At 30.3% G+C, this 72,089-nt stretch overlaps 2 protein-coding genes across 7 annotated transcripts; both read right to left on the bottom strand.

Annotated features, from left to right (window-relative positions):
- Positions 1-27,718: 27,718 nt before the first annotated feature.
- LOC145332725 (uncharacterized) lies at positions 27,719-44,488 on the bottom strand. Of its 4 annotated transcripts, none has more exons than XM_080177768.1 (16): positions 44,420-44,488; positions 39,754-39,821; positions 38,498-38,534; positions 36,539-36,588; positions 36,024-36,117; positions 35,402-35,544; positions 34,815-34,862; positions 34,300-34,389; positions 33,916-33,982; positions 32,986-33,054; positions 32,168-32,182; positions 31,553-31,632; positions 30,640-30,698; positions 30,085-30,174; positions 29,499-29,560; positions 27,719-28,479 (listed from the first exon to the last, which is right to left on the bottom strand). In XM_080177768.1, the coding sequence occupies exons 1-16, from the start codon at positions 44,478-44,480 to the stop codon at positions 28,412-28,414; spliced, it is 1,101 nt and encodes a 366-aa protein (XP_080033894.1). In that variant the 5' UTR covers positions 44,481-44,488; the 3' UTR covers positions 27,719-28,411. The 4 variants fall into 4 exon arrangements, with proteins under 4 accessions (XP_080033894.1, XP_080033895.1, XP_080033896.1 ...); XM_080177769.1 differs by lacking the exon at positions 44,420-44,488 and adding an exon at positions 43,361-43,545; XM_080177770.1 differs by lacking the exon at positions 32,168-32,182.
- A 4,428-nt stretch (positions 44,489-48,916) lies between these two features.
- Positions 48,917-71,222, bottom strand: LOC145331920 (uncharacterized). 3 transcript variants are annotated; one of them, XM_080176793.1, is made up of 13 exons: positions 71,152-71,222; positions 68,142-68,194; positions 67,781-67,843; positions 66,106-66,171; positions 58,939-58,980; positions 58,513-58,602; positions 56,541-56,607; positions 56,150-56,218; positions 52,940-53,019; positions 52,273-52,331; positions 51,432-51,518; positions 50,613-50,674; positions 48,917-50,132 (listed from the first exon to the last, which is right to left on the bottom strand). In XM_080176793.1, exons 2-13 carry the CDS (start codon positions 68,178-68,180, stop codon positions 49,918-49,920), a joined length of 939 nt encoding a protein of 312 aa, XP_080032919.1. In that variant the 5' UTR covers positions 68,181-68,194; positions 71,152-71,222; the 3' UTR covers positions 48,917-49,917. The 3 variants fall into 3 exon arrangements, with proteins under 3 accessions (XP_080032919.1, XP_080032921.1, XP_080032922.1); XM_080176795.1 differs by lacking the exon at positions 66,106-66,171; XM_080176796.1 differs by lacking the exons at positions 68,142-68,194; positions 71,152-71,222 and adding an exon at positions 64,456-64,565 and having other exon boundaries at positions 67,781-67,847.
- Between the last annotated feature and the right edge of the window lie 867 nt (positions 71,223-72,089).

Here is a 72,089-nt window from a genome sequence, read left to right as displayed (position 1 = left end):
TCAGGTTAAGTTAGGTTATATTATGTACTGGAAAGTATCCCACTTGTCGAAAATGTGATGATTTTTATTTTAATTGCGTGCTTATGTTTTATGCAGAAGAATGGATTACCAAACTAGACATCCAGATGCAATTTTAAAGTTATAGAACGTAAACTTTCCTGTGGCTCACAGGTGACTGACGCGCGGCTGGTCAGCTCTGTTTCTCGCCTGTTTACGCAATCTATCCAACAAGTAAGACTGCTTCAAAACAAAACAAATTACCGTTTTATAGAAACACCAAGCAATACAAAAAGAGAGTTGTAACTCTTTTCCTTCTATCTTTTTTTGGCATACTCAAATAATGCTAATTTTTACACCATTAGAATAAATTGTATAATCAGAATTCATCATAAATTTTAAAAGTATGCATACGTAAAAGCTCCAAAATTCAAATATCAATGTAAATCGAGTAGGTCATCCTATTATATAAAATAGTAAGGTTTTTCAGTCTGCATCTTAAGAACTCAATAGCCAATAAACTTATTGGGTTCTAATTTAGGTAAACCTCACATAGGTCCCGTGATGGTTTTAGGTTATTTCTCGTATTCATTCGAATCCAGTGGATAGAAACCGGTTCTCATCCATACGAAAAAAACATGTCTAGCATTGTATTATATCCAGCTTTCTACGAATATAAAAATGTACAATCATAAGATTAAAACTAGTTTTTTTAGCCGGTGCCTTCGGCACCACAGGGCTAAAAAAACTAGTTTTAATCTTATAATTGTACATTCTATTTCCGCGGAAAGCCGTTTATAATACGATGCGAGAAATGACTATTATCTATCCCTTTTTAATACAGAGCCTCTAGATGCTAGAGCACTGCTGCCAGTATGTATGTAATTAGCTATATTATATGTGAGTCATTTTTGAGTAATGCAAATCTATAATATTTTTCCACGATATCCAAAAAAGCTTCATAATATTTGTTGTACAGTGATAGATTCGGTTTCTTTTTAAAAGCAAAGTTTTTCTATAATTAGGATCTGTATGGCCGTTTGCCGCCTGTTCGTAACAGTTGGTTTTTTCGTTATATTAAGCATGTTTGAATTGTCCTCTTGATTTTAAACTTTAGATGATGATTAGATGATGATGAAACAATTAGGTACGATTTAGAAAGAGAAGCAACTCTATAATCATATAATTATCCTTTATCTAATTTTGAACTTTGTAAAATATTTTAAGCGAATCATCTCTATATTTAAGTTCTAAAAATGTAACCATGTACTGTAGTTGTACAATTTGCAACAAGTTTACATAAACTTTTGAGTATACTTTAAAATTAATATACTGCATCCTTAGTTTGACATTTCACAAGTGTTCATTTTCGTTTGTTCTAACGTTTGATTTCAGAGCTTCGGTTTATATATGTTGCCATCCTTGTTTATTCATAGGGTAAATTAATGCCCGTGACTTTGTCGTACTTTAAAATGCTTCTGCATGTAGTTTAAAGGGTAGACTAGACGTATAGACCTCTGCTCTACAGTATCATAACAAGACTGCTGCAATATCAGAAGCATGATAATAAAAGTAAGAGTTTTTATGCTTCTTAATAAGACAGTTATTCTTACAGGTAGGGAACATTGGACTGCAAATTATACTGATGAAAAGAATGTTTTATGAATTCGTTGGATTGAAAACTTTGGGTACTTTTCAACCAATAATCTTGAAATAGAAAGAGATATCCTTGTTTATCAATATTGGGGATGTAAATCAATTTAATTTCCAATGTCTTAAAATCCTTGTTTATCATACGTAAATTAAAAAATTTACATTTTACATGAACATATCATTATCCATATAATTATTTACAGTTCATCTTTTTGCACAATATCTCAAGTTTCAGGCTTTTGGATATATTTTAGTTTTTGTCTTGAATCTAAATTATTTATTTTTGAATTTTATCAATATGTTTGACTTTGATAGAGCAATAAGGAAAATTGTATCTACTGCAGTTTATGATAAAATATTGCTGAAATCAAGCATTCCTAGAAACTTAGAACATTACAGACTAGGCTGTCATCGGCCAAACGGCTGAAAGCATGATGCCTACCATTAATAAAACCTGAATAATATGGCCTACAAATTATCTAGAATAGTCCAGACCAGGGATCTTCAGGGATAGGACGATGAGTATATGTACATTACCAATTATGATAATAGTTATTTCTCGCACTGTATTACAGACAGCTTTCCGTGGATAGTGAAAGAAAAATATCTGAAGATTAATTCCAGTTTAGTGAGCCAAAGGACCGGGCCAACTTAAGCTTGGTATTGATTTTATGACATTTCTACTATTATCTGTGAAAAGTTGTCAATAATACGATATGATACATGATTTTTTAATATGGCTCAAAACTAATTTCAATCTTGCGGATAATATTCAGTTTCTAAGCGTAGAATAGTTTTTTTCTTCAGCATTTTATCCCACACTGCAAGTTTCATTCTATTAGAGAACATAAAGATCTGGTGTAACATCCATGTAATAATATATCCATTACCAGAAATGTTTAATGTTTTGCTTCTCAAAATTACAAATCTTTGTAGGAGGAAAAACTTTGTAATTAAATCTTCTTTTGTAATTCTTTTACACCTTAGGGAATTTTAAACTAAACTAATTTAGGAATTAGATACACAAAATTTAAGAAATAATTGTTTAGAAGATAATTCATGGATTTCCTTTTAGATGAGAAAATATTATCTTATCTATTAAAAGTAAATCTGAGAGGTGTCCCTCATATCGAAATTAGATTTGGTATACTTACTTTAGGCTAGGGTAGGTCTAGTAAAGGTGTAGTATTATATAAGTTTAGATACCAGCATAATTTACAGTCTAATGTCCACTCCAACTCTTGTTGTCACTTTCTTATAATGATCATCTCTACTGACCTATCCCTATAACCTTAACTTAAACTTGTAATTGTCACTTTGTATATTTATTCAACTAAATACTTTTGTGCAAGATTTCATGGACGCTTTTTTACCTAAAAAGAAGCACATACAAAAAACATTAAACAAAGTATGGGGTTATCTGAAAAATTTGAATTTTAATGTTGTTATAAAAATATAACTGGTTGGCCGATATTTTTATATAAAAGTTTATTACCAATATAAAGCACACAACAATTTGTTAAGGCTAAAAAGTTGAATAATACAACTTATATGACTAAATTGCTCATTAAATAAAGAGAATCTACGCATAATATCAGATGTCTATTTTACATGATGAATAAGCAAATCTTTTTTTAGGTAGGCGGTCAGACTATTGTTTATAGAGTTACTACAAAAAAACTATTATTTGATATGTATTGTTATTTTCTTCTCTTGCTCACCAAGACAGAGAATTTTTTATACATTTTTTATTTATCATAATTGTTTATATTTTGCACTTTAATGGAAAAATTATAAAATATCATGACATTAAAATGTTCTTTTCTCCCACCCCTTTAATGTTTTAAAATTTATGTCCTAAAAAAGGTTTAAGTTCCCTTAGAACTTTTTTACGTCAGCAAATCAATTGTTTTAGTGGTTTCGGGGTTTGTACATCAAGCTTATTTAATTGTATACTATTAAAAAGGGCACTTAAAGTGGAAAGGGGTAACACCCCTCCTCTCATATTTAGTTTTGGGTATTTAAAAAAAAAAAAAAAATGATGGGAGGGGTAATTTTCTCTAGGGTTGATTTATCTTGGGAGGGTGGTGGATCGTGGCAACCTTCCCAAAAATAGTTATAATCCTTCCCAGGAGCAATGAGCAGCAAGAGCGAGATCCTTTAGTACAGCTAGACATCCTGTTACTTTTGTATAAGGATTATAGAATAGAGGGTGCAGTTGTTGGGCCAAATTTATTTTAAAAGATTTTTGCTCTGAAAAAAAACTCCATATATGCAGTCATAAATCTAAAACAAATGCATTTCTTGTAAATATATTCAGGAATTCAGGAATTGTTTTATTTATTACAAACAATAAAAAGTCTTCGTGTTTTTCACTCAAACTTATTTTTGGGGCACATGATATTCCTCCTAAATAATTTAAATATAATGTTTTAGCCCAAATATTCAGAATTAATGTTATAAATGACTGCTTGTCTGTTTATACAAAAAATCTATTTTGAAAGAGAAGCACTAGTAATAATTCGAAAACTATATATTGAACTGTTTCCCTAAATAAGAGTAGGTTAGGTAAATTAATACACTTAAGAGCGCTGCAGGAAACAGTGGTATGCCTTTAAATCTGTTTATACTTACTTCTACTAGCAGCTTTGATTCTGTGAGTAAAGGGTACATCCATATTTAAAATAGCTTAAAACCTTCCCTTATCATTTTATAGAATTGAATTCTTTTACTAACATTTAAACTATCCTTTCATGACTGAAACTATGATATTTTAGTACGACAAGAAAAACATTACAGAAATTAATGTAGATATTATCTTTTTTTTCTATAATATTATATTAACAAACTAACGATTGCGCCCCTAGCATTCATGTGCTCTGTATTCGAAGAGATAGAGAAAGCAAAAAATAGCCCAAAACCCACCAAGACTTAATTCTAAAAAAAAACCTAAAAACAATCCTAAGGCCTATGTAAAGCTTCCACAAATTAGAGAATTACTGGTTAAGCTATTAAGCTACAGACCAAACACTATCTAACTATTGTTAAATATAAGGTATTGAATTAAAGTGGTCATAGCTGACACATTATTGAAGTACTGCCGTTTCTATGAAACTATATATTATTAAATTATTTTGTTATGAAATACTCTTCTCTAAAAGGTATAGCTGATTTCTATTTACATATTTTTATTAAATCATACATAAATTGCAAGTATAACATTAAAATTTATGATGATTTACAACTTTTTTAAAGCGAAGCGAAGTCCATCCGTCTGTTTAGACTTTTACATTTATATTATTTATTCAGTTCTGGTACTCTAAAAGTGTTAATGTTCGTTTGTCCTACCGATTCAGAGCTTCACTTTTATGAATATTGTCATCCTTGTTTCCTATAAATTTAAAAGAAGGAAAATAATTATCAGTTGAGTACTTTAGGTAATGTTTCACAATAAAAGGAAGCAGGTCCTTCACTTTACTGACATAAAACCATAAAAGAAAAGCAGCGCTTTTAGAAATGAGTTGGGATAATTTACGTGCAATTACAATAAATGAGATATAATTAATTTGTAGGAAAACATTACCAACATTTTACTTCAACCTTCAACCACATATATTTATCAGACAGTAAAGGGAATGATCAGTAGAAGAGTATTCTAAATTAATCCAGTATTTTGTATTGTTAAATATAAGTAAAATTTCTTCTAAATTGACGTTCTTACATCAATTACAATATTACGAGAATGTTCTTTTTTTTTCTAGGCCCTAATATCAATAAAAGCATTATTAGTGCTAAAGGCAGGCAGGGGTGGTAATCGTTTAATGTTAGAAATATTTGGTGCTTTTCCTCAAAGTTCCTGGAAAGCACAAAAAACTTCCAATCCCAATTTTTAAAATACAGTTCAATTTAGGGAATGGATATTAATCACCTGTGTCTAGACACTGCGAAAGATTCTATTCCTGCTGTGGATTAATCCTGCGGGCCTTTCCTGTACCCAATACATCCTTATCTAACCTGACTTACCCCCTGTATAATTATATTTAATTTATTTTATTATAAGGAGGATTTGTGATCGACTAGGAACTTTAAGGGAATCCGAAAAAAATTTTATTTCATAGAATAAAAATTGAATATAATTTTAAATTTCATAAGGAATTAATTTTTAAAAGGTACTAGGCAATCCTAATTTAACTAATTATTTGCTATGTTTAAGTTAATGGGAAATTGTTAACTGAAATTTCAATGTCATTGCTATTAAGGGTCCTGCAAGTTATTTGTTGAAATAGTTTGTGTTTTTAAAAGCCTTTTGTTCTGGCGTTATTTTTTCTTATGATGTACTTTATAGCATTATCTTTAAGGAATTGAAGATTTTCTAATTGGGGTTTGTACTTCAGAAATCCAGAAAGCTTGTTAATTATAGGTATAATATCAAAAAAATAATACAAAAATTGTATGTTAACTTAAATCCTTGAATTTAAGTTTAAATTGAGGCCCATAACCCATATTCTAAAGCGCAAAAATAAAATATTTGAAGAATTTGATGAAATAATTTGTAAATAAAGCATAGCTAAACAGTAAACATAAAGCTTATCACATCCAAAATAAAGGGTGATCATAAGCTTATTTTTTTTTGTTATAGAATTATGGCACTACCCGGGGAGGGAGGGGACATTGGGCGGTTTATTACACTAGTCCCTTAAGTTTTAAAGTTTTCTTATTTGACTTAACAATTTTGGGGACTCCTATTGAATTTTATTGGTTGGTGCATAAATTGTAGTGATTCACAGAATTCCAATAAATTATGAAGCAAACAAGGATGACAACATCCATAAAAGCGAAGCACTGAAACGGTAGGACAAACGGACATTAACACTTGTATAGTATCTGAACAAAAATGTATAAATGTCGAATCAAAATTGTAGGTAAATTTGTTAAAAAAAACTGCTTAAAAACAGGATAATGTTTATGGACATACTTACATTTTTGGACTTGATTATAGAGTTGCTTCGCTTATAATATTGTTCTTTGTTGTCCCAGAAATCAATATACCAAAAATCAGATCAAACGGATAATTAAAACACTTGAAAATTTGTTGTTAAAAAAGAAGAAAAATCAACATGTTTAAAATGGACGTACGGACATTCTGGTAATGATTATAGAGTTGCTACGCTTTCTAAATCGTACCCAACTACTACAGGAATCATCATGCAAAGTTTGAAATCGATAGGAAAATTCTAACATGCCTAAATTAACGAATAAAAGCTATCTATCTCGGACGGACGGACCGACCCTAATTATAGAAAAGCCTCGCTTTTAAAAATAACCTACAGAGCTAATAAGCTACAACCATCTATGACAACCATCAGACGTCCATTTATGATATCAGCTGAGAAAATCATCTTTCCGCCATGGAGTTGCGGACAGATAGATAAAGTATATTATTGAGTAGATTCGCTAGAAATTGATAGACATCCTGCATTTTACATTTATACACGATACATATATATAATATACACTTCAAGTATAATACATATATAGAACCAAGCGCGTGCACAGGATTTTGCTTGGGTACATCGATACAGAACATTTCTGGCACAATTGGAAGCTACGTTTTGACTAGTTTCTTTTGAGATGATGTAGATATGTGTAAAATGAACCTGAATGTATTGAAAATTTATATGTTATATTCAGTCAATATTCTGATATCCTCTCCCCCATCCCCGATATTTAATAAAGCAGATTTTAAGGGTCCTTGACTTGTAGGGTGTAGGGGTCCCAGAATCTGGATATGTACAACCTTTTTTTTACAGAGGGGTGCTGATACGCTACACACCCCTCTTACACGTCCCTATATTAAACATATATGATATACACTTGAAATGTAAAACGAAAAAGTCCCAAATGTTCCCATCATATAAGATTTTTATTACGATAATATCATAAAGCCCCCCTCCCTCCTTTCTGCCACGTCTATGCCCTGCCATAATTTCCCCCATGTCAATTTGTTCATCATATTTGCCCCCTTACAGAGATTTGAGGATTCGCAAAATAACAAAATAAAGTTTCTTTCTTGGTAAAAAGGTATTAATTAGTCTGCATCAATATATAGGTTTCGGTTACAAATTGGTAAAAAAAATATATACCACCATACATATTCAAATATATGGCATATATTGATTTGCATTAGTTGTTTATGGCATCGTTTTATATACAGCTTTCCGCTGATATTAAAATGAAAACTTATAAGATTAAAACCTGTTTTATGATTATTCTATTTTTCGCTGAAAATTGCCTGTAATCAGATGCTATAGATGCTTTTTCAGAATACTTGAGAATTGTTCTAATCCAGTGGTTATTAATTGGTTTCGAAGCTATACTGGAAAAACAATCATAAGGGAAAATCAGAGGAATCTACACACACATTCACTCAAAGCAACGATGTTCAGGATGCTCTTAAGTGAGCTTGATAGTAGATGTAAATTAGTCACATAAAAAACAGGGAGGGAGGGCACATTATTTGTGTATTACACTAGTCTCCAAAGTTTTATAACAACGTTTTCTTATTCGATGGTATAACAACTTTGAGGATTGTATTTTGATTGGTTGGTTGATTAAGTTGAGTGTCCAAACGTTACAACCATTAATTATAATCTACAGAAGGGGAAATTTATTGTATCATCATTGGGTATGTTTGTATGTACATTAATTTATCAGCCCTTGTCTTATCCCTTTAGATCCCTGACTTGAATATTAGTAGATCACTTGGGTCAAAAAAAAATAACACTCATACTTTATTTACCAATCTTTTTATTCCTGGATTCATGACACTTGAATCTTGGATCTAACACCTCAATTTGTTTTATTGTTGATTGTCAGAGTTTGCTGTTGTTGAGTGTTCTATAAAGCTAAGTAATAGAGTGTTCTATAAAGCTAAGTAATAGAGTGTTATATAAAGCTAAGTAATAGAGTGTTCTATAAAGCTAAGTAATAGAGTGTTATATAAAGCTAAGTAATAGAGTGTTCTATAAAGCTAAGTAATAGAGGCACAAATAGGTGCATATACTTGTATTTATTACAGCCTTTATCAGGAAGAAATGGAGAAAGTCGCTCCATGTGACGTCATAAAAATAAGGGAGATGACAGGAGAAGTGGGAAAGAAACCTCTTAAAAAAGAGATAGATAATTGCTAATTTTTATGACGTCACATGTCTTTTTTTGAGCGACTTTCTTCATTTACAAAGAAGAGCATTTTAGAATTGAGAAGCTCTTCATAGTACCTATAAAATAATATAAAAAAATATAAAACATTTTGACGAAAAATCCCAAATGACGTCATATTGGAATAATGGAGTAATCTCATATGACGTCATTCGGGATACTTCTATGACAAATTAGCATTTAGTCCATTAATCTACACTGCTCTACAAGACATCATAGAGTCATGTTGAAGTGTTAATAGATGGGAGGGAAGTGGCGTTAAACAGTAAATTATGATGGTATAATTATAAAGTTTTACAATCGCAACCCCCACCCCTCATTCGTTGACTTAATAAAGCTTACTCTTTTTGAATTGAACAATTAAAAGCCAAAAAAATTCTTGTGAAAATAATATAACAAATCCATATTTACAATAATTTTTCTAAGTTTATTTATTTATTTGTCTTTGGTTAAGTTTTGGGCAATAACATTTTCATTTTATGAGTCTGTGGATTTAGGTAAATATAAAACAAAACAAGTACAATTATGCAAAAAGAACAACAGTAAGTCAATATACAGTAAAAATATTTAAAAAGTAACAAATTTTGAAAATTTTAAATTAAATACTTTTGTACATTATATCTTTCCATTTGACGTACAAACGAACATGCAATAGTAAAATTTTACTCTAGTTATAGAGTAGCTGTGCTAATAAACAATATATTTATATTGTCATGTTCTACAAAAGTTTTACCTTAACTACAATAAATTGTATTTAGTCGGGAAGCTACTCAACAGCTATTCCTTGTTGGCTATTCTATCTGTTTTTTTTTTGTAATGCTTGTAACAATAAAACGTTGGCCTATTGATTTTGTAAATAACAATTTCATATACTTTTTTATCAATCATACCAAGCTTTATTTTTGGGGGGCGGGAGTGTAACTCTCAGAAGATTTTTAGTTGTGGTATTAACCTTTAACCCTAACCCTTAGACGTTCTAATATCAAAACTTTTTTCTTGTCTTCTACCCGTTTAAACCTTTTATCAAGCCCTTATATTTTAAACTAAATGTTACACCCTAGAGGCATCCATAGTAACTATAAAGTCAGGGGTCGTGAGTTTGATGGGGGGGGGGGGGGGGGGGGTGGTTGACATACAAAAAAAATAGTTTTGGTTTTAAAAAGAATAGGTAAAATAAATATATAAAAAACTTTTCCATAAAGCTTCTTTTTAATATAATTTGCCTTTAAGATCTGAAATGAACTTTTTTTCAACAAAGAAATTTAAAATTTTATACATTGTACAAGGAAAAGAGGAACATTAAAACAAGGAGAGAAAAAATGCATTTGTGAGCGGTGAAACTTAAAATGTTTTTTTTTCTTCAAAAAGCAGAGAAAGTCTAAAAGTCATATATGTATGTTGGTTTGTGCTATCTATAATACAAAGTAGAACGATGTCTGTCTGTTTGTTTGTCTGTGTGTCTGTTTGTTTGTAGCGAAGTATCTCGCTAACCACTGAACCGATCAGGTTCTCCTTTACAGGGTAGCTTCTCATAAGTCCTGGGAAGGTTTATAACTATTAAAATACCCCCCTCCCCCCCAAAAAAAATTTCTTTTTAAAACTAAAATTAAAATAGTGGGGTCGACTAACCCCCCTATAAAAACAAATTCCCCCCCCCCAAAAAAAATATTTTTTTTAGATTTATTTTTTAAAATCTAAATTACGAAAAATTGGTTTGATCAAACCTCTTGGGGCAAAGCCCCTAGAGGCTAGGGGCGAATCCGCTAGTCTTATACAAAGTAATAAATGTAACTATTTGCTTTGTAGAAACTGTGATATTATTAACAACATTTAGTACTAAGTATTTAGATATTTACATTTTGATAAAATAAAATCATTACAGCATTAGATGATGAACTTTAGAGGGGCTTTGTGTCGTTTCGTGTTCTAGACCTCTCCACGCACATTGCAGTGTATATCGTCCTTTCGTCCTAATGACAGCCAACCCTTTGATTGCACTGCCTTTGTGTTAGAAGTTCTAAATGTGCATGGCAATGAGTACCGCGAACCTGACACACCAGCAGTATAAATCATTTATAACGTCTTTATTTATGACGCGATTGTAAGGCGACATTCAAACCTATCACCTCTCTGACGTCGGGCGGATGTAAAACCTGTTGAGCCACGTTCGCGGGGTTCATAATAGTTGAAACCCTAATTATAAGGATGCTACGAAACTAAAAACTAGTTTGACAAAGTTTTTCAATCTTTGTGCTCAGTTCTGCTCAGAAAATGGAACTAAACAAGAAATGGATATATTATACCCAAGGAATTTAACTACTTATAAGCCATTCAAATATTTATAATCCGCTAGGAAATATAGATTTTATTTGCCCATTATAATATCGGTAATCACTGATCTAATTGAGTTCTTCATTTAAGGAAAGCTTTACATTTGTAGTAGGATGGTTTTGTAATATATTTTTTTTTTTAATTTAGGCCTTGGGATAGTTTTAGGCCATTTTTGAACCTTCCTATTTAGATGCCAGGTGATTTAATTGTCAATATTTTATCTTTTTTATTATATGCTCCTTAATTATTTAATTCACGTTGCTCCGCCTGTGAATTCTTTTTCAACTTTAAATGATTTTCCTTTAGAAATAGTTTGCACTAAACAAGAGGGAAAGTGTTAGGATTTCTCATCTTTTCTTCAATCTTTCTTATTTTTTTACTTAAATTTAAAATTAGGGGGGGGGGCAAAAATAAGAAATTGGGTTATCAAATTCGACTCTCCCCTCCTCAAGTGCCCCTAGAGGACTCTAGGGGCGTAGCCGCTAGTATATATATAATGCAAAAGGAAAAGGTAATATTTAATCTTGATTTCTACCCTTTATTCTTATTGTACACACAATAGTTGCATAGTAAATAAATAAATAAGTTCTTAGTTAGGTCTTCTAACAATTGTACTTAAGGGCGAATATAGGTTCGATATGATATGAGCTTATATCAAAGGTGCCATTACATACCTTTAGAATATCTATGCCAAATTTAAAAATTCAAAAAAATCCTTAAGTAGATTTTGCAATTTTCTGATTCAATTGAACATATAATAAATGAGATTGCCGACAAAATCGTTTATTTTAGCCCTTTACAAGACTTTTTTTTGACTATTTTGCTTAAGTTTGATTGACTATTACATTGGCACGCACCTTAAAAGATAATTTAAATGTTTATTATTTTAGATTAAATACTATTTTATTTCATTTTTAAAAAGCATAAAAATAATTTGAGTAGAAGGGCGTCAGGACTATTGACTAGGTTAAATAATACGTCTTAAAGTTTATTTTCTGTACAGAGATCTTTGATTAATTCATGATGATATAAACAACCCTTAATTACGCATTTTCAACACACACACACACGGCCACAAAAAAACAGGGATTTGAAATCATTCTTCCTCCAAGAAAATTTTATTGATTATTTTTTTTTTATTTTTTACATTATTTGATGTTTTTTTAACTTTTAAATATTTTACTTTATATATTTTGTATGAAGGTAGAAGGAGGGTATATTTACCCCTGATTAATTCCCGAAACCTTTTTCTCATTTATTTGTACTGCAAAATAACAACAGTATTTAGGCAAACTCTACACGCATCCTGTTGTGAATATTGGTATTTGAATATGTTAGGGAACCACTCCTCTGACGTCACAAATTAGCCCAATTGGCTAGGTTTTTAGCTATAACGGCCTTATCCAATGGAATATCTTTATTTGCTTGAGTTATTCATAATGTATATACTTGCACCTTTGATATAAGCTCATATCATATCCAACCTATATTCGCCCTTTAATATTAGGATAACAAACCACCCTAAATAGTTGCCTGTAACCATATTTTCTCTCGCTGTACTTTTTTTCATTCTCTTGTACCGTATTTTTACAGTCATGTGTATTTTTCTGTCTTTGTTATGTTTCTGCATTAGTTTTTGAAAAATACCTTGTCCCTAGAGTGGTATCATTTCTTCGTAAAATATTTATCTTTTTTCCCTTTTTTTTTTACTTTTTTTTCTTCTTTTTTCTCAACACTTTATTTATTTTCAAATGTTTAAACAGTTTATTTAGTATGTGACGTAATCTTCCTTATTTTAGTCTATTTTAGATAATGGTTGGAAGATTCAATCAGAAAAAGTTCACTAAGTGATTAGTTAGGTCTAGAAATAAGATGATACCTTAATGTTTGAGGAGAGGATGTTCTACAGGGTAAAATCCATGCTCGATTAAATAAATGTACAAATATAGATGTATAACCAGACAACTACCTGGATCCCCCTGTTGGGGAACTTTTGGTCTGCTAGCAAATTGCTTTATGTTCTTTTGTTTTTTGGTTGATTTTCAAAGACCCAATTGAAAGTCGGCACAGTGTCCTCGGGATGGGGACGTACAGTTATTTAACCCCTACCCCCTCTATTGTTTCATCTCACCTCTATTTTAGATAATAATAATGTTTTGGCTAATAACGCAATAGTCTGTAACACCTAAATAAAATTATTCTATGAAACATCGCTATTTATGAATATATCTGTCTATATATTTATGAGGGAACACTATTCTCAGTAATGCATAATCCAATTAACAAGTAAACAAACATAGGGTGTACAACAAATGTAACAAACAGTGAAAATAACTAGAAAACGCTTGAAAAAAAAGACATATATGATTTCAATTGTTTTTCCTTTAGTTTTTGGTTTTATATCCTCTTTTATTTCTCTTCTTTCCCGATCCCTTTATTTTCAGAGAAGCTCTTTATAGAGTCTACAAAAAAATGACGTCATACTATACAAATGACCAATGATGGGCAAATTCACAGAATAAATTACCAATTGGAAGCCAGTAAACATTTTGATTGACCAATGGTAAGAGTGTATAACGACATTTTTTAAATGCACTATAAAAAGCTTCATTTTCAAATAAATAGCATTCTTTAAAATTAACATTTACTTCTTTATCATTTTGTATAAATTGTATTAACATATTGTAAATAAATATCCGTTTATCTCGTTTCTTGGAAAATGTATATTACATTACATTTCATCATTTTCTATTCTTATAAAAATTACATTTAAAATTAGGTTTTTAAGCACAAATACTTAATACATATAGATTTTGATGTACTTTTTTGTTAAATAATTTTCAATATAAATAAATTAAAAAGATATTGGATTGACAAGAGGGTAAAATGTATTATAAAGCAATGTTCACAAAAAGAGAGAAAGAAGGCAGGGATCTAAAGGGATAAGACAGTGGCCGATAAATTGAAGTACATCCCCAATGATGATACAAAAAATTACCCCTTCGGTAGATTACAATTAGTGGTTTAAACATTTTGACACTCAACTAAATGAACCAACGAATCAAAATTCAATGAAAGTTCCCAAAGGTTATTAAGCCAACGAATAAGACAACGTTATTATAAGACTTTGGGGCATAGTGTAATAAACAGCCCAATGTCCTCACCCTTCCTGGCAAGAATGACATAAGAAAAAAAGATTATCACGAAACCTTCATATGTCATTGTTCAATAACAACAAAGAAAGCAGTTTTACTAAGTATTCTTAAATAAGAATGTAATATAATTCAAAAAAATAATAAGCAATCTATCTAGAATAGCAACCTAGAAAATCACTTATTAAGATTACGTATTGGCGAGCAGATTGACAAAGGACCTCATGAATTGGCACCTCTAATAAAGACAGGGCGAAGGAAATATAATTTATCAACAGCATGCAAGTCTGACTGACTTACGGATGGACAGACAAAGTGAAATATAGCAGGGAGGGAGGGGACATTGGGCTGTTTATTACACTGGTCCCCAAAGTTTTATAATAACGTTTTCTTATTCGTTGGTTTAACAACTATGGGGACTTAATTAAATTTTGTTGATAGGTTCATTAAGTTGAGTGACTAAACGATTCAACCACTAATTGTAATCTACATAATGGGTAATTTTGTGTTTCATCCGTTGGGATGTCCGTCCAGCAATTTATCGGTCATTGTCTTAACCCTGTAGATCCCTGGAAATATAGAGTAGCTTCTCTACAAAAAAAGTGGGAGTGACTTAACCCCATAAATCTCTGCCTACTCAATACCAACCATATTCAATATTTGATAAAATGATTCATGACTGAGTGTTCAATTAGATCTGTAGATCCCTGGAAATATAGAGTAGCTTCTCTACAAAAAAAGTGGGAGTGACTTAACCCCATAAATCTCTGCCTACTCAATACCAACCATATTCAATATTTGATAAAATGATTCATGACTGAGTGTTCAATTAAACTGAACCAAATATATTAACGTCATTATCATTTCAAATAAAGATTTTTCCTGTAGTGAGAGATCTCGCTAACCGCTGAATCTTTACAATGAAGCTGCTTATAGGTCCAGGAAAGGTTTCTCACCCCTAGAAATTAATGACCCCCCCCAAAAAAAAAAAAAAAAAAATGTTGTTTTTTTTAATTTGAAAATTGGTGCGATGTTCACTCTCTTACACCTCAATTGCCCCTAGAGGCCTTAAAGGCGTAGCCGCTAGTAATATATAAGGTTTTTTGTCCGTAGATTAAGATTTTGATAATTACTGTATAATTAAGTTCTCGATTTAGGGGAAGGATGGTTGTAGTCAACTTTATGCTTAGATTAATGTAACTTGGGTATTGTGATCTTTCTTGCATACAGCTTTGGCCTAGAAGCTAGGAGCGCTGCTACTGGTTTAATTTTTAAAAAAAGAAATACAAACACATTCTTTCTATCTTTATCCATTAGTAGCACAGCAACAATAAGATAAATCAGATCAAAATAGAACAGTAAACTACAACACAGTAATTAATCTGGAAATATTTTCCCGTACAGTGGCATGCCTAGGGTTTTTGACCTAGAAAATATAGCACAGATAAACAGACTAACATACAGCCTTTGCCTTATAAACACTGTATGAACTATGAAGATGATTAGAGTCCCTCAACAGATTATGACGTCATACGATAGAATAGCCAATAAGAGGCCAGTATACACTGTAATTGACCAATGGTAAAATTTATGCTGGCCTCTCATTGGTTATTTTAATGTATGACGGCATAATCTGTTGAGGGACTTCATCATCTTCATGAACTATCGGTAAATTTGCTTAAATTCCGTTTATTTTCCTCATATTTTATGAACACTATAACCTTACTTGCACAAAAGCAGTCTGAAATATTATTTTCACAAAGAGACAGACACAAAATTTATGTGCTATAATTATTTGTACGAAAGTACCTGGATGTGCGTTCTTTTATTTAAATTATGGGGGTGGAGGAGGGGGTAGGTTGTTTAACGGCCCCTCAGAACAAGATTTTAGGGTCACCTCCAGAATAGGATAAAAGGTAAATTTGTATAAATTAGATTTTTCCCAAAAAAAATACCCTCAAGCAGACCATTACTAATTTTAAACCGAATGAGTTCTTCATTTTGTGGAAGCTTTACATGGTTCTCTGGATGGTGAATGGTAAATTATTTTCAAATTTAAGTCTTGAAAATAATATTTCTCCTTTACCGGCCCTACTCAAATTTAGAGTCCCTAGAGGCTTTTGGCGCTAGTGTCTTTTTATCTTTGCAAAAATCATAAAAGCTTTGCAAAAAACACCATTGTTTATGCTTGTCCCAATTTAATGGATTTACAATTTGTAATCAGGGATCTAAAGGGATAAGACAATGGCCGCTAAATAGATGTCTACTCAACTTAATGAACTAACGAATCAAAATTCACTAAGGTCCCAAAAGTTGTTAAGCCAACGAATAAGAAAATGTTATTATAAAACTTTAGGGACTAGTGTAATAAACAGCCCAATGTCCTCTCTCTCTCTCTCTAAGTTGCATTGTATAGATTATTCCTATTACAAAAATGCTAAATAGAGAAAATTACGAAATCAGGCAATTTTACAGGAAACATAGCGCCCTCTGAAATTTTTTTTTTTCTTCTCAAATCTCAATTTAAAAGTAAAGGATCGTCGACGGCTAGCTCCAAACCTTTAAAATTGCCCTGGAGGCTCATAGCACGTAGCCATTAGATAAAAGATCGCCTGATTTAAAAGCTCTATTAGATTTGTATAAAAAGTTGAACAGTAGAATCCTAATTTATTACACTCTTTCCAAAGAAAGGTAAAATATACTAAATCCTGCATGATTAAAACTGGCTCTGAGTCATATAAAAAAAACACGAGAACTGCAACAACATTAAGCTTATAAAAATAAAAGAAAAATAGAAGAGTAAAATGTAAAACAGTAATAAAGTTTGTTCTACATATGAAACAGGTTATAGTGCCTAATTAAAAAATGACGTCATACAATACAAATTACCAATCATAAGCCAGTATACATTGTAACTAACCAATGCAATGGTAAAGTGTATACGGGCCTATCATTGGTCATTTGTTTTGTATGACGTCATTTTTAATTAAGCACTACAAGTATTAATATAAGTCTACATATGTATAAGTATATGTTTAATTGGCCATAATTTTGAGTTTTTAATAAAAATGTTTGGCTATATTTATTTGAATGATAATTTTGCATTCTATGGTTTACAGACGTACTTTCATACTTATCTTAGTTATAGAGTGTCAAGGCCATGTGGCATCCTTTATTAATATTTTTGGTAATATTTACCTTCCGGGTTCAAGTTTTGTCTTTTGATGCATGCTGTCGAGGTCATATACTATAAAGTTGAAAATAGTGCACGAGTAGTTCTGATAAAATGTTTGCCTGTCCTTTTGTTTGTCCTGATTGGGTTTGGTTTATAGGGAGGCTTGTATGTACTTTTAAAGATAGGGTATTTATTCAAAATCATCCCCCCTCTCCTTCCAAAACAGAATGTGTAATGCCGCTATTCTTAATAAATCTCTGAAATGAATAAGTTTTAAGCTATTTAAAAAGATGCTTTTAAATATAAGCTATATTTTCTTGTAATTTTTTTGTTGATTATGCAATACCATCAAAGATGTATACTTTTCTACAGTAAGAAAGCAGTATTACAGGAATTGGTACTGTCTGAATAAGTAAAGGAAAACTAGTATTTTCAAATTAATTATTTCTCTCAAATTTACTGTGCAACGTTGCAATTTTAAAATTATTATCACTTCTCATTCTAAAAGCTTGAATTAAAAGTTTAATTTTGCATGATGATTTGTATTCAGAGTCATTACACTAAAAAGGCAACATCCATTCAAGCGAAACTCTAGAAGGATAACTAGAAGGAAGGATAAACGAACTCAGAACATTGATTTGTAAGTCTAGACAAAAATTTGTGGCAAAATTGCGTAAATACAGAATGCTGTAAAAGGGCATATTTAAATTTTTAGGATTTAATTAGAAACAGCGTAAAGTTCAACCAAAATTGGATGCCATACAATAAAATTGACCAATGAGAGGCCAGAATACAATGTAATTGACAAATAATAAAATTTATTCTGGCATATCATTGGTCAGTATCTGATGCTGTGAGTATTGGTTTAAAAAATATGACGTAACAAAAAAATTAGCCAATGAGAGTCCACTACGCATGCCGCCATTGGTCAATAACGGCCTCTCATTGGCTAATTTTTTTTGTGACCTCATATTTTTGAAACCAATACTCACAGCATCTCAGTATCTTATGACGTCATTTTTTGGAGGCATTTGAATTTCTTTAGTGTGTTTGAAATTCTTGCAAGCAGTGCCTTCTTTAAACATACACAGATTTAGAACTTGTTTTCATTGTCAAATATTCTGTCAGCTGCCAGGACCGTTTGCCGCTTCGTTTTCCAACTTATAGTAATTTTTGACTGCATTGCTACGCATAGTTTTCCTTTGAACATTTACAGATTTTGCAAGGTGTTATTCAAGGTTTTTGATGCAAGGTTTCTAATTTAGATTTGCGCATTAATTATTCATTGTAACCCGTATATAATACAAAGTAGAACTAAGTTTTCTGTTAGTTCGTCCCTTAAGATCTCGCTAACTTCTAACTTAAATATATTATGATATTTAGGGAAAATAATTAATCGTCATATAATAGTTTCAAGATATTATCCTAAAAGATAGAATACCCCCACCATAAAAATAATCTTAACCCATTGATCAATTTAAATATTTTTATAAAATGTAAATAGGAAAGAAAAACAAAATATGTCAATGGGTTTTCATTTTGCGCATTAATAAGTCATTGTAGAATAACTTGTTTTATCTAGAATTCAAAGTAGAACTTATCGGTTCGTTTGTCCCTTAAGATCTCGCTATCTGCTTACTTAAATAGGTTATGTTTTTTAGGGAACATCACTAATGGTCATATGCTAGTTTTAAGCTATTTTCCTATCTGGTGGAAAACCCACACCATAAAAATAATCTCAACCCGTTGATCTAATTGTAGTAATCAAGACATAAGATGTAAAGAAAAACAAAATATATCAATGGTTTCTCGATTAGTTACTTAAAAAATGTTTAAATATATTCCTAAATTATGGTTTATCGTTTAAGGAATCGTTTTACGGTTTGTTACGTCTCATATATCGCTCCAAGCAGATTTTACATTATAGAGAAAAGTGTTGGATAGTATCAATTGTATTTTCTAAATCTTGTTATAGAATAATCTATAATTTTCACATTTATCAAGAGTGACAGAAAACAATAAATCATTTTAATGTGATTACATGTCATTAAGTATCGGTTATTGCAATTAAATTCTATGGTGAAAAATACGATAATGTCTAAAAGCGTTAAAACGTAAACGTTTATTGAACTTAAAGTATTTTGGAAAGGCTTTGAATTAATAAGGCGTAATCTGTCACTGAATAAATGTTTTTTTATGTTTTTTTTATGTTTATTTGTGACAACTTGATTAAACCAAAGCGTTTAATATAAAACTTTATTTGAAAGTAAATCCGAGAAACAATAGACAGATATTTATATAAAGGACCAAAATCATCGTAAATTATGCTATGGCAATATAGAGCCAACTATAGTTTAAATCTAGAGGGAGAAAAAGAACAGTTAGCTGATATACATCAAAAATGAAAACTTTATGTTATATTTTGTGTTATTTAAAAAGAATTCAATATATATTATTTATGCTTACAATATTAGAGCAAACTAGAAATTAAAAACCCTTCTTTTTTAAACTCAAATTTAAGATATTTTAAATGATCTTACTCAAATGGAGTTTTAATTATTGAGATGATACACATATAAAAATAAATAAAACTTGTCCCAAAAATAGAAAATTTTAAATGAATAATTCTATCATAGCTATATTTGTTATAAAAAAATTATATCTCGACATGTTTTAAATGAACGTAATTTTATCCAGCTTTTTTGATCGGGTTAGAAATCCTTATTCTTTATATAATAAATATAAAAATAAACTACACATCACTAAATACAACTGCTAAATAAAATAACAAAAAGATTATTTATACAAGATTATTTAATGAACATAATTATTGAAGAAAAGAAAGTAAATTATAAATATAGACAGAATAAAAACAAATGCATATTTGATCATCTTACCAGGGAGGTACAGGACAATGGTGATTAATTATGTAACCAAAACTATTTCAAACCTGGAATGAGGATTCCTGCAACAAATCGGATTCTGTTAATAACCCAAATACATTGTGCTATCTAAATTAACGTTTGTAAATATTTAGGATAAAACCCTCTGCTTTTGAATAAAAAACTTTTTATTTAGGGAAAGATTTCTTGAATATTAATTTGACTGTAGATCGAAGCTCTCTATATGTAGTGGTCTATACGTCTGTAGCTAACAATCTTGCAAGTGATTTTGTAATAAGCAGAAGCATAAGCATTTAACTCTATAAAGTCTATTTGTCTGTTAACATATATACTGACTTTTTAGTTGCAGTACATCAAATTTTGTTTTTAATTTATGTCTTTCTTACATACATAAACTATTTTAAGCTTTAATATCATTTTCATCAATATTTTTAAATATTATCAATATTCTTAAAACCTTAGATCCCTGTATCTTATCAGTAATTACTTCAGAGAATTACTTATTTATAGAAAGAGACATATAATGAAAAAAAGAAAATGTACTATCAGTATCTTTCATGATAAAAATTGCAGATATAATAATATTTTTTGGCTGAATTAAAAGTGTTTAAAAAGGTTTAATCAGCCAAAAATTAGTGTGCTTTAAATATGTCTAAATCATATGATAATATTAATAAATGAATAATAACTTTGTTATAAGAGAATGTTTTGGTTCGAATCATTAATTTCTAACAAATTTAAATTACTAAAAATAATTTTCTTGTATGTAATTTAGTAAAATTTCCATATCCGCATGTAAAGATTTTGTTGTAAACAGTTAAACCATTACAGATAAATAAATCTTTTAATTTAAAATCCGTATTCTGTCAAAATTTAACAAAATTTCTGTAAAATTAGTAGAAGTGCAAAATAGAAAAAAAATATGGAGAGGTAGAAAAAGGAATTAAGTGCGAGGGAAGTGAAGGATAGAAATAAAGAGAGATGGAAAAAAGAAGGAAGTGGGAGGGGAGTGCAGGATAGAAATAAAGAGAAATGGAAAAAAGAAGGAAATGACAGGGGCGTGCAGGATATAAATAAAGAGAGATGGAAAAAAGAAGGAAGTGTGAGGGGAGTGCAGGATATAAATAAAGAGATTTGGAAAAAAGAAGGAAGTGGGAGGGGAGTGCAGGATAGACATAAAGAGAGATGGAAAAAAGAAGGAAGTGCGAAGGGCGTACAGGATAGAAATAAAGAGAGATGGAAAAAAGAAGGAAGTGGGAGGGGAGTGCAGGATAGAAATAAAGAGAAATGGAAAAAAGAAGGAAATGACAGGGGCGTGCAGGATATAAATAAAGAGAGATGGAAAAAAGAAGGAAGTGTGAGGGGAGTGCAGGATATAAATAAAGAGATTTGGAAAAAAGAAGGAAGTGTGAGGGGAGTGCAGGATAAAATATAAAGAGAGATGGAAAAAAGAAGGAAATGCGAGGGGAGTGCAGAAAGAGATAAAGTTTTCATATTCATCAAACTTTTTGAATAAAATAGAGAGCAGATAAAAATAGGCCGAGTGATACAAGCCAAGCAAAAATGTGATTATACTCGGGGTCAGAAAAATATTCAACTATAATTATACAAAAAGTTATAAAAAACACATTCACTCATTTGATGGCTTTAAAACTTTAAATATATCTTTAATGGGCTGTACAAACTTTTCCAACAATAATCTGCAAAAGGGGTAAAATTTTATTATTGTTTTCAATCTACACTACATATACTTAGAATGTATTTGTCCGACCATCGCAATAGATAGCAGTGTTAGTAAAGGCCTATTTAAAGTTAGAATCGTCATATGGTCTTATATAACGATTTTTACACAAAATTCTGACCATTTAATACTGTATTGTTTTAAATTTGGAAATGGGGTATTGAGCTATCGCTCCATCATTTATTCCCTTGGGCAAAAAATATTCATTCCTAAACAAAAAACTGGATAGGAATATCATTCTCATTTAAACAAAAAATCATTTTTATGCTAAAATGTGGTTTTCATTTATTTCTCTGAAGTAGTCATTTTTTTCCCTGAGGTAATTATGCTTTCATTTAGTAATCAATAAAATAATTCTAAAATCTTCCCAAAATATTTTTTAAAATCTTCAAAAAATCTTCAAATAAAATTCAAAAATCTTCAAAAAAATATTTTCTCAGATTTTCATATAAATATGACTGTATAGACATGGGAACTTCAGTCGTGCGAGGCTTGTGTGGAAATAAATGATTACCTCGGGGGAAAAAAAAAGAATATTTACATCCACTATTTAAGGGGTCGTTTATGTGAGAATGCCTATTCCTGTGGTGCCCAATCGCCTTTTGGGGCTAACCAGTACCTAACATAACCTAACCTGGCATATAGTAATAAACAAACATACGAAAAACTACCCTAACCTCTCTCATTATTTCAGTTTATTTCAAATAAGACGGGGGGGGGGGGGTCTCTATTAGGCAGGGATAAGGGATGAGAAACGTAGAAAAATATTATTTCAAGCCTAGGCCTAAAAAACAGTTATGGGATGATGCTGTAGGTCGTTATCAACTCTAAAGATTAGGCAGACCCAAATTTCCTGTTATTTTGTATCACTTCACGGATGAAGTTAACACATATTGTGACACAAAAGTTGAAAAGTATGTCTTCTGTCTACAGATAGACAAATATTCTGACATATGAAAATTTAAAGTATGTTTTCTGTCTACAGACAGAGACAAATATTTTGACCAATAAATTTACCAAGCTTGATTTGCTTGATTCACTTCATTTAGAGATTCGATTGATAATGAAGATTTTTATTTGAAATTTATTTCGTTGTGAAGAAGCAGTAGTTACTAATTAAATGTTATGGTTGTGATGGTTTTATAACTGTTAAAACTCTAATAACCTTGACACATTAATTTATGCCGATGTAACTGCTACTGCCAGTGCTACCAATAAAACATGGAATCTAAATCAAATGGCAGTGTTGAGTCGGAAAACATTTTAAAAACACCCACCGGCTCACTGACATCGAAAAATGACTACTGCCACTGAACTTTCAAAGTGATTAACGGATCACCACTTCAATTTTTATTTAAGATCACTATTAGGTAATCTGCCTTTAAAATCAGCCCACTAGAGGCATCAACAATAGAATCGCTGTAATTTAGAGATCCACCAGCTCTGTATAACAGTTTTTATATTCTTTGACAGGTTTAGATTATGCGCTACTTAGAAAACTTTTCCTCCCTTCAGCATTTTAAACATTCAGATATTTTATTGTGTTACTATGCAGATAGATAGATAAAGAAGAATAAGTATAAGTATTAAGTATATAATTTATATTATATATCTATTAAGTGAAGCTTACGAACAAACTAATCTAACAATTATGGATTAGCTTTTTCTAAAAAAAATGTAGCTGATATATCAATCCTATTATTTGTTTGTTATATTTGTACGTTAAGATCTCGCTAACCACTATGCAGTTCTAAATTTTAGGAAATCTTAGGTTGTGCGTTGGTTTTAGGCTATTTCACTACACTGTCCAACCTAGATGCTAGTGGCATGGCAGTTTTCTTTAGAGATAAAAGCAACTAAGTTTGTGTTGTGTTCAAATAAATTGAAGATTAAAATCTAACTCCACAACCGATTATTAAGTTTACATAATAATAGCATGACTGACAAAATATGTAAGTTTGACATGCCTAAAAACATATTATTTTGTTTATTTCTGTATATTTAATGTAAGTTTGATATTAGCAAAGCATTTGATAGTAGTGTATATGACTAAAGCAAATATTGTCTTTTAAGAAGATTATTTATTTATAATGTAAACAAATCAAGGAATCAAGGGTTGTAACAGCTTGAATTATAGTACACTAAAGGTACTCTGTGATGTATCTGTGTTTACCGATAAATCTCGCCAACCACTGAACCGATATGGTTCTACTTTACAAGGTAGGTCATTGGTCCTGGGAAGTTTTATAACTATTTTGATGGAAGGTACTAGGACCCTACCAAGAGGAATCGCCCTTAGAAAAAAATGATCCTCCATCAAAATTTTGTTTTCTTTCTTTGAAACTACAATTGGATGTGCGAGGATGATCAAAATCACCTTCCCCGTTATCATGGGCCCCTAGAGACTATAGGGGCATCGCCACTAGTAAATATTGATATTGTAATACATACCTTTTGTAGGTGTGGAAATTGATATAGTGATGTAAAGGTGTGTTACTTTATTCAGGGAGGGAGAGGACATTGATCTGTTTATTACGCTAGTCATAAAAGTCTTATATTAATGTTTTTTATTCTTTATTCTTAACAACTGTAGGGACTATTATTGAATTTTAATTGTTTGGTTCATTTTATTGAGTGTCTAAACGTTTTAACCACTAATTTTTATCTAAAGAAGGGGTAGTTTTATGTATCATCATTGGGGATGTATATAAACCTATTGGACATTGTCTAATCTCTTTAGATCCCTATACTATATAACAATATCACTGCTCGAAAAAAATACAGTATTCCTGTCAAATAAATTACTAACCAACGACTTAACCCCTTACAGTCGGGCCCCTTGCCGCACCTTAATCAGTCGTGGGGGGGGGGGCGTTCAACGCCCCCCCCCCCTATTATCTCAGTTCCTATTAGAGCTAGAAGTCCCCTGTGTTATGATGAATTTTCGACCTTAAGTAAGTCAAGGTCATTTTTCACTTCATTCAACCTTTTATTTAACAACCTTTGTTTTTAGGTCCTTTTTTACTTAAAAATTTCAAACGGCTGTAATTTTTTTATTTTTGAAGCTAGAAGAAATTTTTTTTGCAGAAAATGTTTATTTTTATGTAAATTTTATGTTTGAAATATCAGAACATAAATTTCAGCGGCCGCAGCTGTACTTGGCAGCTGCCAGCCGCCGCAGTCTGCGGTCGGCGGGAAAACGGCGGCGGATCTTTATGAAATTTTAATACATTAGGTAGACATGTAAGAAAACCTTAAGTTAAAAATTTGAAGTCTCTAAGTCAAAAATTGCGGCCACAGGAGCCTTTTAAAGATTTCTGGAGACCTGGAGGATCAGGACCTGCAGGATCATACCTGGAACCTGAAATTGACTTGAACACCTGTATTTAATATGAGGATGTACTATTAGAGGATATTTTAGTATTTTGGTAAGATAAAATGCTTTGTTTAAGTCAAAAAAAAATATTTTTAATCTTTACCTGAGGGACCCTGCCAGGTTTGCTGGCATCCTGTGCCCGCCAGGATAGAGATATTCAAAAAATTCCAACTCTCAGTTATGTGTCATACCCAAACTTAAAAAGTCAAGCAGTTTGGGCTCTTTATCTTTCACACACAGAAAATGAGTTCAACGCCCCCCCCCCCCCCGACCGTTAAGGGTTAAAAAACACTGTGTTAAAGACATCCAAGACTTTTTGGAGGGGCAAGGTTGTGTAACATAAATCATAAATCCATATTTTTTATATAAAAACTTCAAAAGATCAATATATTTTGTTCAATATATATAGTTTTCAAGACTTTGGATTGCAGAAAACAAGGAAATTTTTAAAAATTAACTTTTCAAGACGACATTTAAATTTTTTATTTCGATTGCTTCAGTTATGGAAATAAATTTTAAAATAAAGCTTTTTCACATTTCGAGTCGGTTTCAACTCTTTGATAGTGGTGGAATTGTTCTATTAATATCAAACCTTAAAGCGTTCATTTAAAACATTACAATTTTTTTAAAATCAGATTTTTCTAATCTTCTTTGAAATAGTAAATCCTATGACTACCAAAGAGAATGTTATAAGCATTCAATCACGTTTACATTTTTTAAATGAATTTACATTTAATCTGTCATAAACCTAGAACAGTTTTAATTATAAAAATTTGTCTAAAACAATGTTTAAAAAAAAGGTAGAACTCTAACGTATTTATGTTTATTATATTTAAGATTATACCTGATTAATTTAGGAATCTTTGTTTATAGTTTAATGTTTTAAAAACAATAGGTCGATTCTAACACTAAACAATTAGAGCTATCCTCAATGGACACTTTTAAAAGGAAAAAATAAATACACTGCTTTTAAAAGTCGTCTTTATAGACTAAAATTTGTAAAAGAAGGTGTATCAACTTTTTTTATAGCTAGCCGGTTCTTTTAGTAAGTAGTAGATGTAAAATTTTTCATAGAATTCAGATATGCAATCGGTTTTTTTGTAGACCTCTTATTTTTTAAGTAATTTAAGTTTTAAAAAAAAATAATTAAGTCGGTTTTAAGGTACTAAAACGCAACAAAATAAAAGAAGAAAATGGCCAGTAAGAACAAAAATAGTAAGATCTTTAATTTGACACCTTACTTTTAAAATTCTGTTGAGTAATTATTGAAAAAATCTATTTTTTTAACCTCGGTTTAATAAAAACTTTAGACCTAAATATTTTCTCAAACAGACATAAAAAACATGGGTTCATATATACCTTTAGAATCAGAAAAATATTACGAATCCATTGTAAGCAAAATTGAAAAAAAGTAAAAAAATAAAAAATTTAAAAATGGCCAATTGTATTTTTTGTTCTGGCAACACTATCGTCTTCCCTTTTTTACCCCCTTTTTACCCCATCTATACCCCCTTCCCATTTTTATACTCAATTGAAGAGTTAAGACGTTGCCTGTACAATATAATATGATATTTTCATATCATTCCTTTTATTGTAGTTTATATACTATATTGTAAACTTTTTTTTTCAATTTTGCTTACAATGGATTCGTAATATTTTTCTGATTCTAAAGGTATATATGAACCCATATTTTTTTACTTGTGAAATGATAAAATTGAGTTTAAAGTTTTTATTCTCGTGGGTTTAAAATAATCGATTTTTTCAATAATTACCTGACAGAATTGAAAAAGTAAGGTGTCAAATTAAAGATCTTACTATTTTTGTTCATAATGGCCATTTTCTTTCTTTTTTTTTGTTGCATTTTAGTACCTTAAAATCGACTTAATTTTTTTTTTAAACTTAAATTACTTAAAAAATAAGAGGTCTACAAAAAAACCGATTGCATATCTGAATTCTATGAAAAATTTTACATCTACTACTTACTAAAAGGACCGGCTAGCTATAAAAAAAAAGTTGATACAACTTCTTTACCTTCATCTTTATCAAATCAGTTTTTAACCCAATTTAGGATGTTAAGCTAATAATCCAATTGTATAATAATATTTGTGTCTTTATAATTACTTCCTTAAAGTAAGTAAATTATCATCTATAAACTTTACGCTAAATAAATAATTTCTTATAAAATGTATTTTCAAAATAAGACTTAATTTATCATAAAATAATATAATTTAAAAACAAACAAATCACGAAAGATCTATAATATTTCAGTAGGATAATCAAAATAAAGATTGTCATAATTCATCTACAAAAATACATATAATTACACTAAGACATGTACATGTTTATAAAACACTTTACATAGTATTAAATATTATGTACAAAATCCACGTATAAGAAAAGGCTACCTAGCTATCACATAATTTCTTACAAATTTTGGCTTCTAACTTCTAATAATAAAATGTTTTGAAATATTTTGAAACAAGGGTAAGTTAATGGAAGATTAATAATATTCATCCATAGAGTTATGCAATAAATGTCTTTTGTAGCTTTGAACATTGACATTAAAAACAAATAAAGCAACCTGAATATTTTTAAAGATTATAAAATGTTAAGCTTTATATGTTTCTCTTTCATTTACCTATCCCTTCATATATAAGATAATTTGAAAATCTACATGCTATAAAGAAGGTTTTTTTTTCGCGTAATTCTGTTCTTAATTATGGACCATTTCATATAGATATACATTTGGACAGAATTCAGAACACTTTGACTTAATAAGATAATTTGACGAAAACCAAACACCCAATTTTATTTATTATTTTATAATTATTTTATCAATTTATTTTATATTTGAATTAACTATTATTACTTCTTTGTACTTTGTTTCTGCTTTTTGTGCTTTCTCTTTTTACCAAGTAGAAGGGAACAAAAATCTAAAACAGAAAAAAATCATGTTATAGTTATTGATAGCACCGTATTCTGGAAAGGTTTCAGTGGTTATTAATTGAAAACATATGAGATTAAAACCAGTTTTGTTAGCCCCGTGCGGCTGAATTGTCTGTAATACGATGCTGTACATGATAAATGACTATTCTAGTATGACGTAATTTTTATAGGCACTATAAAGAGCTTCCCTACTATTTACAGTTAAGAATATAGATAATCCCCAACCACTGTCATGGCTAAGCCCCTAGAAGCAAGGGTCTAAGACACTAGTTTTATTTAATTTATTCTGTGTGAGTAGCTCTATGTGACAGGCAGAAAAATAGGATTTACGGACGTACAATATACCCTAAAATAGAGTAGCAGTGACACATAAAAATACATTTTATGAATGTCCTTGAATGGTTATTTATCTAAATTGATACAAATTTAAGTCTAAAGTGCTTCATGTCTACATAATAATATACTTTTCCAAAGGCATTTTTCAAATTTAGGAGAAAAAATATATTTTTAAAGGGAAAGCTTTTTTGCTTTTATTAAAAGCGAAGTTTTTCTACAATGTTCTAAGTCAATCTGTCATTTCGTGACGGAACCCTTAATAGCTGATATATGACTCTAAATATATATGACTTTCATTGCTAAGGAAAGATTTCGAAAGAAAGTGTAGCAACTGTATAATTATTATCAGAAGGTCTTTTTTTTAATCTTTAATTTGTTATTTCAAATACATAATTTTGATATGATTTCCTATTGTCATAATTTTGTGAATGTGATTCCAAGGAAAATGGGGCATGAAATTATTATGGCGTCTAAAAAGTTAGGTAAGTTTATTTTTTACACTTGTCCTACAAATGTTCATATGATGTTAAAATTCTCCAATCTAAAGGAAAATGGACAATAAGTAATTATTCCTTTCTTGGTTTTGCGCTACTTTTCCTACTATGGAAGTTCTTGAACAGACATAGTGACATACTAACTTAATGTTTTTCTTCGCATAAAAATATTTTACCTTCGTATTGAATGGTTCCAGTTTTGTTAGGATCAGCTTGCTCCATCATAGCTCGGAGATCACTAAATAAATATTTCGTAGTTATTATTGAAATGTTGTTAGAAAAATAGACAATGACAACAGGGAAGGAGGGGACATTGGGCTCTTTATTACACTAGTATCCAAAGTTTTATAAGAACGTTTTCTTATTCGTTGGCTTAACAACATTATGGACTTTTATTAAATTTTTATTGGCTGATCCAAACGTTTCAACCACTATTTGTAATCTTCAGAAAGGATAATTTTGTTTATCATTTTTGTGGATGTACTTATTCAATTAATTTCAAAATACTAGGGATCCAAAGGGATAAGACAGTATCCGATAAATTGAAGTACATCCCCCGTGATGATACACAAAATTACCCCTTCTGTAGATTACAATTAGTGGTGAGACGTTACTCCTCTCAATAACTAACCAATCAAATTAAGTATAAGTTTCTATATTTGTTAAGCCAACTAACAAGAAAACCTATAAGACTAGTTTGGGGACTAGTGAAATAAACAGCCCAATGTTTCCTCCCTCTCTGAATATTATATTATTACTTGCCTGTTATCTTTAATTTTCTCTCCTCTTGTTCTCATAATTTTGGCTAGCTGAGCAACACTTAGGACTCCGGTATTTTCTTTATCAAAAGCTCTGAAAAATATAAAACAAATTCTTATTAATTAACTAAAATAAAGCAATTTACGCTGCTTCTAGTACCCAAAGTCTAATACAACCAAAAGAATGTATTTTAGATCCATTGTCCCATCCCTAAATTCCTGAGTTTAATCTTTATCAGGGAGGAAAGGGACATTTGACTGTTTTCTACAACTTTTATAATAAAGTTTTCTTATTCGTTTGCTTTACATATTTAGGGACTTTTATTGAGTTTTGATTGGTTGATTCATTAGGTTGATTGTCTAAACGTTTAAACCACTAATTGTAATCTACAGATGAGGTAATTTTGTGTATCATCATTGGTGATGTACGTCAAATTTATTGGCCATTATCTTATTACTTTGGATCCATTGGATCTTGTGTATCATAATTGGTGATTTACGTCAACTTATCGGCCATTGTCTTATCCCTTTAGATCCCTGAATCTTTAATATCCAATACCTGAAAGCGTCTAGTAGGATTGCATGGGTTAATTCTTCTTTGTCCTGTTCACTTATCATCTAAAATATTATACTTATAGTGCCTAATAAAAAATGACGTCATACAATACAAATGACCAATGATAAGCCAGTATACATTTTACCATTGGTCAATTACAATGTATACTGGCATATCACTAGTCATTTGTATTGTATGGCGTTATTTTTTATTAGGCACTATAGGCTGCTTCATTATACAAGAGTGTAATAAAGATGACTGTATGTTGCGCCTTTAGCTGAGATTGGATGCAGCTGAAAGATAAATAGTCCGAACGGAGCTTAGAGTTTCTGTGGTTCTAGGTATCTGAATTAAATTTGGTGACTGCAACTGCGGTTGAGAATGGCTATAGCTTGGAGTGGCATATTGTTGAAGGAAGCTTACTGGCATTCCGTAATTCCATAAGACACCCAGCTGGTATTCAAAGCTGCGCGGCTGATTGATGCTAAAATTGGCTGTAATTGTGCGTTGGGGGGTACAATTTTTTTTAAGTGGGAGGTAATTCGTTTCTGGGGGGGTAAAATGGCACGCGAAGCGCACCGCAAAATTTCCCCCCCCCAAAAAAAAAAAAATTTACCCCGAGGGTAAAATTTGCTTAGGGGAGGGGTTAATTACCCCCCCTGAAATCTGTTAGCAGGGGTAAATTTTGTTTACCCCCCCAAAAAAAATTCATTTGGGGGGGGGGGGGGTAATCCCCACTTTACCCCCCTCCCCTTAGACGTCCATGGACGTCTTGTGGTGATAATTCTGTAAAGTAAACGCTGGGAATAATAAAGACCACAAAGGTGATTTTTTTCTCAACACGCCAGTAAAAATTAAAGTTTATTTCAGTTTAAAAAAGTTTTCTCACAATGACATAGATGTACAAAATATTTACCGTAAGATATTCATTAAATTCTAAGGAATATTCAGTTTGGTCGTCTGATACACTTTTCACTCGGGATATCAATTCTTCATCTAAATAGATAAATAGATCATCAGAATAAAAGATAAAAGTTACAAGGTTCATTTAGAGAAAAAACTACATATTTGAAAATTTTTTAGTTTAGCTCATATAAGATTCCAACGGAGCTTATAGTGCCTCATAATAAAAAATGACGCCATGCAAAACAAATTACCAATGATAGGCCAGCATACATTTTACCATTGGTCATTTGTATTGTATGACGTTATTTTTATGATCACTATATTAACGGATCGTGAGAGTAGTTCGGTAGTAGCTAAGTTTATTGGGGTTTATTGCCACTGCGTATTCTTACTTTAGCGGTTAAAGGAAAATTGTCTGCCCCTAAAAAATAAACGGATCATGGAAAAAAAATCGAAGTAGCAAGTTTTGTCGAAAATTCACAGTAGCATGCTAGAACCATGCAGGGCCTATTTCCAATCATTAACATTTACTTAAACTAAATTAACCTAACAAAAGCTACTGTGAAAATACAACGAAACCCGCTACTTCGTTTTCTTTCCATGTTCCAAATAAACTCATATATACCTCTTGTATTCTTTTCTAGTGAGATAAACAGGATTATGAAAATAGAATTATGTAAAATAAAAAAAACGTTTGAAAAACTATTAATTCCAGTTCTAGTACATAAAAAAGGCAAAACTTTACTTTACTATATAATCTATAATACAAAGTAGAACGATGTCTGTCTGTCCGTCTGTCCGTCTGTCTGTCTGTCTGTCTGTCCCTTAATATCTCGGTAACCACTGAACCGATCGGATTCTACTCTTCAGGGTATATACCTATTGGTCCTGTAGTGGTTTTAAGCTATTTTCTTGGGGGATGGGACACCCCAAACCCCCAAAAAACAAAAAAATCCCCCCCCCCATTTTTTCCTTTTTTTCTTAAGATTTCCTTGGTCCTTTAACGAATTTCGCCTTAATTTTTTTATCACCTCTTGGGGCAAAGCCCCTAGAGGCTAGGGGCGAAGCCGCTAGTGTTTAATAAAACAATAAATAAACAAACACCGACTTTTTTTTATTCATCTTTTTAATAGTTACTATAGGCTGCTTCCCTATCAACTAATCAACTAGGGATTTGTAAGAAGAAGGCAAAAAAAAACTAAATTCATCTCTGGGCTTAATTTGCAAATTTGCCATAAAACAAACCTGGACCTATATGAATCCACGCAACTAACTTTTTTTAGGGTGGACTCTTGGAGGTTGTAGGTACTCTATCTATAGATCAGTTCATTAGTTGGCAAGATTCGTTTATAAGGACAGACAAACATCCTGTTACTTTTATATAATGATTACTAATAATTTTAGAAACCACTCTTTTTTTAAATTTAAGCAAAATGTAGTAACCTGAACAATGTCTGCCAAGAACTTTCATGGCCACTGAAACTTCATCAAATGATAATACTCCATCATCATCTAGGAAAAAGGAGATTATTTTAATTAGCTCAACTTGTCTTAAAACTTTGATTAAAATACTTGAATTTAATTCTCATAAATATTTTTTTTTGGACAATAAGAATAAAATTTAAAGACAAGCTATCCAACAAAGTACTTTTGTCTGTTTTAGAATATCAATGTTAAATTGTATTTTTTATATTATTACTAGCGGCTTCGCCCCTAGCTTTGCCCCAAGAGGTAATTCATGAGAAAAAAAAATAAGTACCTCTGGAGATGCCCCCACTCCACCACTAATTTTTAAATAATTTTAAAAAAATAAGTACCTGTTGAGAAGCCCCAACTCCACCACTAATTTTAAGAAATAAAAAAAAATCTTGGGGGGGGGGAATTTTTCATTTTTTTTTTTTGGGGGGGGGGGGGGTGGGGGGATGTTCCACCCTCCTAGAAAATAGCTTAAAATCACCACAGGACCAATAGGTATATACCCTGAAAAGTAGAATCCGATCGGTTCAGTGGTTACCGAGATCTTAAGGGACAGACGGACATCAAGCTACTTTGTATTATAGATAATTGATTATTGATAAAGATAAATCATAAATGTTTATATTTCTTTCTATAAATGTCTGTTTTTCAAAAGTAGACTTAAATAGGTGTTCCTAAACTAAAGCAACACATCTTTCATAATTTTTATTGCTATTAAATATATTGATTTTGTAAAAGAAATAGCATCAGATATAAGTATTTAAATATAATTTGAATATTTATTTTATCATGAACTTAATCAATGAAGCTATATGCTTTGATACATAATTATATTTAGAATTACAAATTACTTCTGTATTATTAAAACGTATCTATTGTAAAAACTTAAATGCATACCATTGTCAAAAAGCATAAAGGCTTCTTTTAATTCTTTGAACTGCATATCTCCAATTCCGATTGATTCCTAGGCACAATAGAAAATTTTTGAAATATTGGATTTAACATGGATAATAAATTGATGTGCATCACCAATGATGATACAAAAAATTAGATAATACTATATCGCATAGAATCATAGGATCTTACCCAGGGGTAACTATTCTAGCAATAAATTCTAAAAAAAATCACGAAACCTTTTAAAGCAATTTTGAGGTATATTTTGTTTTTTCATGTAATTGAAGAGGAGTAGGTAAGAAGGGGAGGAAAAGGGGAAGCTAGTTGTGGGTAATTTTCCTTTAGAATTGTTTGTCAGAATATCATTCCCTTGTCCCTGGATCTTACCAAATCCACCAAGGCAACAAGATCAAAAGTGTCTGGAAATCCATTTTTTCCTTTCTTTTTCTTCACACATTTTACAGGAGCTTTTCTTCCCTAAGAAAAAGGCAAATTTTTCAATCAATATACAAAAAAATTATCCAACGATGAAAATACTTAAAACAACTAATCTAATACTTAAAACAACTAATCTAATACTTAAAACAACTAATCTAATAATAACATTGTAATTATTTATTTTATTGCTCATGTGTTTAACAAAAAATGTGACCTTGTAAAAGGTTAATAAAAAAGAACTAGTAACTACTATTGTAGATATTCCATAGTAGATATTGTAGATATTTTATATTTGTAAAGTAGCTTTGCTACTAAAAGTTATTAATTCGAGTTCAGACAGAAAAACTTTTAATAGCATCACTACTTTAATCTATTTACAGCTTTAGGAACTATAACAGGTATTTTTTTAATACTATGATCGAAAAAGACTTGTAGAGTAGCTGCGCTACCGAAAGTTTGCTTACAGCATGAGCCACAGACTTAACAGCTCTCATTACTGGTTTGGCTTTCTCCTAAAAAGAGAAAGAAAATTTATTTTGATTCCAAGAATCGAAGAGTACAACAGAAAGTTACTAGGACAGAAGCCTTATTATCCGGTTGCAGCAACCCAATAAGCACGTCTGAAGGGGGGGGGGGGGGGGGTAGGAGTGTTTATCCCATTCAAACTTGTAAACCCCTCATTCTTGCACCCGTCAAAAGAAAGCTTGAAACCCCTTGCGGTCAGTCACATCTATTTCAAACAGATTGAACAAATCTGCAGTCTCAGCCGCTACAGATCGCGAGGCTGAAGTTTGGAGAAGCAGCTCAGAGTGAATAAAAAAATTACGTCATAAAATACAAATGACCAATGATTGCACTGTAATTGACTAATGGTATAATGTATACTGGTGGTTATAATTGGGCCTTTTTATTGTATGACGTCATTTTTTTAAGGCAACATAATCTACTTCAAGTGTGGGCTTGTATAGGTAAATGAATGAAAAATTATTTTCTTTGAAACCTATCTGCAATGCTTATTACATTAATTGGTCCAATGAAAGACTTATGTTACCTCTACTTCAGGTGTTTCTTGTTTTCCATTCAGAGCAGAATTAGTTCTAGGTGTAGCTGTAGTAGCGGCCATACTATCTTTCCTAGCCTCGGCTTTAACATCTGTTGTAGAAGTTCCATCCTTCTTCTCTTTCTTGTCCTTGTCTAGATTACAGGAAAATTTGAATTGCTAGCAGAGAGAGAGGGGACAATGGGCTGTTTATTAAACTAGTCCCCAAAGTTTTATAATAATGTTTTCTTATTTGATGGCTTAACAACTTTGGTTGTACATCAATTTAACGGTCATTGTCTAATTCCTTAGATCCCTGAATTGTTAGCCAGTCCACATGGATCTCCAATAAGAATAAGATAAGGGATATGGGAAACATTTGACTGTTAATTAAACTGGTACCGAATGTTTTATTTATTAGCTGGATAACTCTGGGTATCTTTTTGAAAAATTGATTAGTTGGTCCAAATCGTTTGCTCTCAGAATGTTAAAGGCAAAATAGTTTTATTTTAAAGAGATTAAAACACTATAATTGATCATCTAATCTTCTTAGAATCTCACTTATTGCTATATAAATTTAATCATATGCGAAAAATTCATGGATGTAAATCAATAATTTAAAGAAATAAGTTACCTTTATTAAATTTTTCTAATCTCTTTGCATTTCTTTCTTCTCTCTTTTCTCTTTCTATTCTAAGTTTTTCCTCTTTTTCTTTCTGTTTTTCTAACTGGAAATAAACCATAGTTTTGGTAAAGAAGCTTCTCTATAGTCTTTCTTTCTCTTTATAACATGAAGTCTTAGACTTCCATCTCATTGGATGTTATTTGATAACGTCTATTTTTATTTAGTTTTTTTCTCTCATCGTATGAAATTTGATCTGAATTTTTGTCTGTTTATTTGAGAAATAGTTTTTTAAGTGTACCTCAATTACCTAATACGGGCGGATATGACACTTAAACACCAGATCCAACATCCCAGGATAACTAAGGTTGGGTAACACCAATTAGAGAACCAACTCTTTGATTGCACGACCTTTATCTGAAAAGTCCTAACTGTGCATGGTAATGAATTGCGCCTGTTTTGGGCCAAGGCAATCCTCCTTCTATTAATGGTGCACACCTGGCATAGTAGCAGTAGAAACCATTTACCTTAGCAAGTTCCTTTTGATATTCTGCCTCTTTATCAATAACCCAAGCCTCTGAAAATGAAGTCTAGTTTTAAAAAAATAGCCTGACTTTTCATTTAATATGATAGTTAGATGTCCAACACTTTTATTATTAAATTCCAATCAGTTCCTAAATATATACATTTATTTTTAAGCGAGATATAGATAAAATTTTAAAGATTAAACAAAATAATGAAAAAGATATCAGAAAAACAGGGACTTCAAAAAAGCGGACGATTTTAAAATAACATTCAACCGTCAAAAAGCTTTTAGAATATGATCCATTAAAGACACATCTGTCAGCCTATGAATTTTCATAGATCAAATTCTGATTTTTTATGTTTGTAACGTCTATTTATATGAAATGTCTTATTCACTTGTCTAATTCTTTAACATCAGTGTAAAGATTATTAATTGTGCAACACCACTATTTTGTGTACAAAAATGTATGTATATAATATCAATTAAGATAAGAATATAGTAGATGACAATAGTGAATAAAGTATCTAAGTATCTAATGTCCTGAATTAATTATTATATTGGCATTCAATTCAGAATACGTAAGGAATAACTATTCCAGTACACCCTGCCTTGGAATGCGACTTTGAGAAGTGTAAAAGAACCCAAAACATTTGACTGCAAATAAATCTGTTCCCCAAAGTTTTAAATCTTGGGGTCTTTCTAAAATCCTGATTGTATTGTACAATCTATTTCTCTTTATCATCAGAAGGGGTCATTTTGTTTATCCTTTTTCAGTTTATGGCAATTCTTTCCATTTTCTTTTCTAAATGATCCTTGGAAAGAAAATAAGTTGGGGTTAAATACAAGAGATAAAAATAGAAAATAAATTTTACTACATATACGTTTTTCTGGACAATTTTTTATCCAACTATTTGTTAAACTCGTGTCCCAGGGAGAGAAATGAAGCATGCACATGAATTCTTAAAAATTTATCATCAACTTCTTATTTCTATTTAAACAAAATCCAGTTTAAGTTAAGATTTATTGTTAATAAACTACGTAGCTGTTATGTGTTAGATTCTAATCATTGCAATTTTTAAAGAATTTAATTATTTTTGATCATGAAAGTAACAGTCATTTTAGCTCTAATGTATGTAACATTCTCTATCTAAATCCTATTATATAAAGTAGTAAGCTTTTTTATGTGTAGCGAAGGATCAAGCTAACCGCTAAAGCTATATGGTTCTTTTTACATTGAAGTTTTTTATTAAATGAAGGTTAATAACTATTTTGGGGTAGGGTACATTCACTCTCACAATAAAAATTTACCCACCCTCAGTAATATTTTTCTTTAATTTTTTTTTTGCTTTTTAAAGCTTCCCCTCTTTACCGTAAGTGCCTTTAGAGGCTTCTAGAGGCGTATCCGCTATTACATATATATAGTGTCTGTGATAAAATAGAGAAATATTCAACCATAAGGCAATTATGATTATATATTGACTAGGGTTGGGCCGGATACTTTTTTGGCCGGATACCGGATACCGGATATCCGGCGTTGGCCGGATATCCGGCTGATTTCAAATGCCGGATATCCGGTAACCGGCCGGATATCCGGCCAACGCCGGATATTCGGCAAATATCCGGTTATCCGGCCAAATTACCGGATATCCGGCCGGATAACCGGCCAAATTAACAGATATTAAAGTAGTAAAAAAAATTTCTTCAGAAATCTTATATAAATTTACATAAAGTTAAACTTATTCAGAAAAAATGTTCTTCTAGCTTCAATAATAAGAAAATTATAGCCATTTAAGATTTTAAAAAGCAGAGATTTTTGGTGTAAAGTATAAAAATATTAGATCCGGATATCCGGCCGGATAGTTTCAATATCTGGTATCCGGCCGGATATTTAAAATGGCCGGATATCCGGCCGGATATCCGGCCACACCGGATATCCGGCCCAACCCTAATATTGACTTACCAATTCCTTGAGTTCTTTGGCAACTTTCAGGTACCACCTAAAAATAATATAGATATATATACTCAAAATTTGTTGTCTTAAATAATTGCAACAAACTTTAACTAAATTGTAAATTTTTTTGTAAAATGATTTAATTTGAACTGTATAATGAATAAGTAATCAATTTTGTTATTTCCCAATCAATAAATCTGCAATTATTTTTTGATCAAACCTTAATATTTGTATCTTTACTAAACTCTATAAAAAACAAAGCAGTTTATTGATTTATAGATTGTTATGTTAATTAGAGCAGTTGTCTTTTTGATTTAGGGCTTGGCATTTTTAGGATGGAAAGAAAAGCAAGGGAGGAGGGGGGAGGAAGTTCGGTCAAAGGAATAGGATCCAAGATATGTTTTTAGTGTAAAAATCTAAAAAGGAAAGAATCAAGCCAAATAATTTTATACCAAAAAATTAAATGTTGTCTTGCTTTCCTCTTATTGATTTTTTCATGTCAAAGATATTTTTTATATTTTTGTTTGATAATATTGCATGTCAAATCAAATTATTATAAAACAATAAATCCTTTTACTTATTACTTAATTATCAGATTTTGATATATAAAAGAGGATTAGAAATCTGTAAAAACAAAAGATTGTATGTATATAAAATAAGAAGAAAAGCTTTTATGATTATTTCAAAAAGAAAATGTCTCATTCACTTCAGTGTTCAATGACTTTACAGACTGAATATGTAGGCATTATTGAAAGTCAAATATAGGTAAAATTTTATGTTTATTTTCCTACTCAAGAAAAATTGTTTTACTTTGTTGTATGTCATTTAAAGTAGTCAAATATTTTCAATATTAAAAGTGAAGCTACTCTAAAATTCTATTTGCTTGGTTGGTCATGAATGTTCATGAGACAGCGTAAAGTGCCGCCAAAAATGACGTCATACAATAAAATGACCAATGAGAGGCACTTATGCTGTCTTTTTCATGTTCATTCCTAAGTTATTCTTTTTAAAGCATATCAAATAGGCAAGCTACGACCCATTTTTTTATATTTTTGATGAACTATTTAAAGATATATTTATATCAAAAAAATGTAAACATTTTTTTACAGAAAACCAGCAGTATTACTTGGATTTACTAAAAATGTTTGGTCATCTGTCTTGCTTTGTTTTTTTTTCATTTTGACACTAAATTGATGCAAGATAGCAACTTGAAGATTTTTCTATGAAAGAAGTTAACATCTAATGTAGACCTTGTTCAAAATTACCTTGGCTATGAGAAGATCACCACCTGGGAAGAAACTTTGGTGGCATATCATAGCTTTTGCACAGTTTCCTAAATAATGATTAGTTATGATTTAATTATTCTATGGATAGCTTTCTACTATAGACTGTAAAACAAATACGTTTGACCTTTGGCTACAAAACAATCATCCTTTTTAAAATTTCTTCAAACACCAATTTGAAGAAGTTTAACCCTTAACGGTCGGGGGGGGGGGGGGCGTTGAACGCCCCCCCATCCGGTTTTTTCTATCTCATTTTCTGTGTGTGAAAGATAAAGAGCCCAAACTGCTTGACTTTTTAAGTATGGGTATGACACATAACTGAGAGTTGGAATTTTTTGAATATCTCCATCCTGGCGGGCACAGGATGCCAGAAAACCTGCAGGGTCATCCAGGTAAAGAACAAAAATTTGTTTTTGATTTAAACAAAGCATTTTATCTTACCAAAATACTAAAATATCCTCTAGTAGTACATCCTCATATTAAATACAGGTGTTCAAGTCAATTTCAGGATCCAGGTATGATCCTGCAGGTCCTGATCCTCCAGGTCTCCAGAAATCTTTAAAATGCTCCTGTGGCCGCAATTTTTGACTTAGAGACTTCAAATTTTAAACTTAAGCTTTTCTTACATGTCTACATAATGTATTAAAATTTCATAAAGATCCGCCGCAGTTTTCCCGCCGACCGCCGACTGCGGCGGCTGGCAGCTGCCAAGTACAGCTGCGGCCGCTGAAACTTATGTTTTGATATTTCAAATATAAAATTTAAATAAAATAAACATTTTCTGCAAAAAAATTTTCTTCTAGCTTTAAAAATAAAAAAATTACAGCCGTTTGAAATTTTTAAGTAAAAAAGGACCTAAAAACAAAGGTTGTTAAATAAAAGGGTGAAGGAAGCGGAAATTGACCTTGACTTAGTTAAGGTCGGAAATTCACCATAACACAGGGGACTTGCACAAAAAATTTTAGCCCTCTAGCTCTAATAGGAACTGAGATAATGAGGGGGGGCGTTGAACGCCCCCCCCCCCCCCCGACTGATTAAGGTGCGGCAAGGGGCCCGACTGTTAAGGGTTAAAAGTCAGTTTTCAGTGCCAAATATTTGATATCCCGATTTTAGGATATTTCAATGTAGCAATATTTTAAAGTGCTTGTTCTGAGATTGCCTTCTATTACTTTTTGTTGTGATATAATGTAAAATAATACTGGTGTTGAGCTTACATACAGTGTACATATAGACCAATTTGGCAACGTTTTTCTGTCTCTGATTCATTCTGTATAATCATACATTGCAACCAACAATTTTTTTATTATTATCTACAAAATGTGAAAAAGCACCTAATCTTTTACAATAATATATTGGTAATTCTACTAAAACAAAGATGACAGCATACATAATTAACACAAAATATTATTAAAACGTGGTTACATAAACAAAAAGCAACCTTGTATGTAATAAGGTAGGTATTTTTGTCCAATATGTATAGAGGAACTTTGACAGGAATTTCAAATATTTCTTACATATCAACAAAGTAATTTACTCTACCCCCCCTAAAAAAAAAAACATCTAGTGATTCTTAGTAATACAGTAGTCTTTATCTTAAAAGCATTATTGTAGATAATATTACACACGTTACTACATGTAAAATATTTCTAATAAGCATTAGGTTTCCGATTATAGATAAAATGGATTTGGGAAAAAAATATTTTTGATGAAAAGAAATCTGGGAATGTCTTTAAATCAATTATTACATGATAGTTCTATGGTCATGCAATCTTCAATTAAAGTCTCCAAGGTCATTAACATTTAATATTCTATTAAATACTAGTGGCTTCGCCCCTAGCATCTAGAGGCTCTGTATTAGAAGAAGATTGAAAAAATAGCCTAGCACCATTCCAAGACTCGTTTATTTGTCTAAATGATTTCCTTATTTTTAATAAATGACAAAATGTTTGAATTAAAAGTTGTATTAATTTCATATATTGATTGGAATTTTTAAAAACTAATAGTTGTGCCCTTCATACAATAATTTTTTTCTTGTTTCTTCTATTTGATGTTTCAGAGATTCTTCACAAACTTACCACAGCTTGTTACTGTTAGTTTATGTTACAACAAAGGATGTTGCTTAATCTTTTACCAGACTCTTTTTTAGCTATAGTTTTAGAAGCTTTTTATAGTGACTATAAAATGACGTCATACTGGCCTGTCTTGGTAATTTATTTTTTGTATTAGCCTATCATTGGTCATTTGTATTGTATGACGTCATTTTTTGTAGACACTCTAAAGAGCTTCATAATTTTCTAGTTCTTCTTTAAAATGTGAAATGTTCTAGCTCATTCTAGTCCTTTTGAAGAAAAATTATGCAACATCAAAAAAGCGTTAAGATGGATCAAATTTCAGTCCATTTGAGGTTATTAACAAATAGCATTTGAGTAGTAACACAAAAATTGCTATTCACAAAAAAAAGTATTTTGTATTATAACAATTATGTACAAGGGATATCTCGCCTTGATTGAGACGAGCTTGTTTTGTGACCATCAAAGCATTTGCATTTGCTCCCCCCATTACAGGCATTTTCAGACCTTATGCAGGTTTATATGGCCTCTGAAAAATCAAGTTCAAAACTCAATTTTTTTTATCTAATATGTAAAATTTACAGGATGATTCAGAAAAAATGTTTATCTTTCTTTTTCAGGTAATTTTCTAAGCTTTTTAGTTTAATTTTTTTCTTAATTTTAAATTCTAAATATAAATATGTGCAAATTTCAAACATTCATAAAAAGATTTTATTAAGATCTACAAAAATATCTAAAAACAAACTTTTTTTCAGAATCATTCTGTAAGACAATAAATGATTGATACTAATACAATGTCAGGCAAGCCAGATGTACTTCTAAATATCTAAAACATAACATACAAGTTTAATTCTAAAAGATTAATGTTTTTTTAATGAATAAGAGGACTATGCAAAAGAAAATAGTTATTTTAAAAAAGAAAAAAAGTATTAGAATTTAGTAAAATGATTTTAAAATTTGCTCATGCAAAGTCCATGTTTTTTTGTGGAAAGCAAGCCAATTATGGTCCCAAAATTGTTTGTAAATGATTTCTAGATACAAATACTGTAATAGCCTAAGATAATGGTATAAATAAACTCTTAGTTATTGCATATTCTAAATTTTACTCTAAAAGGACCATGCAAGAGCAAATGCAATTTTAGAAAGAACTCTACTCTGAACTTTTTAAGTTAAAAACTAAAAGTTATAAAACATCAACAAATCTAAACAATTTTGATAATTTAAAAAAAAACGAAAAAAATGTACTCCTGCATAGTCCTTTTAAATACAGTGTTGTTGATCCCAAAACCTTTTTTTTAAACCGCTCAGTAAATTTTGTAAGAAACAGCTTATAGAGCCTAAACAAATGACGTCATGCAAACCAAATGACAAACTATAGGTCAGTATACATTTAATCGACCAATGGCATAAAATATACTGGCATATTATTTGTCATCTGTATTGTATGACGTCATTTTTTATATGCACTTCAAGCTTCATTTTGTAATACTAAAATGTGTATAGATATATTTTTTTCTCGCCTTGTTGGCGGGTTTGTTGTGCCACCTTCAGGGCCTGGGCTGCCATAACCGGCATTTTAGAAGATTTTTAGGGTTTTCGGGCTCTGAAAAAGTATTATATGTCCTTAAATTGCGAAACAGCTTATAGTGCCTGATAAAAAAATGACGTCATGCATACAAATGACCAATGATAGGTTAGTATGAATTGTAATTGACCAATGACAAAATGAATACTGGCCTATCATTGGTCATTTGTATTATATGACGTCATTTTGTATTAGGCATTATAAGCTGTTTTTCAAAAATGCTATATTTTAAACTTTCTCTTACAAAGATATTTTGAGATTTAAACCCATTTATAGCGTTTTAAGATTTTTCTTCCAACTTGATTATAATTCATAGTTTGATTTTTTTCAAAAAATATTTTCTTTAACTTCAACAAGTTGTTAGTTTTTGAATAAATTTCTCATAGTAAAGTATAAAAGCTTTAAAATAAAAGTATTTTAAACCGATCAACAAACTGTAAAATCATCTCTTTTCACTCCTAAATATAAATAGACAAAGTTAAAATTATTTTACTAGTTCAGCCTTTTTAGTTACATGCATTTTTCAGCCCCAAACATGCCTAAAATCTACATGCTTTTACATTTAAGCAGTTTCGTCAAATGTTCAGTTTAAGTCAAACTGTTCCTAATTAAATGATAAGAAGAGCTTTTTATGCTTATCAAAAAAGCAATGTAAAAATGCTCATGTATTTTATTACAAAAAAAAACATATAGGTTTGTCTGTGAAAAAGTCTGCTATGATTTGAAAAGAAAAGATCTATTATTGATTTATAAAAAAGATCTTATTTTACGCAATTCTTATTGACTCTAATTTAATTTTAAATATTAAAATTAATGAATTTAATTAAATGTTTCAAAAGATTAATTATTCACTTGTAAAAATTAACCCATTAAACATGTTTTGAAAAGTTTATTTTAGCAGAAATTCTATAAAAGATACATTTTTTAATAAAGAAAATATATATTAGATCTTTTAAAGGTAGAAAATATAGGATAGATAGATAGATAAAATTACCTCCTCTCTCCCTAGCCTGCTTGGCTATCATCAGCGCATTTGAGGATCCCACCACGGGCATTTTTAGGCCTAAAATTTTAAAAAGAAAAAAAAAACATTTTTAAACATTTTTTGATAATTTCATACTTGTTTACATGGCCAATTTGACTTTGTGGTCAAAGAAAAAAACAATATCACTTAATTGAAAACATTTATATTTGAAAAGACACTCCAAATTTTACAATGTTAGCGGCATAGCTTATCTATCGCTTACGTCTACACCCAAAGAGGCCTCTGGTTTTCTTGGGGGGGGGGGGGGGGGGTTATTATTTTAGTTTCAAGAAAAAAAGAAACAAAAAAATGGTGAGGGTGTCCTCCCCCCAAAAAGTTATAAATCTTCCTAGGACCTATAAGAACCATAGCGGTTAGGCGGTTGACGAGATACTTCGGTACATACAGACACACACACACAGATCCTGTTACTTTTATACATGGACTGATTGTATGATTGGTAATATCTCGGTAATGCCTAAACAAATCACTTGATTAGGAATTTTAAGAGAGCGAGATATTGAAAGTAATTTGGAGGGACTAGACGGCTCTTAACTACATGCCTACAATTTAAGAATACAGGGCTTCCTTTTAAACATTATCCTAATATATTGGCGTTTTTATGGCAAATGTATTATGTATTATACCTAGCATTGCAAGTTTTTTTTAGGAGCGTAGCTCCTCTACAGTAAAAGTAAGTGCAGAGAAATGAGTGATTAACTTTGGTTCAGAACAAGTTCGTCCAAGAGGGAGGGGGTATAGCTAGTTGTTTGTTTAAGGATATAGTTTTTACTCATCTTTTAAGGGGATAGGGGAAAGTGTCACTTGTCATAAAACCACGTCTATTATATCTTTTTTATATGTTTACTTTCCCACATTTCCCTTTTTAGGCGTATTTTTATAACGTCACACATGACACTTTCCAATCAAACTGTGAGCATATGACAAATATGATGTCACTAAATCGCATTACCGACATAGTGACTGATTATACAAACCAACACAAAACAATAAGTAATTACTAACTTCTTGAAAAATATTCTATTTAGTTGGTTGGTATTTAATTAACTAATAACAAGACAACTTAAAATAGTTTTAGAGAAGCTTCACTATACAAAATATAGGTTTTTATATATTTGGTTAATATTATCAACATAAAACATTATGTTAATAAAAATTATTGAAATATTGAGTATTTCTACTTCTTACTTTATTCAGTCTTCAACTGGTGATGAAAATTTCCCAATATTTTAGTTTTTATTCCACGTTTCTATAAATCCGCTGAATTAATTTTAGCAAGTTTGTAATTACATTTAGGTAATTTATCTATAAAATTTCAATGATTAATGACGACTATTTGTAATAAAAAGTGACAATAGTTGACATATAATCGACATAGTGTAATTATAACTCAGCAATATAAAGGGATAATACAATGGTCGATAAATTGATTTACATCCCCAATATTGATATATAAAACTATCCCTTCTGTAGATTGCAATTAATGGTTAAAAAGTTTGGACACTTAACTTAAATAAACAACCAATCAAGAAGTCCTCAAAGTTATTAAGCCAACAAATAAGAAAACATTGGGAACTAGTGCAATAAACAGCCGATTGTCCCCTCCCCCTCCCTGTTATGGCTACATATCTATGCTGAAGTGATTCCAAACAATCCTTTAACAAAGCTTATAGTTATGATTTTATTTTGTTATACTTTGGCTGTCTTCTTCCTTATTTGATTAAACCTAAACGTGTGGACACCTAGTTGCCTGACTCAAGTATTATGTCCTGACAGAATATTTTTGCCGCCAGGATGTCAGCTTCCAGGTTTCTTGAGGGTGCCAGGTGGGCCCTGACCTGTTAAACCGTTTAAGCAGTGTGTTGGTTTACTATTTTATGTTTTTTGTGGACTATATGTCATGACATCCAAAAAAAGTTAATGTTGTTTGAGTTACTTTACTTAAAAATGATATCTATCTTGATCATTCTTTTATAAAAGTAACAGATCATGCTAACAACTGTTCTGTTATGGTTAATATCGTTCCAAAAAAATATGACCCCTAAAGGAAAATTCTTTAAAGTTTCTAAACTAAAAGTTTCGACTTTGTAACCTTAAGGAGCGTAACTCCTATAACATACCTATACCTAATTCTGATATAATAACAGGATAAAAGTTTGATAGGGCCTAGTTGGGGCTAGGTGGGCCCTGGTACAGGGCAGGCCACACTGTATTCAAGGGACACTTCAATTTTTTGATTTGTAATTTCATTTGTTCTTTTTTTATTTGTAAAGCAAAGTAGTAATAAAAGTGAGTATCAGTAAATATATAAAATGCTATACTTTTAAGAAGATAATAGTTATTCATCGCATCGTATTATAAACAGCTTTCCGTAGATACAAAAGTTTATATTATAAGATTAAAACCAGTTTTCAGCCCGGAGACGCCGAAGGCAAGAGCTAACAAATCTGTTTTTGATTTTATATTTGTATATTAGCAGAAAACTGCAGAAATACAATATACATAGTTTTTCAGTATGGCTGAGAACCGGTTCTAATCCACCAAATATTAATCGGTTTCGAAACGGTACTGGAAATTTCTCTATTTTACGGTAACAAGCATGTTTGTAATATTAAAACAAAATGAAAATATAAAAAAATAAATAAAAAGAGAATAATTCTTTTTCTGGAACAGTTTCCCTTTACCTGCTTTGCTTCTGTCACATTTTAGAATTAAGTCACTCATACAAAACTTTTAAAATCCTAAAATAGCAACATTTATTGAGTTGTTGATTGTGTGTAATGCATCATATGCAAACTATGTAGGCTAATAATGTTATCTTAGTTTAGTTAAAATGCAAAATAGTATGACATGAAATAAGGTATTAGAAAGACAATTTGTAATTGACACTTGTGAAGAAAAATTTATTTTCAATTAAAATTGTCAATTTTCTGACTTTAGAAAACGTTTAATATTGATAACTTGCCAGACATTAGCGAAAATAAATGAACTGCAGAATACGGCCAAAAACATATATATTTATTAAGATATATAAGTTTTCCGGAATTTTAATGTTAGGGGGAGATTTGAAATCTGCATCAAATTTTAAGGATTTTTTTTATAAAATTCGTTTTTTGTATAATTCTTTATCTAAAGCGGAAATGCATTTTAAGTAAATTAATTTTGACCAATAGGATAGGTGGATTTTAAACTACCTGCGCTCTAATTGGTTGAATGATGTACGCCATCCAATCAGAGCGCAGATTTTTTAAATCCACCAATCACAGATGCCAAAATTAATTAACTTTAGATAAAGAATTATAAAAAAATCCTCAAAATTTGATGCAGATTTCAAATCTCCCCCTAACTTTAAAATTCCGGACAACTTATATATCTTAATATTTATATTCTGAAATACTTTTTGAAAACAGGAATTTATAATTATTCACAGTTTTGATGGCATACCCTTCCCAGTTGTTTGATAAACAAGTCTGAAAAAAATGTAACTGGGAGCTGCAAATTTATTTTCTCGAGAAAGAAAATTTTAGCGGATTTTTAAAGTTATGTTTTTGGATTTTATTTTTATAAAAGAAAAAAAAGGCAATTGCAAACTGAAACATTGAAGAACAAAGAATCAATAAACGTATTTTTTTCTTATTTTTTATAATCTTAAGAAAAATATAAAAATAAGTTTGTACTTAAAAACTGCCTCAAGTTATTGGAATTTTGAAGAATACTTTTATGCAATGAAAATGTATTGATGACTAAGTTTTCAAAATTTCCATATCACAAAAAAACTGAAGAAAAAATCATTATGGAACAATAAAAAGAACAATTTTTAATTTGTTTTGGTTTTAAACGCTACATCTAAATTTAAAATTTTCTATAAAACGCCTTTTTTTCTATATCCTATGGCAAACTATTTTAATAACATTATCCCAAATTTTTCATTTTTTATTAAACTGCTTTGTTATTCTTATAATAAAGTAACAGGATCTCTATGTGTGTGTACCGAAGTATCGCGCCTGGTTCTCCTTTATAGGTCTTGGGAACGTTTAAACTTATTTTGGGGAGGGTGTAGGCCTCTAGGGGCGTAGCCGCTAGTTATTGTATAAACCAATTCTTAGTTCATGTAAAACCTACATTTTCAACTTTATCAGCTTTTTAAAAACACAGAAGGCATAGTCAGGGATCTAAAGGGATAAGACAATAGTCGATAAATTGGTGTACATACATCCCCAAAATAATAAACACAAAATCATCTCTTTTTTAGATTAAAATTATTGGACACATAACTTAATGAATCAACAAACCAAAATTCTTTAAAAGTCAACAAAGTTGCTAAGCCAACGAATAAGAAAATGTCATTAAAAACATTGGGGACTAATGTAATAAACAGCCCATTGTCCCCTTTCTTCCTAGGACATTATAACTGTAGAGAAGCTATGCATAAGTAAACAACAATAATTTCTACTCCATGTATTTATTATCTCATCACATATAAGTAGCAGGGCTCGGCAGCCGCGTGTAAGCCTCATTAAAATCGTCATATCATAACGATAAAATCGAGTTAGATGTCTAAACATGTTCCTAAACAGAAATCCATCTTTTCGGAAGGTTTTTTTGCACACACAAGGGTTTAACTGTGAGGCTTTTGCGCGGCCGAGGCACAACTGTCGAACATTGATAAGTAGGGTTACTATTCTTCCTACACCCTTTAGCATTTAGTAGTTTGGCCAATGAAACTCGTCTTATATAAGTAGAGCAGGAGATGTAATTAAATCATATTTGATAGTTCTACTTATTTAGTTTAGTAATTAATAAAATGTAATGTAATTAGATATTATATAAATTTTTTTAAATTAAAAAAGTAATACTTCCACTAATAAACTATGACGCAGATTTGATTAAAAATTAACTTGATATCAAAACCTTTTTCTAATTATGCAATTTAATTGGGATTTGAATGAGGTTTATGCGAAGGTGCCGAGCCCTGTAAAGTAGAATATAAAACAATATTAGATACATCGCAATATCAATATGAAACGAGTTCCATAGCTTATATTTTTACTATAATTTTTTTATATCATCAAATTCATTATAATTTAAATATACTCTTATTTAAATTTAAAATCTTATCAAAATATTATATTTAAATTTATATACTGTAAAAGCAAAGAAATAGGGATATGCGTTTATTACAATTACTTTTTTAAACAAATTCTTTTAAACACAAAACGACTAAATCAACTAACAATTATTTTCATATTATATACTTGTACGTTCCAAATTTTAATACTGTGTCTAAAAACAAAATACTCAACTTAATCTTGAATGATACCATTTAAATTTTGTGTATTTCATTTTCCTAATAAAAATAATATAAATTTTTATAACTTTACTTCTTCTGTTGATTGATTCTAGTAATTATTATTTTCTTTTATAGTCTTCAAATAAATTTCTAAATACTATGTCTTAATTTCACTGGTAACAATATAGTTTATTTTGTCACCGTTAGGCGTCGTCGTTTTATTAAGTTTACTTGTACTAGACGCACGAGAGGATCTGCCCTTAGATGAGGATATTGACGGACTTCTTTCTTTGGACGTTACTGAAGGATTTTTCTTGTCTTTTGAGGATTTGGTCTTTTTTCGCTTCTCAGCGCACAGCTTACCACAGAATTCTAAAAATAATTAAAAGCATTAGTTTATCAAACCTATCAGCATCTACTTCTTCTCCCCCTCCCTTGAAAAAATCTTCCCATGACCTATGAGAAGCTACACTGTAAAGGAGAACCTTATTGGTTTAGCAGTTAGCGAGATCCTTCGGTACAGACAGCCAAACATAGACAGATCATGTTGTTTTAATTTAGGGAATGAATATTTTAAAAAGTATATGATTACGTTAGTTCTAACTGTCACAACAATTATCGCTAGCATAGGCAGGAAATAAAAAAAGACTGTACTGGGACTCTGAAATCGGGATTTGTTTACAAGATTGTATGGATATCACTTTTTATAAATGATATTTGTTAATACACTGTATTTAATGTTCAGGGAAAGTTATAATACTTCTCTGGACCTAGAATTCGCTTCACTGTAAAGGAGAAGCACTTAGATCCTGACAGACAAATAAACATCATTTAACTTTTTAAGGATTATACCTGCATAATGAACATAGCCTTCTTTTCTAGAGTCTGCCTCTGATAACAACTCTTCTAATTCCCTGGAAAATATTCGAATTTTCATAATGTGTTTTATCTATTTTAGACTTTTAACGACGATTCTCATTGTGAAAACATGAATGTAGTTAGCTTTAACTAGATATTCTATCAAAAGTCATGTTTCTTTCCAGACAGACAATGGTCCGGGTCTAGTGCCTCTGGGGTATCTGTCAGACTTAAACTATCCTGATCTGGAGACGGGCATGGGCGAGCAGTATCTTTCTTGCAGCACCAGCCTGCCTTCGACACTTGGAGGTTCATGTTGAACAGCAGACAGAATTTTGCACAAAAGCATTAGGAAATATTTATTATTAACGACAATGGCTATAATATTGTGACAGTTAAATTATTGTTTTCAATATGGGTTACTAATATAGTCTTCACATATCCGCCAATACGTTCTTATGGTCAGGGGAGGGGACAGACATACAGATAGTCAGACATAAGGCTATACAGATAGACAGACAGTAGCAAGACAGGTAGATAGAAGGACAGAAAGATAAACAGACAGACATTCAAAATGACAAACAATAAATAGACACAGACGTACATAACTAGGGGAAGGTGTAAACAGAACTTAGACAGGAAAACAGACATACATTCATTTAGACAGACAGACAGAAAAAAAGATGGACAGACATACAGATATTCATATAAACAGAAATATATATAAATAGACAGACAAACAGAAATATATTTGTGTCAGAGTCATTTATTCTCTTGAGTAAGGATGATCATAGAATAATTAAAATTTAGTACCTGCCAGTTATTCTATCACCCAGAGTGGAGACTACTTTCTTGAGTTCAGGAACACTCAGCTTCCCATCCTCATCTTTGTCAAATATTCTACAAAGCAATAATCTTCATAAAACAAGTATAACAATATTCAGAAAAGTGAAGCTGAACAATTCAGAAAGTCGAATTGTCATAATGTGAAAGTAACCGAATGTCTATGTGTCTATATGGACTAAATGATCTCGCTAACCGCTGAACCGATTTGGTTATTCTTTACTGGAAAGTTTTGAAACTATTTTGGGGAAGTGTACCACTATCCTTCAAAAAAAATCACACTAAGAAAAAAAATGACTCAGACAACTTTTTTTTAACTTTAACAAAACTAAATTTTATAATCTGATTATTATATAGGTACCAATTAAAGATCCCCACACCCCATCCAAAGGCTTGTTAGGTTAGAAAAAAAAACTCCCCGTGGAAACGGTTTACACAGGATGTACTGGGACCTTATTATGAGTTCAGAACATATTTTCCCTAAATTGAATTAGTAGCTTCCCACAGTAGAAAATTTTAAAATTACTTTTGAATTTTACTTTTATTTTAATTTGAGTACCTTCACCTAACCTCCTTAATTGTTTTATCATGTCTTTCATATTCATGATGCAAATTTGTTCACATTACGGTTGAATTGACAGATATTTGAGCTTTTTAAAAAGGTCTCTAACATTTATCTAGCTCTTTTTTTTTTGAGATATCTTATTTTAAAGTATTGCTGTAAAATCATCTTTTACACTTCAAAAAGGTGAAACATAAAATTAGATATTTTAAAGAAAAAAGTACCTAGCATTTCTATCTATCTAAATACCTAAATGCATCAATTAAAGATTCCATGGATACTGATTCAGTCTGTTGTTTACTCATCATCTAAAAACGAAACAAAAATCAGCAAGCAGAAGAAAAAATATAAGATGTTAAAAAATTAACGAAGTATTAATAATATTAACTTAAGAAATTTGATATGTCTATGTGTCATACAATACTAGCAGATACGCCCTTAGAGGTCTCTAGGGTCAGTGGTTTGCTTCAACAGACAAACACATAGAAAATAAGACATCCTGTTACTTTTATATAGGGATAAAAACATGAAGCACTTTAAATTTATTATAAATCTTTGATATAAATTCTCTTGCAAGAACTATTAGGCCAAGTTTAAAAAAATAACAAGTAATGTAATATTAGACTTTCCCGCAAAGTGCCAGGAGAGCAACTTTCCCATCACCCCTCCGCCCCAAACACAATTTTGAAATAAACTCTTATGTCTAACCTCTACACTAGCTCTAACCCTGTAGTGCCTATACCATCTGTGCCCTAGTCCAACGAGGCTACCTAATCAAACCTAGCCTGATTTAAAATACAAATAAACGGAAAACAAACCCCCTTCCCTCCTTATTTATAATTTATTTAAATTAATTAGTGAGGGGGCGTGGTTCACTCTGCTCAACTAGGCACTTTTAGGGAAACTACCGACTAACCTGTAAGAATTCATTGAATTCAATTGTATCATATAAAGTATCTTCTGAGACACTTCGGACCATTGATAATAGCTTACTCTCTAAATAGATACATACACTTATAAATAGATAAGATTTAGATATAGATAGATTTTTAATAAACCATCTTCAGATACATTTGATAAAAGCTCTCTCTTTGATAAACTAGATAGATAAAGAATGACTATATATAGAAAGATAGATAAATAAATCTGCTTATATAAAAATAAAATATATATTGACAAGGCGTGCGGTATGGTGGTGTAGTGGTTGTAAAAATTAAAATAGGAGGGGCCAGTATCCCCTATTATCCCAAAATGGTTTCACACGCATCAGGTGAATCACTGTGCACGCCACTGCATAGCATATAATTTTTATAGATAGACAAATGTCTAGATAGATAAATAATAATCCACTCAAAAAAGAAAATAATTATTTATAGACCTTTTTTTATATAATACTCAGAGATAAGAGAATTAAATAACACAAGACAAAAAAATTAAATTTTAACAAGAGACAATTGATACATAATATTGTATTTAATGATATTTAGGCAATAAAATGCTTTGAATCAAATGAATATTAACAAAACATTTCTTCTAAGCTATCATTTGAATTTCCATAGGTTTTTGAAAAAAGGATTATGTATAAATTAAAACTTTTAAGCACTCAAAATTAGAAAAAAATGGATTATGAAGCGATTAAAATCCCCAAAATGCACATCTAATTTTTTTACTTTTAGTAAGATTCTAAAGATTTATCAAATAAGAGTGTTCTTATTTGAATTACTTATGTCTTTATTCATGAACCATAAATGTAACAATAGAAGCTAATTGGACGGTTATGTCAATTGTTGTATAGTAATATTATACCAATAATATCAACCCATTATAACAAATAATATCAAATCAATTGCATAATAATACTTAAAAATCTTTTTTTTTATGTGTAAGACTTGAAATTAAATTTTAAGGCATAACAAACAGAGAGAGAGGGGACAATAGGCTGTTTATTACACTAGTCCCAAAAGTTTTATAATAGCGTGCTCTTATTCGTTAGCTTGATAACTTCGGAGACTTTAGTGAAATTTGATTGGTTTATTCATTAAGTTGAGTGTTCAAACGTTGCAACCATTAATTTTCATCTACAGAAGGGGTAATTTTGTGTATCATCATTGGGGATTTACATCAATTTATCGGCCATTGTCTTATCGCTTTAGATCCCTGTATTACAATTTCTTTAAAATGAAGTTAAATTTATTTTTTGCATGATATATCTAGACATATTTATTGGAAGGAAGATTAATTTGTCTTCCAAATCAATTAATCCTTAAAATTCGGACTCTTTCTGCACCTTAATCGGTCGAGGGGGGGGGGGGGAGAATTCATCGACCCCCCTTCCCCTATTATCTCTGCTCATATTAAAGCTGGAGGGCTAAAAAAATATTTGATTTCCCCTGTTTGTTAAAGAATTTCCGACTATAAGAGAGTCAAAGTCATATTTCGCCTCCTTCACTCTTGTCACAGAAATATTTTATTTTTTGTCTTCAAGATAACGTAATTTTTTAAATCCTAGTGACTTAACCCTACCTTCTAAATGAAAGTTTTATGTATGTTGTATGTATGTATACGTAAGCTTGTAAAGGAAGCCTCTAGCGTTCCTGCAAGGTTATGGCTAGGAGGGCGGTCAGATCAGCAGACTTGCAACCCTTTTATTTACAAACCTTTGCTTTTAGATCCCTTTTTACTTAAAATGTTAAAATATAACCCCCCATTAACCGTTATGTTAGAAAACAGTAATTCACAAGAAAAAGCATATTACTGCATATTGAAAGAAACCTTCCTTACTTGTTATTTTTCCAAACAAATATCTATGTATGTAATATGTATAGCTGTATTAAATTTAACATTCTTTGTTTCAGAAGAAAAAGGATTTTTATTGAAGATTTGTATGCATTGCGAACTGAGACATAAAAATGAGATTTTGATTTGCTCTGCAATTATGTATAATATAGTTTTATGCTACACAAATACAAATTTAGAAGAAAAAATCACATTCTTGGGTTAAATCCCATCAAATTTCTTAGGCTATCCTAGGAGTTAGGGATTATTAAGTCTTTTTTATTCATATGTTGTTCTTTTCTGGTGACAAGGCTAAGGAAACCCACACCTCTGGGCTAGCTGAAAATTTCATCGAATTTAGACTTATATAACTCTAGAAGGGATTGATTTCTTTTTGAAATATTAAAATCTAAATGTGTTGTTCTTATCTTAAAGCGGTATCATAAAATCAAACACAGAAACACAGTCATTTATCTTTTTAAATATATTATATAAATATTTATATCTAAAGAATCTATCTAACCAACAATCAAAAGTCGGAGCCATTACAAATTGTACTAAGATATGTGCCGTGTGGCGTCATAAAAATGAGGGTTGAGAGGAGAAGTGGAAAATGAAACCTTTTAAAAAGAGATTGATCTATTGACGTCACACGGCTCATTTTTTAGGACACTTTGTAGAGCTTCTCAAAAGTCTATCAATTAGTTTGTTTATTAATCTATCAATCAATATTCTCTATCTGTCAACACAGTAATAGTGTCTGACAGATTATGACGTAACAAATGTCAATGTGAGGCCACTATATAAATTTTACTATTGGTCAATAACGGCCTCTCATTGGCTGATTTTTTTTTGTTACGTCATAATCAGTCAGACACTATTACTGTGTTCCTATCTGTCTATTTTTTCAACTAGCTATCCATTTTTTTTCCGTTTATACATTCATTTATATGTCTGTCTATTTAATCATCTACATAATATTGAATATAGTATAGATTTATATCCAGTATTCAACCAACAATCCATCAATTTATCTATCTAGATACCATCCTATTCCTATATATTAATTCATCTATCTATCAACCTATATAGATAACTATCAGTATCATCTAATCATTCATTTTTCTGTTATTCATCTATAATTCCATATATTTGCCCGTCTATTTTCCATATAGGAAACTCTTTATAGTGCATATAAAAAAATTATGTCACACAATACAAATGCCAAGTGATACACAGATAAAATTACCTATAGAAGGCCAATATAAACTTTAATTGACCAATAGTAGGTCAGTATGACATATTTTTTTTATAGGCACTGTTAAAAGCATCTCCATCTTTTTGTGAGCACCTGAAGGCCGTTGTCCCAAAGATTTCATAACAACATTGAGCTCTTGAAAAGAAAGAACACCATCTTCGTCTGAAACAAACACTCAATCATATTTTTTGCAAGATGGCTTTGACATGACACTTGTCAACGAATAGGAAAATGAAAGGCATCCATAATAAATGAATATTTAATATATTTTCCCTAATTATCTAAAATAGAAGCAGCATAAATTCCCATACAAAAAATGGCGCCATACAATACAAATACCCAATGATAGGCCAGTATACATTTTACCATTGGTCAATGCGTACTGGCCTATCATTGGTCATTTGTATTGTATGATGTTATCTCATTGTTATCTTTTATAAGGCACTATCAGGCTCAGCAGCTTCTCTAACACATTAAATTTTACCTTTATCGAAGAGCATAAAAACTTCTTTGTATTCTGCAACCTGTTCATCATTCAGCGCCAAACATTCCTGAGATGAAATAACTATTATTAGTATCGGAGTTTCCTGTAAATAAAATTTCCATCCTTCATAAGTGACTGAAGCTGTTTATAGCGCCTAAAAATGACGTCACACAATAAAAATGACCAATAATAGGCCAAAGCACTAAATTACCAATGTCAGACCAGTGTTCATTTTAATTGACCAAATGGTAGGCCAGTTAGCTAATTATTATACTTACTTGGTCTAGAGTTACAGTAATTTCATAGGTGTATGGTCCTTCTTTGTTAATAGTATCTTTTCAACAACGTTGCTGTGTATTATTCCATTTGTTAATTATTATATTTACTTGGTCTAGAGTTACTATAAGTTCATAGGTGTAAGGTCTTCCTTTGTTATTAATTATTATATTTACTTGGTCTAGAGTTACAGTAAGTTCATAGGTGTATGCTCCTCCTTTGTTAATTATTATACTTACTTGGTCTAGAGTTACAATAAGTTCATAGGAGTATGTTCCTCCTTTGTTAATTATTATACTTTCTTGGTGTAGAGTTACAAAAAGTCTTTACATGTGTGGTCCTCCTTTGTTAATTATCATACTTACTTGGTCTAGAGTTACAATGAGTTCATACATATGTATGGTCCTCCTTTGCTAATTATTATACTTACTTGGTCTAGAGTTACAATAAGTTCATAGGAGTATGTTCCTCCTTTGTTAATTATTATACTTTCTTGGTGTAGAGTTACAAAAAGTCTTTACATGTGTGGTCCTCCTTTGTTAATTATCATACTTACTTGGTCTAGAGTTACAATGAGTTCATACATATGTATGGTCCTCCTTTGTTAATTATTATACTTACTTGGTCTAGAGTTACAATAAGTTCATAGGAGTATGTTCCTCCTTTGTTAATTATTATACTTTCTTGGTGTAGAGTTACAATGAGTTCATACATATGTATGGTCCTCCTTTGTTAATTATTATACTTACTTGGTCTAGAGTTACAATAAGTTCATACATATGTATGGTCCTCCTTTGTTAATTATTATACTTACTTGGTCTAGAGTTACAATAAGTTCATACATATGTATGGTCCTCCTTTGATAAGGATTATACATACTTGTCAAGAAATACAATTAGTCCATACATATATGGTCCTTCTTTGTCAATTATTATACTTACTTGGTCTAGAGTCACAATAAGTTCATAGGTGTATGGTTCTCCTTTGTTAATTATTATACTTACTTGGTCTAGATTAGAATAAGTTCATAGGTATATGGTCCTCCTTTGCTAATTATTATACTTACTTGCTCCAGAGTCACAATAAGTTTATAGGAGTATGGTCCTCCTTTGCTAATTATTATACTTACTTGGTCTAAGTTTACAATAAGTTCATAGGTGTATGGTCCTCCTTTGTTAATTATTATACTTACTTGGTCTAGAGTTACAGTAAGTTCCTAGGTGTATGGTCCTCCTTTGCTAATTATTATACTTACTTGGTCTAAGTTTACAATAAGTTCATAGGTGTATGGTCCTCCTTTGTTAATTATTATACTTACTTGGTCTAGAGTTACAGTAAGTTCCTAGGTGTATGGTCCTCCTTTGTTAATTATTATACTTACTTGGTCTAAGTTTACAATAAGTTCATAGGTGTATGGTCCTCCTTTGTTAATTATTATACTTACTTGGTCTAAGTTTACAATAAGTTCATAGGTGTATGGTCCTCCTTTGTTAATTATTATACTTACTTGATCTAAGTTTACAATAAGTTCATAGGTGTATGGTCCTCCTTTGCTAATTATTATACTTACTTGGTCTAAGGTGATAATAAGTTCATAGGTGTATGGTCCTCCTTTGCTAATTATTATACTTACTTGGTCTATGGTGATAATAAGTTCATAGGTGTATGGTCTTCCTTTGTTAATTATTATACTTACTTGGTCTAAGGTGACAATAAGTTCATAGGTGTATGGTCCTCCTTTATTTCCTTTCTTTGTCTTTTTAACACATTTAACTGCGCTACGACCCTAAAATAATATGAATATGGCACAGTTTAAATATTTAAAGATTTTTAAAACACATTTAACTGCGCTACGACCCTAAAATAATATGAAAATGAATATGGCACAGTTAAAATATTTAAAGATTTTTAAAAAATATTTCAGCAGGTTTTTTTAAATGGGAATAATTCTTTGATATCTTCTTTCTTGTGCTTATTATTTTTTAAAATAAAAGCTAAACATCATTTCCTTCTATAAACCCCATTTTTACCTTTTTAAACTGCGAAAGTGAATATGGATTCGTAAGGTAATCATAGAGTATCTTTGCGCCTGAAAATAATTATATAATTATATAGTCCTTACCGGGTGCTTTCCGTTTTGGCCAGGCTTAGCTCGATTTTTACCCTAAATATTTATAAGATTAACAGTTATCATTGGAACAGAAATTTAAGTAATATCTTTAAACAAAATTTTAAATATTAAAGTTAGTATAACCATAGATAACTAAAAAAGATTTCTTCTAATGAATATAAAAGTGGATTGATTTTATCAAAGCTATCTATGGTTACAGCTAATGTTTTGCTAGGGATTTTTTTATTATGCTATTCTTATAATTTTGTGTGTATTGTAGAATGACTTATTATTATGATCAATCATTAGGAAGGGTAAATGTTGAACGTGAGTGGGATATCATTTTCATCAACATGGTATATCAAACAGGAATAGAGGGATGGGACAATGGTTAATAAACATTTTCTATCCATTATTTGAATAATTTTATAGATATTTAGGTAAGAAATGATTAATATAATCGACATTGTCCTCTCCCTCACTGAAAATGTTTAAACCTATTTCAGGGAGGAAGGAAAGGTTTCTTTAATGTTATGTGACCTTCAAGGGTAACATACATGGTTCTATTTGTATAAATCTTTCTTTGCTCCCCAAAATCAATCTGGTATGTTTAGAACATCAATTTATTTTTTGTTGTCTACATAAGGACACTTTAAATATCTCAGAATTAGCCAGAGAGTAAGGCGACAAAGTTTTTAAAGTTATTAAAAATTGTTAATGTTTTACTGGTGCCTTTGTATCTTCAAGGTAAACATTCCAAATACTATTGTTTTCTTAAAGTGCCTCTATGTAGTCTATACCACTGTTTATAAGATATCCATAGATTGATATTTACTCAAAATAGCAAAAATATAAGAAACTCATTCTTTTTTATATCATTTTTCATAAATACAATTTTTGATTGGTTGCTATTTTTTGGGAATACCAAATTTGTATGTTTGTATATTTGTTTGCACCACAAATGTATCAATTTGCTGTCACTTTACATGGTATTACAGAATATATTTGTATGCTCAAAATCTTTGTTTCATATGTTTACTCTCAATAGTAGGCATTGCCATGACCCAGTCAAATAATACATTTATAACAGCCAATCTGGGTTTTTAGTTTAACTAACTTATTATCTTTAAAGATAAGAAATTCTTTATGTTGAAATAATTGCAGCTTATTTGATATCTTTTCATTAAATATGATCTTATAGTAATAAAATGTCAATTTTAGCTTTAAAACTAACGAATTTTTTAGCACTAGCGGCTACGCCCCTAGAGGCCTCTATGGGCACTTGAGGAGGGGGGAGTCGAATTTGATAACCCAATTTTTTATTTTCAATTTTAAAAGAAAAAGTAAAAAAATTTGTTTAATTTTAGTTAACAAAAATATAAAAAAAAATTTGGGGGGGGGGATTTTTCATTTTTTGGGGGAGTTGGGGGTGTCCCATCCCCTTATAAAATAGTTATAAACCTTCCCGGGACCTATGAGAAACTACCCTGTTAAGGTGAACCCGATCGGTTCAGCGGTTAGCGAGATCCTTTGGTACAAACAAACATACAAAAAGACATCCTGTTACTTTAGTATGAGGATGAGTTCAGTTAGAAATTACTTTCATTCTTATACACTTTTGGCTTGTTACTAATGTAAGCTAAAATTGTCATCCTAAAAATCTCTAATAATTTAAACTGCAAAAAAATTCAAATGAAAATGAAGATTTGTGAGTTAGCGCTTTAGCATTTTGACCATTTTTTATGATGATGTTTTATTATTAATTTGTTAGGGATTAGGAATTTTTCATATTTTACATTTTGTACTTACACATCAATATCATTGTAGAACTAATAAAATATTAATTTGTAATCTACATTAAAGTGGTGAAGAATGTATATTTATGCATAATATCTACATAACAAATGTCATAATAATTCATGCAGATAAACAACATATATACATAGTACATACATAGATATAAATATAAAGAAATAAATGGTTATATCCGGTTTTTTAACTTCAGATTGAGATAAAAAAATGTTTTTTTAAGAGTAAAAATCCAATATAACATAAATAAACTTCTGCTGAATTTAAGAATGATAAAACCATTTTGAATGTTAAACATCTATTTTAAAAACTATCTAAACTAAATAATTGTCTATTTAATTTTCCAGTTTTTTAAGGGGTTAGTTTTTTAGTATAGCTATACTTAGTTTAAATTATTTCTAAATCATTAATCTAGTTATTATATAGATAATTCTTTTATCAAAATTATTATTAATTTTTACAAAATTACTTATACTTTATTCAATACAAATAGTAAGTTTTATTATCAATATATCTTAGTCCATCTCATTATTCTCTGATTTTAGATTATATATTAGATATATATTAGATATTTACAATTCAATGGTATGGCTTAAAATCCGCATTAAATCTCTTAAGGAAATAGAAAAGTTAGATTTGCTAAAAATTAAAACTATCTTAACACCCTTAATGAAACTATCCCTAACTACTCTCATTTACTAACTAACCTTTTAGTTTTCATATTCCAACATCACACTGTCATATTTTGTTTTCTTTTTCAAAAGGTTATTCTGTATATTGAGACAACAATATGTATGCAATATAATCTCTGTTTCAATATTCAAATTTTAATATGCAGGATTCCTTTGAAATACTTTCATATAGAAAACAATCTTTCTATCTTGTGAACATATAATATCAAGGTACAAAGAGTGAATTTAAAATGCATTGATATTCTAGAATTGTGATTAATTGTTGTATTCAATTATTGATAATAATTGATAGAAAATTGTTAAAAATACCCAAGGGTGAAAATAACTACAAAATAATATTATTAATATTTCTTTTTATTTATGAAAACCCTATAATGAAGATTTTCTTTCTAAATCCCAAAGAAAATATTCTTTTCTACTAAAACTGAAGGTCAAAAGGTTAAAGCAGAAGTGTCAAATTTTGTTGATAAGGATTTATAAATGATAGGAATGGGATGAAGGTTAAACATTTTAGGTAAATAAAAAAAAAAATTATTATTTCTAACAGATTGTAATATAATATGTTAATTATTTGTTTATCTTTTAAGTATGATAAATACCATTTTAGTTGTTTGCTCATTACCATCACATAGAATAAAAGATTATGCATTAAGAAAAATAGTTAATTCAAGATAAAAAAAAATAGAAAACAATATTAAAATTATGACTGAATATGAAAGAGAGTCGAAGCTTAAAAAATATAAAATAAAATAAGGAAGGGTAGGTCTTTACATAAAAAGCATAGGAGACTTCTGAGAATGAAATGATTTAAGTTAGAGGATTATAGTAAAATAGGTACAGTGTGAGTGGTAGTATACCAATGACCATAACAAAAATCTAGAGAGACAAAACCACACAGGTAGCTTGTAGAGTGGCTGCATTTATATTTTAAAAAACAATGAGTGAGTGTCTGTAATAATTTTATACAACAAGTTTTTCATGCAGCTATTTCATCATCTTTATATCCTCAATTATATTTCAACACCCACAAACACAAGAATGGAATGTAAAATTTTTATGGATACATGGATAGGTGACAAGGAGAAAATATATTCCCTTTTCTCAATACAACTTAATTTAGAATTTTAGTTATAGATTAGAATTATTATCTAAAATGAGAATTTAAAAAAAATACTTGAAATTGCTTTAAAATATATTAGCTGCCAAATTTTAATGTGGCAGGTTTAATGAAAGCTTATTTTTTTTCCTCACAATTCTCTTATTTTGTGTGTGCTGTATTTAGCATTGTGTAGCTGATTTGCTGTTTATTCACTTGCATAATAGACACAAGCTTATCATAACAAAATAATATTGGAATATATAAAACGTTTTAAATGGGTTTAGAATTGAAAAAAGTCCATGATTTAATAAATCATCTACAAATGTTAATTTATTTAAAAGGCCTTAAAGATTACAAACATTTACATATCAGATATTTCTTAAACTTTGTGAGAATGTTACATAAAATATTATATTTTACAAAATGCACTTATTGGATACAATCCTTCTTGTTTTTATCTTAATTTGTGTTAGCTGCAATTTTATGTTTTGTTTGGAGTGCTTAATTATGAAGGGTTAGTATGCTATTACAAAAATATGGGTTGTTTTTAGTCTTAGTTATTTTACATGCATCCAATATTTTTAATTTGTATCTTTTATTACACAATTGGTCCAATTTATACACAAATGTTTTGAAATCAATATGCTTTAAGCATTTTTTTGTGTGTAGATTGATACCTTTACAACAATTTTCTGATTAACTGGTTTGTTTACCGCTTGAATTATTGGTTTTCCCTACAAAGTATCAATTTTAAGCAGATATTAAACTTAATTCAATCTTTAATTGTTATCTTTTAATTTTATAGATTTTTTCTGTATGTTTTTTACTTTTCCTTTAAATGAATGGTGCTTTCACACAAACTACCTTGTTGAGCACTGATAAAATTCCATTCTTTTTTAAATGAATCAAAAATATTGAGAAGGAAGCATTTTTTGTATCTTTGTTAATAGTTTAGGTCAGGTTTTATTGGGTCCCGGATAGCTCCACAGGTATAGACCAAACATGGTATAGCTCAGGAAAAAAATAACCCCAATTTTTAAACAGAAACTTTATGTAAAAGCACCAAATAATTTTCTTTAAATGTACATATTTTTAGGATAAAAAATACTGTGTACTGTGTTAATTTTGATACTAAAGATTTTCTGCAAAGAGTTTATTAACATTTTTGTTACAGTTGTTCCTAATTTCTTGTTTCTAACCATAAGTAAAGGAAATATAAAAATAGAGAAAGGTGGAAATCTAAGCAAAAATCAAGAAATCAAACACAAAGCTATCTTAGTTCTTTTTAAAATAAAAAATCATATTTCATTTTTAAAGCTAATATGTAAATGGAAACTTAAAAACTTGAAGGGTTTTGATTTACCTTGTTTGGTGACTTATTAATTCGTAATAAAGGGATAATAATTTTATTTTAGAATTGTTTACTGGATCTACATCTAATCAAAATGGATATGTATTATGTATCTACAAAATAAGTTTATTTATGGTTGAAAATTACGTTTTTAATCTAAAAACAACATCTATTCATGTCAACAAATTTATTAGCTTGAATTAATCTGAAAATCCAAACAATCAAAGCTTTCTGGTTTTACCCCATTAATTTTAGTACATTAATTCTTATCTATGCTACTTTATATGGCATCAGTGTTGTTTAAATATTTTTTAATGATTTGGCATTTTTGATTTCTTACTTTCCTCATTTAAACTCATGATAAATGTTCAATGTTTTTATAATGTTATTCCTGGTTAAGAATATTTAAACCTTTGTATCTAGTCTTTGTTGATTTATTGATTTATATTATACATTAAAAAAATATTGAACATTTATTAAGAGTATTTGGAAGAATTCTATTTTTCCAAAGAATTTGCTTAATTAGGATCACAAGATGCCATATTTTGTTCCACATTAATTATTTTTTTAAATCTTACCCCATGATCCCTGGCTCCAATATTTCTGGACACCACACCTGCATTGAAGGCTGGCATTCTGTGCACTCTGTCTTCACTCTAGCACCGTGCTGACCCAGCTATGCAGTTATCTACACAGGCATTAGCTGCACACAAGTATACTTGACCATGCGCAAAGACGACATTCACACACACACGAGGACAGAGTTGTCAACAAATATTTTGTCATTGCGCAATTTTGTTGACAAAATTGGTGTGTGTGGAATAAAAGTGTCCTCTATAAGAATTTGCATTAGTGAACAAAATTAGTTTGACACAGTATACTTATACAATGAGTTACATAAACTATCCACTTTTTAAAATATAATAGCATGAATGTGCTTGAATTATTAAAAAACTAGGGCAATGTTTTGTGAAGAATTTTGTTATATTGTCAAACTAATTGGATTCTATAAATATTAAAGATAAACAGCATGCAAGTATAGTCACTATGTCGTTTCTTGAGGAAAATATACAATTGTTCTTTAACAACCTTAAACAGCAAATTATCTGAGTAAATCAAAATAAAAAATCTGGAGAAGTAACTGAATAAGAAAGGCATATGATTATTATAATAAAATTTCAACGCTGCCAGTTAACCCTATTAAGGTTTGTAATATTAGAAATACCATTTAATAAGTATAATCTGACATTTATTATTTATACTAATCTTTGTAAAGTTGCATATATCTGTTATATTTCACTTCCCATTATCAAAATCAGACAGGTTGTCTGATTTCTGGCATAAATAGGCCATGTGATAGAGAACAACCTTCTAAGGTGTATCTCTTTAAATCATTTCAAATTGCACTTAAAACCTAAAATAATAATCCATCTTATCTTAAAAATAACTACCTTTTTTGGCCACCTTATTAATGACCTGTTATGCTATGAGAGCCAAAATTAGTTGTACACATTTAAATTATCTCTGGCAACGCTGATTAGAAAGAGAGAGATGCCTATTAACAACGTGCAGAAGTGTCATTAACTGACAAAGAATCAGAAAATAAGTGTGTGTCAATTTTACATTTAGTTTTAAAAGCATTAAATAGGTAAAGCATCTATAAATGTGAGAAATAGCATTAGTTTTGATTTTCTGCAATATAAAAAGCTTTATTATGGCCTTTATTCTAAAATAATTTAAAGAATTAAATGTGACCAGGATCTTTTTTAAAGCAACTAATTGATGTCAACAATAAATTATTCCCAATATGTTTTATTCATTTAAAGATACTTTACTTATATAAGCTTTACAAAATCTAGGTAAAACATAAGTCTTATGCATTAGCTACTATCTGAAACACATCAAGATCAAAATAAATTATTTATCAACAAAATAAGACTTAGGGTTTACTTTTTGGTTACATTTTATCTCAAACAGATTGGAGCCATTTTAAGTTTTAGAAAATATTTTTGATATTTCAAGATTAAACTTTAGTTTCATTGACCATTTAAATTTTTTCTATTTTATAAGTTTGCAATTTTTATACAGTTTGTTTTAGAATGTTTGTGATTAAATGCAACCATAAGATTTTGTGATAAAGTGAAATATATAAGAAAATTACAACTTGTGAATTAAAAATAGAATGCTTAAGAAAATTTAAAATAATTACAGATCGTGACAACTTGTACCTTTCCAGATTGAGAGAGCTGAGAAAGTGCAGTCTTGGAACTGGCTATACTCGGACTGCGAGATAACTAAAGTGATATCATATCATCTTCTATTAGTTTTGAAATATTTATTTTTATTGGCTTGTATATTTGATATCTTAAGTATCTTTTTTTAGAAATTCTTTAGAAGCAGAAATTATATTCAAGGTTTTTTACTTCTTTATTAAAATGCAACCTAAGATTGAGCTAATTATGTAAAGGAAATAATGAAATGCTTTTGTAATTTGACATTATAGTACCAGAAAACATGGTTTAAATAATGGTTTAAACAAATCCCTTTTAAAATGATCAGCAAGCCATTTATTAAACATCACATATTAACATTATTCAAAGCTGATAGAAGAACTTATCTAAAAATATTGCTAAAGAGATTAAAAGTAATAATGTATCTAGTATATGCTTAAGTTATAATATTATCATCTGTTACATAAAGTAAATTTAGAAAAAAAAATACAATAATACAAAAACTTCTGATCCTAAAACTAAAAAAAGATTAATTTCTAATTATTGTATAATATAACTTTGAATCCTTATAATAATGGGACAATTGAGACATTTACTATTATTGACTACTTCATTTAAAGGATCAAATAAGGAATATTGAGATATTTTTTTATGAAGAAATATTTCTTGAACTCAATAGGTTAATCAGAACTCTATAATTTTTGACCTTTTAAATGGCAGACCTACTTTGGAACATGCTTTATTTAGCAGCATCTAGTTTACTTATGTTCTCAAAAATCAATTATATTCTAAAATGTGGACTTTTTCACAAATAAGGCAGCCTGAAATATATGATTGAAACGGTTTACTTTAGAACATAACATATCGACGAACCCCAAACTGTCCTAGTTTTGAGCAAGACGATTCCTGTGACGTCATATAAAAAGGGAAGGAGGGAAGAAAATCTTCTCCCTTTTCTCCCATCTCTTTTGAAGAGATTTTCTTCCCCCTTCCCTTTTTCTTTCCTGAAATGTATATGACGTAACTGGAATCGTCTTGCTCAAAACTGGGACAGTTTGGGATTTGTCAACATATCTTATTTTTTATTGCTATTTTGGCTAAAGGCTCAATTATAAAATATAAGGAAGATTTTGCTATTAGTCTTAACTGGTTCTAATTCTAGTATAAAAGTAGATTTAAATCAAAATTCAAAATCTTTTGTACTATATTTTACTAAAGAGCCTCTAAGCCAATAAGATGATTGTAAACCATTATCCAATCCTAAAGCAGCTGACTGATATAGAACATTGCACAGGAGGACAAATAATATTTTCCACACTCCATAGGGAGGTGTTCAGTTCATCTTATCTTAAATCTAATGGATGTGCAAAATTGTAATTGGCAGATTTTGAATCTCTTTGCAACATATTTTATGTCTATTATGAATTTAAAGTTGGAAAATGTAAACAAAATAGTGTGTTATGTATAATTTTTTTGTATTTTTTTGATAAATTAAAATAGTTACAAAAAGATACAAAATACTGCTTTGTTAGAACTCATAATTTATACTTTATTTTGCTTATAAGAACCAAATTAAAGTGACCTTAAATCAGAACAATTTTGTTGTTTTGAATGAGAGTCACTTTGTTGCTACTATAGATGTCTGTGTGGGTGCGTGTATGTTGGTTCCTACCTTTCCTTTTCCAGGGGCCCCAACAGCAAGATTATCCTGAGACCGTTTTCTTGACTCCTGCTCCTTTATAGGGATTAATTCCTGCAACTTTGAGCAAACATATTGAGTTCGAGTCCCATTTAATATCTTTTTAAAACATAGACAAGAAAGTGTTATGAAACTTTGTCTGATAGCAGTTTTATTGCAACTATTTTATGATAGAAGTAGAGCACTCATTTTAATCTCAATTAATTTTAGACTCCTTAAAAGTATTAAGTCAAGGTGATTCTATCTTTAACTATCATGCAATTCAGAAGTTTTAAACTATTGACAGGGATGTTCTTATTCCCTTTTCTTTTGGTAATTATATTTTTAGAATTACCTTTTTCTCCTTGATCATACGAGCGGCAGCAAACGCCATGTTGATTAAACAACCTAACAAATAAAAAAAAATTTAAAAAAAATTAAGCTTATATTAAATGAATTTATTTTGCTATATGAGCATCTCTTAACTCAAACACAGATTCGAAGCAATATTGACATAAATGTTTCCTTTAAAAATGTGTTTAAAACAGACATAATTTTGTAGAAGCTAGAATTTTTTTGAAAAAATATTTGATTTGTTACTAAATTCTAATGCATTGTGCAATCAAATGAATAAATAAAATATACATTATTGAATAATATCCTTGTACGTTGTAAGCAATCCCTTCCCCCCCCCCCCCTGTGGATAAGATAAGTAAAACGTTGTGTCATTGATCATTAATTACACCACCTCTCTAGTTCAACATTGACCCCTAATTTTGCAGAAAATTGATTTGTTTGCTTTTTCACTAAGTGTAACAAGCTTATCCTATTATATAAAGTAACAGGTTTTTTTCTGTAGCGAAGGATCTCGCTAACCACTGAATCGATATGGTTCTCCATTACAGTAAAGCTTCTTATAGGTCAAGGGAAGGTTTTTAACTATTTTGTGGTAGGGTATCTCCACCCTCTAAATAAAAAGTTACCCCCCACAAAAAAATATTATTAACCTTTTTTTTAAAAAAACTCAAATTGAAAATGTGAGGGGGTCGACTTTTCCTTCTCCCACCTAAAGTGCTCCTAGAGGTTTCTAGGGGCGTAGCCACTAGTACTTTAAAGTTATTTTCAAAAGATAACACTTACAAATCTTAGAACCAATAAGGTTGAATTAATGGTTCAATTAAGACACCTCTATTATTTTTTTTGTCTTACCCTTGATTTTAATTGAATTTTACCTTATCCATTTATTTGAAGAAGTGACTTATTAACGACGCTACACTTAACTAGATTATTATTTTTGGATCTACTGCAGTTCACGGTAAAATATTGCTGGTAACAAATATTTCCAAAAATTTATGAATTTTAAAGGCTGCTAGCTGCCAAACGGCTGAACGTACAGATCATGCCCGCACACTGTTTTAAGCGACATAAGAAGGCCTACAAATAGTCTGAAATAGCCATAAATAATTATGCATAATTATCTAGCAGTGCAGAGAAATGCGCGAAAAAGACCTATTTTACGCGTTTTTTCTTCAGTGAAGCTTTCCCTGTGCATCATTAGATCTTGGCTATTCCAGATTGTTTGTAGGCCTTCTTATACCGCTTAAAATGGTGTGCGGGTATAATCTGTACTTTCAGCCGTTTGACAGCTAGCAACCTTTAAAATTCATAAATTTTTGGCAATATTCGTTACTAGCAATATTTTACCGTGAACTGCAGTAGATCCTTATTTTTTTATTTTTGAAAGCTGGGGGGATGGAAAGTTGTTTTCAGTTGCTTACTGGATTTTGCAACATTATTTATGATGTCATTGGTTTTATACAGGAAGTAATAAGGAAAACTTTGTCTTAATGGCACGAATTCATGGATAGGACAATGGCTGATATATTAATCTTCTCATATGTCTTTCCAATATAACATGGATTTTAGGGGAGATAAGATAATCAGCTAATTATTTGCTAATTTCATCTCTCTCCCTGTCAAAAAAGTGAGAATTTAAAATTTCAGGAATGAAAGACTTTAAGTCAAGTATATTACTAGCGGCTACGCCTCCAGAGGCCAATTAAGGGACAATTGAGGCAGGGTAGTTCAACAGTAATTCAATAAACCTAGTTTTTATTTTATATTTAAAAAGAAAAAGTAAAAAACTATATATTTCTAGTGGGATTTTTTTAGGGGTTGGGATCGACTCCCAACACCCCCACCCACCTGTAAAGGAGAACCATGTTGGTTCAGCGGTTAGCGAGATCATTCGATACAAAAAACAGACATCCTGTTACTTTATTATGAGGATTAGTGGCCTGGTTTGTATACATAGTATGTATGTGATTAAACTTTTTTAACTTAACACCAGCGAGTTGAAACTTGAGACTAATGCGCGGTTGAGGCGCAGCTGCCGAGTTGATAATTTCCTTTTAACACATTTACAAGAATATAAATCTCAATCAATCTAGATCATCAAATTTCCGTATTTTAAGATTTATTACAACTTATTAAAAATTATTATAAAAAGCATTAAAAATGCATTAAAGTGCATAATAAATGTAGTATATAAGTTTTTCTTTTTTCCAATAAAAATTTAGTTTTTCTATTATATTAAAAAGCGTAAAGGTTTTCATTTTTTATATAATCATGAAATTAATTTAGTAAAATTCAATGTAAATAAAAATGCAGGAAACTAAACGACTACTTTTACAAATTATTGTGCCTTATTGTCGGTGGATAATCATAATAACTTTTCATCAAAATAGTGAAATATTACTTATTAAATATTGATTGGCCTTTTTTACAATAACTGTAGCTATGTTAAGCCTTCAAAATAGTAAATCATTAAATTGATTCTAATTTTATTGACAAGGTTTGTTCAATCTTATCAAGAAGTAGGAAAAAATATATTTCCATTGTTTTTTTATTAGTTAATAATATAACTTTAACTAAAAATAACACAATGACGCAAAAACTTTATAAAAAAAACTTTTTATGTGCATTACTTAGCAAAAATATGAAAAATTTAATGATAATAATCAATAGGCATTAGAAAGTAAATGTTAATATATCAAAAGTAATTTTTTTTTAGATAAACCTGAAATTATTTAAATTCATTTTCAGTGTTTCATGACCCACATAAATTGATAAACTATGAAATAAAATGCTTTTCACACTATGTACAATTGGTGTAACATTAATAGCCTAATTCTGCTTGTTAACCCTGTTCTAATAATTATGATATGAACATCAAGCAATCAATTGTAAAGTATATGCTATATTGAGAGCTTATTTAAACAAAGACATAGGGATACAGAGAAAGAAACAAAAATCAAGAAAAGAGAGATAAAAAGATAGAAAGATAATAAATAAAAAAGTTTGACCTGATAATGTTTAGATTAACAGACATTGCACATTTTTCGGGCTCTAGAGTAATAGATACATTTTATTCTCTGAAATTATTATCATAAAGTTGCTATACACTATCCCTTGAAGGTATCAAATTTACATAGATTAATCATTAAGTATGAAAATAGGTGACCATTCCATCAAATGTAATGAGTAATACATAGTTATTTTCAAGTGCCTATAAAAAAATAACGTCATGCTGGCCTACCATTGGTCAATTAAAACGTATACTGGCCTGTCATTGGTAATTTAGTCTGTGTATTGACATATCGTTGGCCATTTGTATTGTATGGCGCCATATTTAGGCACTGTAGATAAACTCGAAATGAGCAAGAATGGGGGAGGTTCTTTTTGTCAAGCAAAGACTTCTCAGAGAAAAAGTTCAAAGTTTCTAGTGTTTCTAAAACCACTTTAATGGTAGTAAACATTATCTTATATTTAAATCTTTTCAAAAAGTAGAAAAGAGCTTTTAACATAAAAAGAATATTAATATTTTTTAACATCTAAAAAAAATACAGGATTCTATAGAATATTTGTTATTACAAATTAATTTAATTGATAATTATAAGCAGTTTGACTTGGCTAAAGTGTTTAATAAACAATTTTGTAGTGTTAAATTACCTCTTACTGAATTTTTAGTACTTTTTCCGTATTTGTTCTTTAAATACAGTATGACGTAAATGTCTTGGTCGATTATTACCCACTTTTTATATCTTACTTTCAAAAAAGATTATTTTGGTATTACTATACTCTATTCTTCTCTTTTTCATTAAAATTTTACCTATATAGTTTTGTCGATTACTCACAAAAAGACATTTACTTTTAGCATCCTCAACTACAAACAAATACTAATAATTGTCTAATGTTTATATCTACAATACCTTTCTTTATTTTTTATCACACTTTTTCAGGA

The sequence above is a fragment of the Acartia tonsa genome, chromosome 11 (assembly GCF_053477335.1).
Source record: "Acartia tonsa isolate MP-2025a chromosome 11, ASM5347733v1, whole genome shotgun sequence".
Taxonomy (NCBI): domain Eukaryota; kingdom Metazoa; phylum Arthropoda; class Copepoda; order Calanoida; family Acartiidae; genus Acartia; species Acartia tonsa.
Note: the sequence above shows the minus strand (reverse complement) of the source record. Positions and strands in the feature narration are given on the sequence as shown.

Bases quoted from the DNA above. Each gene is read 5' to 3' on its own strand.
- LOC145332725 (XM_080177768.1), bottom strand. From the start codon at position 44,480: ATGCCCGTGGTGGGATCCTCAAATGCGCTGATGATAGCCAAGCAGGCT. The intron at 33,983-34,299 runs GTAAGATCCAGG...TATTGTGCCTAG, and splicing joins TTGTTGCCTTGGTGGATTTG to GAATCAATCGGAATTGGAGA. The intron at 29,561-30,084 runs GCAAGTAATAAT...ATATTTATTTAG, and splicing joins GAGAAAATTAAAGATAACAG to TGATCTCCGAGCTATGATGG.
- LOC145331920 (XM_080176793.1), bottom strand. From the start codon at position 68,180: ATGGCGTTTGCTGCCGCTCGTATGATCAAGGAGAAAAAG. The intron at 66,172-67,780 runs GTAGGAACCAAC...ATATCACTTTAG, and splicing joins GGGCCCCTGGAAAAGGAAAG to TTATCTCGCAGTCCGAGTAT. The intron at 51,519-52,272 runs GTATTTAGATAG...ATTGCTTTGTAG, and splicing joins TCTTTAATTGATGCATTTAG to AATATTTGACAAAGATGAGG.